Below are 61,080 nucleotides of genomic sequence, written 5' to 3'. Positions count from 1 at the left end.
TAAACTCTTCTTTGTCCACTGGTCTCGTCCCCCCCGTCCTCAAACTCGCTGCTGTCACCCCCTATTAAAAAAACCAGGACTCAACCCTGACAGCTTCGACAACTACCGGCCCATCTCCAACCTCCCCTTCCTCTCAAAAATCTTAGAGCGAGCTGTTGCCTCCCAATTAAAATCTCACCTGGACTCCAATAACCTCTATGAACCATTTCAATCCGGTTTCCGCTCAAGACACAGCACCGAAACTGCTCTATTAAAGGTCACCAACGACATTCTCCTCTCTGCCGACTCTGGTTCCCTCTCCATCCTCATCTTCCTTGACCTCAGCGCTGCCTTCGACACCATCAACCACTCCATCCTCATCACTCGCCTCCAGTTCTCCCTTGGCATAACCGGCACTGCCCTCTCCTGGCTTAAATCTTATCTCTCTGACAGACATCAATTCATCTCCATCAACAATTGCAAATCCACTACTGCCCCAGTCACTCATGGTGTCCCCCAGGGCTCAGTACTTGGTCCCCTGCTCTTCATCCTCTACATCCTACCACTTGGACACATCCTCCGCCATCATGGCCTCCAGTTTCATTGCTATGCAGACAACACTCAGCTCTACCTCTCCACCAAGACCATTTCTGCAGTCACCCATTCCACCCTCACCACCTGCCTCACTGACATCAAAACATGGATGCAAAAGAACTTCCTTAAACTCAACTGCAACAAGTCTGAAGTCCTCATCATCGGCCCAAACTCCCTCACCCGCTCCACCCAGGATTTCTCACTCAACATCGATGGCTCCATTGTCACCCCCTCCACTCACGTCCGCAACCTTGGAATCATCCTCGACCCCACCCTCTCATTCCTCCCTCATGTAAACCAAATCACAAAAACAGCCTTTTTCCACCTTAGGAACATTGCCCGTCTCCGACCCTCTCTATCCTTCTCCGCCGCTGAAACACTCATACATGCATTCATAACATCCAGGCTCGACTACTGCAACAGCATCCTATATGGCTCATCAAACAATGTCGTCAATAAACTCCAATATGTCCAAAACTCTGCTGCCCGCTTGCTCACCTCCACCCGCCGCACGGATCACATCACCCCTGTCCTCCATGACCTCCACTGGCTCCCGATCAAATACAGGATTCACTTCAAAATATTACTCACCACCTTCAAAGCCATCAACAACCTGGACCCCCGCTACCTCTCTGACCTCCTCCACCACCACACCCCTACCCGTCACCTCAGGTCCGCAGACGCTAACCTACTCCAAACCATCAGGACAAAGCACCGGACCTGGGGCGACAGGGCCTTCGCTGCAGCCGCCCCCTCCCTCTGGAACGCCCTCCCCAGCCACATCCGAAAGGCCAACACTCTGTCATCTTTCAAAAAAGCCCTCAAAACCCACCTATTCACTCTTGCTTTTGACCTCTAATCTTCTTCTCCTCCCCCCTCCCCCGTTCCTCCCTATGTATACGTCCTTTTCTCATCTATTTCTATCTTTATATATATCTCTATTAAATTTGTTTTATCCTGTGTTTGTAAAGCGTCTTTGAGCACAGAGAAAAGCGCTATATAAATGTCATGTATTATTATTATTATTATTATTATACCTGCTGCAGGATGGCTTCCTTCAGGTCCTCCAGGTCCACCGAGGAGTCTGTTTTGGTCAGCTTCACCCTCACCACCTGCTTTCTCAGAGCTTTAGGGATAGATATTTTAAATTAATAAAATAGGCTTTCCATCCAGTAAAAAGTAAAAATTAAAGATGATGACCAGAAGTTGTTTGTGAATATTGAATTGACAGAATTCAGTGGTGACAGAACTCACCACTGTAACAGGCGAAGTAAAATTTCTGACCACAAGGCCAATTCTCCCATTCTCCCGTTCTCCCAGAACGTGTAGCCACACAAGATTCTTTGATTGCGCGACCTGGTTGATTGTTTTCAGTATTCCAGTTACTGAATGAATTGGCGCTCCCATCTGACCACTTCCACGAGTCTCTGAACAGGCCGATCCACACAAAGTTTCCTGCGGGTATTAACCTTTTTATTTCCTCGTACTCAGCTCGGTTCCTTACGCTGGCCAGGTCTGTGTAGCTCGCCCTGCAGTAGCTCTGAGCCTCGGCCCAGGTCTTGGCTTTAGTCACAAAGATGAATCTGGAAGAGCCGTCAGCTTCACTGGCCCCTGAAAATATTTTTTTTAGCAAAAATCATGATGCTGCAGTCTCAGCAATGATGTTGCCCTCAACAATGACCATGAAGGAATTTCTACACAATGCTATTTTTAAAGTGTTTTGCTGGTTTACAGGTTATCCAGAAACTCAGTCAAAGCAGTAGTAGCTAACCAACACTGTGTAGCCTCTACGCTGAAAGAGGGGAAGGGGACGACACAGATTGAGGGGCCAAATTAGAGTATCCGTAGTTGTCACTTAAAACGTTACCTGAACAAGTGGTTGGTTGGTTTGTTTTGTGAGAGAGCTGATCAGACAGCAGAATGCTCTTTTTCCAGGCAGGCATTGCCCTGGACTCACACAGTACTAACAAAATCACCATTCCACCAGGTACATAAAGATTTGACGTCATTGGCTACTTACACACTGCAGCTAAATACAGTTGTCAGTGAATCATTTTGTAAGAAACCAGAATCTACCCAGTCAACCAGATTATTTCAAGATTGAGAGATTATATAGATGAGACTTGTGTTTTCTGTCTAATTGAAAAAGAAACTATAATGCATTTGTTTTATGAATATCCATGTACAACTTTTTGTTTAAATGCACTGGTGCAAGGATACAACTGACCTGCAGAGATCTTATGATCACATATGAGGAAATCTTATATAGGAATATGATTTTTTTTGTTAAATGTTATTATTTTATATGGAAAAATTGTAAATGGTCTAGAGAAATCCCCAGATTTGTAGCATTACAAAATATCAAATGGAAAAGCAAGAAAAACTCTAAATGTATGTTAAGTCTTGTGTTTTTTTTATTTAATGTCACATGTACCCAATATTTAATATTATTAGGGCCCGAGCACGACTTTGTGCGAAGCCCTATTGTATTTCGTTCTTAGTGATGATTTTTAGGGGTCCAAGCACGTAGTGCGAGGAACCCTATTGTAATTGTTAGGGGTCCAAGCACGTAGTGCGAGGAACCCTATTGTAATTGTTCCGATTATTATTATTTTTCTTCTCGTGCCCTAAAAGTGTCTGCACCTCAGAAACCATAAGCCCCACAGCACCCAAACTTTCCACATAGGTTGGAAATGTCACCCACTACTCAGGCAACAAAAATGACACCAATCCACCTGATGGTGGCGCTATAACAGCCCCCTGCACGTTTTGGTCCATAACTCCTGAACCGTGAGTCACAGAATCAAAATTCCACTTCTCCTGGATTCCCTGGATCCCCATGCATCTATCCAGATAGGCCACGCCCATTTCCGTCTGACTAGATTTTCCGCCATTTTGAATTTTATCAAAAACCTATTTTTGCGAACTCCTCCTAGACCGTTGAGGCAATCATCTCCAAATTTGGTGTGCATCACCTCTGGATCCCCATGATCAAAAGTTATGGAAATCGTTTTGATATACCTTACCGTTCTGATTTAATTAGCTTCCAAAGTTTAATCAAACGTTGTGGGCGGGGTCTATTTTACAAAATTGCCATGACTCATGAGTGCATTATGCTACCTGCACCAAATTTGGTAGACATGTGCAGATGTCTACTCTGAGATGAAAGCCCAAATTTGCTGTCATTTCACCCATAGGGGGCGCTACAGCAACGTTTCAGATTTTAAATGCCCATAACTCAGTAACTATACATCATAGAAACAAAATTCTTTTGTTCCTGTATTCCTTGGGTAAAGCCGCATCATTGTGATAGGCCCCGCCCATTCCCGCCATATTTGATTTTCCGCCATTTTGAATTTTCTAAAAAAACTATTTTTGCTAACTCCTCCTAGACAGTTGAGGCAATCATCTCCAAATTTGGTATGCATGATCTCTGGATGCCCATGATTAAAAGTCATGAAAAGATTTCCTGTACTCCATATTGTTTGGCCGCTATAGGCCAATCAATTGTAGGGCGTGGCACATATGTGACAAAATGAGCCATAACTCATGAACGCCTTGTGCTATCTCAACCAAAGTTGGTGCACTTGTGCAGGTATCAACTCTGAGGACATGTGCAACATTTGGTGTCTATAACACGCATGTACCCTAGAGGTCACCAGATGCTTGGACCCCGTCATTGCCGCATGCGGCTATATTTCCGATTATTATTTTTCTTATTCTTCTCGTGCCCTAAAAGTATCTGGACCTCAGAAACCATAAGCCCCACAGCACCCAAACTTTCCACATAGGTTGGAAATGTCACCCACTACTCAGGCACAAAAAATGACACCAATCGACCTGAAGGTGGCGCTATAACAGCCCACTTCACGTTTTGGTCCATAACTTCTGAACCGTGAGTCACAGAATCAAAATTCCACTTCTCCTGGATTCCCTGGATCCCCATGCATCTATCCAGATAGGCCACGCCCATTTCCGTCCGACTAGATTTTCCGCCATTTTGAATTTTCTCAAAAACCTATTTTTGCGAACTCCTCCTAGACCGTTGAGGCAATCATCTCCAAATTTGGTATGCATGATCTCTGGCCTCCCCTGATTAAAAGTTATGAAAAGATTTCATGTACTCCATATCATCTGGCCGCTATAGGCCAATCAATTGTAGGGCGTGGCACATATGTGACAAAATGAGCCATAACTCATGAACGCCTTGTACTATCTTAACCAAAGTTGGTGCACTTGTGCAGGTATCAACTCTGAGGCCATGTGCAAAATTTGGTGCCAACAACACGCATGTACCCTAGAGGTCACCAGATTCTTGGACCCCGTCATTGCCGCTTGCGGCTATATTTATTTTTATTGTTTGCTCGCGTTTTTGAGGGCCTAAACGTGCTCGAAAAGTTGCGAAACTTTGCACACGCATCAGAAGTGGCGAAAAATTATATATTTTATGGGTCTTGCGCATGGCCGTGGCAAAACGGCTCGATAGCGCCCCCTACAAAATTTCAACGGAGTATCCCTCGCCGTACGTTTGTCCTAGACTTAGGAAACTTGGTAGGCACGTGTATCATGTCCAGACTTAAAAAAAAGTCTGGTGGTACCATGCGCCTAAAACCAACAGGAAGTCGGCCATTTTGAATTGATTGTGACATTTTTGGGCGTTTTTGGCCATTTGCAGGGGTTGTACTTTAACGAACTCCTCCTAGGCGGTTCATTGGATCCACGTCAGACTTGGTCAGCGTGTATAAAAGACCTCGACGATGCAAAGTTGTGCGAACTGTGAGTTTTCGTCACACGGCGTGGGCGTGGCGTGGCGTCGAATTTCCATGTTTCGCCACGAAACAGGAAGTGGCTTGTAACTGGCCTGTACATGGTCAAATCTGGCCCAAACTTCACACATTTGATGAGAGTCCCAGCCTGAACACATCTACATGCCAATATTCGGTTATAGTCATAGTGCCACCTACTGGCGACAGGAAATTACATGTTTTAAACTTTGCTGTGCTTCTCCCAGCGGGTTGGCCAGATCCACCTCAAATGTGGTCAGAAAAGCCGTAGGACCATGATGACGCTTAGTTGCGAACATCGGGAGCTTTCGTCGAACGGCGTTGCCATGGCGGCGCGGCGAATTACGATGTTTCGCCATGAAACAGGAAGCTGCGATAACTTGAGTTTACATCGTCCGATCTGCACCAGATTTCACATGCTGGACTACAGTCCAGGCCTGAGGACATCTACACGCCAATTAGGAGTCATAGGCATTGCGCCACCTACTGGCGACAGGAAGTAAGCCTTGTGTGACAATCATCATTGGATTTACATGCAATTTTCATGGTGTGGGCCACATCGACCAATCAATGTCCAGTAACGAGGCCGCGGCTGCTACACACCCCGACTGCAGCACACCCCGACTTGCACACAGAGGCGAGGGCCCGCCCATCACTGCTTGCAGTTTTAATCATTATTAGGGCCCGAGCACGACTTCGTGCGAAGCCCTATTGAAATTGAAGGAATTATTATTAGGGCCCGAGCACGACTTCGTGCGAAGCCCTATTGAAACTGAAGGAATTCTTATTATTATTTTTCTCCTTCGCTAAAAAAAATCGGACTTTTGAGGGCTTAAACGTGCTCGAAAAGTTGCGCAACTTTGCACACGCATCAGAAGTGGCGAAAAATTTGATATTTTATGGGTCTCGCGCATGGGCGTGGCAAAATGGCTCAATAGCGCCCCCTACAAATTTTCAACGGAGTACACCCCGCCGTACATTTCACCTAGATGTACGAAACTTGGTAGGCACGTGTATCATGTCCAGACTTAAAAAAAAGTCTGTAGGTACCATGCGCCTAAACCCAACAGGAAGTCCGCCATTTTGAATTGAATGCGACATTTTGGGGCGTTTTTGGCCATTTGCAGGGGTCGTACTTTAACGAACTCCTCCTAGGCGGTTCATCGGATCCACGTCAAACTTGGTCAGCGTGTATAAGAGACCTCGACGATGCAAAGTTGTGCGAACTGTGAGTTTTCGTCACACGGCGTGGGCGTGGCGTGGCGTGGAATTTCCGTGTTTCGCCACGAAACAGGAAGTGGCTTGTAACTGGCCTGTACATGGTCAAATCTGGACCAAACTTCACACGTTGGATGAGAGTCCCAGCCTGAACGCGTCTACGTGCTGATATTCGGTTATAGTCATAGCGCCACCTACTGGCGACAGGAAGCTGTGTGAATTTGCAGGGGTCGTACTCTAACGAACTCCTCCTAGGCGGTTGATCGGATCCACGTCAAACTTGGTCAGCGTGAATAAAAGACATCGACGATGCAAAGTTGTGCGAACTGTGAGTTTTCGTCACACGGCGTGGGCGTGGCGTGGCGTCGAATTTCGATGTTTCGCCATGAAACAGGAAGCTGCGTTAACTTCAGTTTACATCGTCCGATCAGCACCAGATTTCACATGTTGGACAAGAGTCCAGGCCTGAGGATATCTACAGGCCGATTAGGAGTCATAGGCATTGCGCCACCTACTGGCGACACGAAACAGGAAGTGGGTTGTAACGCGACTGTACAAGGTCAAATCAGGCCCAAACTTCACACGTTTGATAACGGTCCAGGCCTGAACACATCTACAGGCCGCTATTCGGTTATAGTCATAGCGCCACCTACTGGCGACAGGAAGTTGTGTGAACTTGAGCGTACGTTGTCCGATCTGCACCGGATTTCACATGCCGGACAAGAGTCCAGGCCTGAGGACATCTACAGGCCGATTGGGAGTCACAAGCACTGCACCACCTACTGGCGACAGGAAGTAAGCCTTGCGTGACAATCGCCACTGGATTTACATGGAATTTTCACTGTGTGGGCCACGTCGACCGGTCGGTGTCCGGTAACGACGCCGCGGCCGCAGCACACCCCGACTTGCGCACAGAGGCGAGGGCCCGATCATCACTGCTTGCAGTTTTAATTAGGGCCCGAGCACGACTTCGTGCGAAGCCCTATTGAAACTGAAGGAATTATTATTATTATTATTATTATTATTATTAGGGCCCGAGCACGACTTCGTGCGAAGCCCTATTGAAACTGAAGGAATTATTATTATTATTAGGGCCCGAGCACGACTTCGTGCGAAGCCCTATTGAAATTGAAGGAATTATTATTATTATTATTATTCTTTTTCTTAGTCGCTAATGAAAATCGGACTTTTGAGGGCCTAAACGTACTCAAAAAGTTGCGCAACTTTGCACACGCATCAGAAGTGGCGAAAAATTTGATATTTTATGGGTCTCGCGCATGGGTGTGGCAAAATGGCTCGATAGCGCCCCCTACAAAATTTCAAAAAAATACTCACGGCTGTACGTTTCCCCTAGACGTACGAAACTTGGTAGACACGTGTATCGTGTCCAGACTTACAAAAAAGTCCATAGGTACCATGCGCCTAAACCCGACAGGAAGTCGGCCATTTTGAATTGAGTGCCACATTTTGGGGCGTTTTTGGCCGTTTGCAGGGGTCGTACTTTAACGAACTCGTCCTAGGCGAATGATCGGATCCGCGTCAAACTCGGTCAGCGTGTATAAAAGAGCTGGACGATGAAAAGTTATCAAAAGCTTGCGTTTTCGTCACAGGGCGTGGGCGTGGTGAGGCGGCGAATTTCCACGTTTCGCCACGAAACAGGAAGTGGGTTGTAACACCACTGTACATGGTCACATCTGGCCCAAACTTCACACGTTGGATGAGAGTCGCGGCCTGAACACGTGTACGTGCCGATATTCGGTTAGAGTCATAGCGCCACCTACTGGCGAGAGGAAATGACATGTTTTATACTGGGGTGTGCTACTACTACCGGGTTGACCAGATCCACCTCAAATGTGGTCAGAAAAGCCGTAGGACCTTGATGACGCTTCGTGGTGAAGATCGGGAGCGTTGGTCGAACGGCGTTCCCATGGCGGCGCGGCGAATTTCGATGTTTCACCTAGAAACAGGAAGCTGCGTTAACTTGAGTTTACGTCGTCCGATCGGCACCGGATTTCACATGCTGGTCCAGAGTCCAGGCCTGAGGACATCTACAGGCCGATTGGGAGTCATAGGCATTGCGCCACCTACTGGCGACACGAAACAGGAAGTGGGTTGTAACTCGACTCTACGTGGTCAAATCTGGCCCAAACTTCACATGTCGGATGAGAGTCCCGGCCTGAACGCGTCTACGTGCCGATATTCGGTTATAGCCATAGCGCCGCCTACTGGCGACAGGAACTTGTGTGAACTTGAGCGTACTTTGTCCGATCTGCACCGGATTTCACATGAGGGACGAGAGTCCAGGCCTGAGGACGTCTACATGTCCCGCGGCTGCGACACACCCCGACTTGCACACGGAGGCGAGGGCCCGCTCATCACTGCTTGCAGTTTTAATTATTATTATTATCTTTATTCTGACTCTTAAATCGCATTTTTGAGGGGCTAAAAGTGCTCGAAAACGGACCAAACTTTGCACACCAGTCAGAAGTGGCGAAAAATTTGATATTTTATGGGTCTTGGACATGGGTGTGGCAAAATGGCTCGATAGCGCCCCCTACAAAATTTCAAAACAAAAGCCCCCACCTTTCTGTTTCACCTAGACGTACGAAACTTGGTATGCACATGTATCATGTCCAGACTTAAAAAAAAGCCTCTTGGTGCCCTGGCCTAAACCCGACAGGAAGTCCGCCATTTTGAATTGAGTGCCACATTTTGGGCCGTTTTTGGGCGTTTGCACGGGTCGTACTTTAACGAACTCCTCCTAGGCGGTTGATCGGATCCGCGTCAAACTCGGTCAGCTTGTATAAGAGACCTCGACGATGAAAAGTTATCAAAAGCTTGAGTTTTCGTCACACGGCGTGGGCGTGGCATGGCGTTGAATTTTCCCGTTTTGCCACGAAACAGGAAGTGGCTTGTAACTGGCCTGTACATGGTCAAATCTGGACCAAACTTCACACGTTGCATGAGAGTCCCGGCCTGAACGCGTCTACGTGCCGATATTCGGTTATAGTCATAGCGCCACCTACTGGCGACAGGAAATGACATGTTTTAGACTGTGGTGTGCTACTCCGAGCGGGTTGACCAGAGCCACCTCAAATGTGGTCAGAAAAGCCGTAGGACCATGATGACGCTCAGTGGTGAAGATCGGGAGCATTCGTCGCACGGCGTTGCCATGGCGGCCCGGCGAATTTTGATGTTTCGCCGTGAAACAGGAAGCTGCGTTAACTTGAGTTTACATCGTCCGATCAGCACCGGATTTCACATGCTGGACAAGAGTCCAGGCCTGAGGACATCTACAGGCCAATTGGAAGTCATAGGGACTGCGCCACCTACTGGCGACACGAAACAGGAAGTGGGTTGTAACGCGACTGTACATGGTCAAATCTGGCCCAAACTTCACACGTTTGATAACGGTGCAGGCCTGAACACATCTATGTGCCGATATTCGGTTATAGTCATAGCGCCACCTACTGGCGACAGGAAGTTGTGTGAACTTGAGCGTACATTGTCTGATCTGCACCAGATTTGACATGCTGGACAAGAGTCCAGGCCTGAGGACATCTACAGGCCAATTGGGAGTCACAGTCATTGCCCCACCTACTGGCAACAGGAAGTAAGCCTTGCGTGACAATCATCATTTGATTTACATGAAGTTTTCATGGTGTGGTGTACACTTGATATATTGGAACATAAAATATGATTAGTGGGTGTTCTCTAGCGCCACCTAGTGGCAACAGCAAATGACATATTTTACACTTTGATGTACTCCTTCAAGTGGGTTGACCAAATGCACCACAAATGTGGTTAGAAAAGCCTTATGACCTTGATGATGCTCAATACTGAAGCTTTTGCATCAAAGGTTTTTGCGTCTTGTTTTCAGTATTTGTCCTGAAACAGGAAGCTGTTTAGAGGGGTTAGGGATGTGTGAAAACGCACAACTTGGCACATGCATCAGAAGTGAGGTTTTTTAACTGGTGTGGGTCATGGGCTTGGCTGTGGCAAGATGGCGTGATAGCGCCCCCTACAAAGTGTCAATGAGGTTGCCGTTGTGGAACGGTGCACCTACATGTAAAAAGTTGGCAGGCTACTGTAACATGTCAAGACGTAAAAAAAAAAAAGCCGGTTTGTGCCATGACCTACGCCCAAGAGGAAGGTAGCCATGTAGAATTGAGTGGGGAATTTTAGACTACAGTGTCAACACTTTTACAAACTCCTCCTAGCAGATTGACTAGACCCATTTGTATTTTATACAGTTATGGATATTGCTGAATGTAGGAAGCACAGAAAAAGTTTTGCAGAAGTTAGTGACAGTTGGTAGAGACAATTCATTGAGTGAAAATAATCTGGGCTTTCATGTAAATGTCAAAACAATCAGCAGGACACTGCAGGGAATCGAACCCCATCCTAGTAAACCAGGAGTACCAATACCAGTGACTTTTGCTTTTTGACGCTACATGGAAGGTAAAGCAAAACCTACATTACAACAGCATATGAGTGCCAGCATTTCATATTATAGCATAACTGTCCTGCATTTGGTTCACCAAATGTGGATACTTATGTAATTAGTGCAGTTTTGAATAAGTGCTACATTTGAGGTAAATGTTTGTCAATACATGTTTTAGTTGCAAATGCTGTTGTAATGCTGGAAAAGAAACCAGTGTTACGAAAGCTAGTCACAGTTGAGAGTGTTAATGTATTAAGTTGCAACAAGTTGTTTTAGTGGCATGGAAGTTAGTGACAGTTGGTATAGACAATCGGAAAAAAAGGGCTTTCATGTAAATGCCAAAACAATCAGCAGGACACTGCAGGGGATCGAACCCCATCCTAGTAAACCAGGAGTAGCAATATCAGTGACTTTTCCTTTTGGACTCTACATGGAAGGTAAAGCAAAACCTGCATTAGAACAGCATATGAGTGCCAGCATTTCATAGAAAGGCACAATTCTACTTCATTTTCTTCACCAAATGTTTATAATTACATAATTAGTGCAATTTTGAATAAGTGCTATACATTTATCTGACACACATATACATTATATTCATTTATATATGTATATATATATATCTATATATGCACATACTTGTGTTAGATAAATGTTTGTTGATACATGTTTTAGTTAGAAATGCTGTTGAAATGCAGGAAAAGAACACACATTATTGCAACACACATTGAATAACATACAAGAACTCATAGAGGAAACATAACATAAATAATAATTTAAATATATATTATATTGCACACAGATATTATAGATTCACACATATAAAATAATTGATAAAATGTATATTGTATTATAATTTAAGAGATGAGAACAGAACAGACACCGAACCCTAACCCTCAGCAGAGATGATGAACAGCAAAAGAAACCAAACCCTAACCGCCAGCAGAGATAAAAAGCCACAGCTGTTACAAGTCTGAAGTTATTCTGCCTGGTCATTTGGGAAAGTTGTACATTTAAAAGAACATACAATCCCCTCATGATAACTGAAATATGTAGGCAACACTATTGACTCCACATCATAATGTGTCGTTTTAACATACACATGATCAATTATTGTGCCTTTTTCTGTAGTGGGCTGCGAGACAAGTTGAACATAGCCTCTGTCTGTCATAAAAGTACAAATTGTTGAGACTTTCAAAATGTCATCATTAAAATCTCCCATCACAGCAATTGTGTTACTTAACGGCTCTAGCGAGTCGAGCAGTCTTTTTAGATGTACTTTAAACAAAGACATTGGATATGATGGTGGGCGATAAATGACTGCTATTAATATGTTGTAAGTAACACAGTTGTAGACCAGACATTCTAAATTGACATCTGGTAGATTCAAAATGTTGTCTGTCAAATTGTCAGCAATGTACATGCCAACACCACCACGTTGTTGGCCTTGCAATTCAATCAATGCTGGATTGTTGCTGGTGTATGACAGACTTCGAGGATGACTATGAAAACTAAAACCGTCAATGTTTAGTGTTTGGGCAGAGGAACCAGCAGGTAGCCATGTTTCTGTAACAGCAATACAGTTAAGCTGCAAATGCTGTGTACACAATGCCAAATCAGATACATGTCCTGACAAATTTTGCACATTCATCAAAAACACAGTAAATGTGTTTGTATTCAATGTGTGCTTTGTCATAATGTCAATTAAGAATGGGGGCATACTGTGAATTGCATCCTTAATGTTGTCCTTACAGTATAAGGTTTTTTCGTCAAAATCTTGAATAATCAACCCTGACAAACTTCTAACGCGACTTAACGCCACGTACGCCTGTCCTGCAGAAAATATTCTTTTGAGACACACTACAGCATTATCCACAGTAATGCCTTGTACTTTATGTACTGTACAAGCCCAAGCGAGTTTAAGTGGAAATTGGCGTCGCAATCCACCTTTATTGGTCACCCTTTCTTCCTCTGGTTCAATACCCGTAGAGCCCATGAAATCTACAGAAACACTTGCACATTGTTTCCTCCTCTGTGCGCCAACGTGATTATCATCGAATTTGACGTACACCTTTTGAGGGAATTTATTATTTGTGGAGCCAACTATATGTGTTACTGTGCCACATACGCCATTAACCAGACCGTCTGCAACGTCCACGTTTTTGCACAACATTACACGTGCGTCCTTCCCTAACAACAGCTGTGCAGCCAAACATGTATCATACACCTTAACATGCTGTCCACTTTTTAATTCCAGCTTGCCAGTTTTCTTATTATTTACAAAATCCTGAGCAGCTATTGTGACATATTCAGGACATGTCCTAAATAGTTGCTCAACATTATGCTCTTCTACTTGACTATTTGTAGGGAATATGTGTAAAGCTGAGCTGACTTCACCAGTTTCACAATGTTTCAATATTTCAATGTCACTACTTAACATTGGGGTCCCTTTTGAACGAGTTCTTATCCTGTTCAACAAGTCTGCAAACACACGATCTTTCTGCCTAACTACTTCTTTTAATTCCACAACACTAAACAAGCTAGACCACAAGCTGCTGCCTACGTCATCGACATACAGGGGTTTACCTTTTACTGGAGGCAGCTGGAAAAAATCTCCAACAGCGATTACGCTCACATTTCCAAATGGGGAAAAGTCACCAGTGTGTTTAATTTGTCTTAGTCTACCGTGAATATAAGACAACAGTCTGTGATCTACCATAGATATTTCATCGATAATCAAAATCTGCAGATCACTATATTTAGCACGCAAAGAGTTGAGCTTTTCCTCACCTAAAGGTGTGTAAGGTAAGCGTACATCTTTGCCAATGCTAAATGTGTTGTGAATAGTTGCTGCATGCAAATTGTATGCAGCAATCCCTGTAGGAGCGGTTAACACAACACAAATGTTGTCAGGCAGACGACACACTGGTGCCAATAACCTCATTGCCTCATACTGAATAGCTTTAATTAAATGGCTTTTTCCTGTCCCTGCACCACCTGTAATAAACACATGAAACGGATCTGGCTTTTCCTTAAACAGTTTGCTTAAGCACCATTTTCGAATCTGATGAAAAACAGACAGCTGTGTCTCATTCAGAGACCTAATTAGAGCCAACCCGTCAAGTCTACACATGATATTATTTCTCTTTTCCGAATGTGCAACTTGTTGCCTACTTACCGCTAAATCAGGAATACTTTCCTCCTGTTCTTCCGCTGTCGGTTCTTTGTCTGTCCGTTCCTGCTCACACTGCAAACGCTCCAACTCCTGCTCTGGGCACAGCTCGCACCACGCATCTTCTAAAACACCGTCTGTATCGAGTCTATCCTGGATATTATCCAATTCTTCTGCTTCCATTTCAAACCTGCTTCTATTTAAGGCGACGACGGACTTGACCGAATGTCTCGATCCATCGCTAAACCTCACATGACCATTCATGTAAAACTGCTCAAATGTTTCACAGTTTTGAGGTTTTAGCTGCACATCTACACGGTATGGCAAAAACAACTGCATAATACTCTGATAAAACAATTCTGGATTTTTTGTCTCAGAAAAGCGCACATAACGGACAACCGCAGGTTGTGTTCGTGTTCTTTTAGTGACAAAACCACAATCGTTGTTTAATTTAATCGGAGTCTGGGATTTTTCGTTTTTACTCAAAACCCGATATTCCGATGCAAATGTTGCCATACACATGTCATTGAAAGCGCGATCGTTTGGCCTATTCTTATAACGGTCAACAAAACTAGTCATCCACATGTCTTCTGTTGTAAGATCATGTGATGATGCCTTTTGCCTCAACACGTTTAACGGCAAACTCATTTTAACTACGTTGGCGCCTGTTGGTACAAATACGACTTTCCTCGAACATTGTTTCAAATGCATATTTGTTAGCCTGTACACAGCTTCCTGAGCGCACACATCTCTGTTGTGTAGGTAAACGCCGCCTAGAGCTTTCAATGCATCTTTTGCGCTAACGTTTTGGTCTTTTGATGCTTCTCTCTGGGCGTTCCCTAACAACAATCCCATCTCCCTTTCCGCCTTTGAAATATAAGAGATTATGTACACTACACAGGCATATGCATCGACAACATACTGGATGTCCATATTTGCATTCCAACATTTTAACAGTGGCTTGCTATATTGGTTAACCCAAACCTCGTTAACCTGCCTTTTCAACACAACGTGTGTGTTACGTCCAAGGCGTTTATATGCAGACTCAAAAGTAGCTTGATTTAAACCTAAACTGCTAAACAAATGTTCTACACTATTATAGCTACTGTTCTCGTCTGAAAGCGCCGTCTTGATGGCCGTCATAATTTCTGCTGCCCGATCGCTTTTCATGCTCTCAAACTCTTCCTGTGCCTGATTTACACATGCACATGGTGACACATTATTGGTCTCGTCTACCTGACAAGTACACCTTTTTTTGCTATCTTCGTCACTTTTGGCACGACATATAAATGTACGAGCAGATGCCGGCCTAGGAAAATTGAAACGACAAACAGTCTTTTTCTTTTTACAAGTTTTTGCATGTCGCTTCGAATGCTGCTGCACAGATGTGACGATATCCAATAATGTGTCATCTTGTGATGGCAATTCACATGTTACATATTTATCAATAAATTCAGTTACCTCGTCGTCCGTGTTTTTATCAATCAGCGGGGCGTTCTCAATCCAAAACAGGCAATGGACATGAGGTGACCCACGCTGCTGAAACTCCACCCTATAAAAATAATCTTTGATTTTCCCAATCGGATTCAATGGGGACATAAGTACCTCCCTTAAAAAACAATGCCACCGAAAATCAAACATCCTCGCTGCGGTGACGGGATTGCGCCGCAACAGGTCACACCTGTCTGTCCACTCTAACTCTTCTACCGTTTCTGTTCTACCTTGCTGTTTCAATATGCTATAGAGAAGATTTGTCCATCGCATATCAGCAGACGAAAACGAACAAAACCAAGTAGGCACGCCAAGCTGCCGAACACAAGCCAGGAGGTCACGCTGCGCCGTTTGCCAAAACGCGGGGGTTCCTCTAATAGGTTTGAGGAAACGATACCCATCATCAAACTCCAACAACTTCTTCAAGGAGTCCTCATCCTTCAACACATTATCACTAACATTTTGGGCCCTATGACCTCCTTTCCCTTTTCTTACCGCTATCGACACACTTGATTTCACCTGTTCAATCTCAGACATGTACTGAGCAAAAAAGATATACTCGACATTCTGAGCAAACCTGCCATCCGCATGTAATATTCTATTATTGAAATAACGCGACAATGTCAACCGCTTGTCTCTACTAGCATGATATGTATTACATGCCTGTGGAAACAACACCGGAAAACATTTAGCCTCGTTTGCGTGATCGGCAAGCAATTGAACAGGACTATTCCCTTCTGCTGGCGCCACATTCAATATACCGTCATAATGCTGATCCAGCGCTTCCTGACCAATGTCAACAGGCATGAGACACGTGTCCTGAAACATACAATGTTGCTGTCTATCGTGCAAAAGTTCATCTTCAACAACATCTGTAGATGTTTCGCCACAGTCTACATTGGTCTCACTGTTCTTTCCTAAAACCTCATCATCTTGTTCCCTACAAAACTCATTTACCCACGTTTCATTAAACTCTATATCTTTATAATGCACATTTGTCTGTTTTAAATATTGTAATGCTTGCCTTATGTGCATAGTGTCAACAAACTGATACTCATAATGCCCTTTATAAGTTAGCTTACGCTTCAATTTTACAGGCAACAAAGACCCTTCCATATTGGAATGTGGCAGCAAATTGCTAGTCTGCACAATGTTTGCTGGAACACATGTCACTGGTCCATGTACTCCATTTTGCCCACCTTTAGGTAATGCTAACATTTTCATAAAGGGTATATGTAAAGCAATCAGATGTTGTTCCAAGCTATTCAAACATGCCAATTCTGCTGGAATAGGTTGAACGCCTAAATTGTTCAATGCACATTCAGGTGGCATTTCACCTTTATTAATCTTATAATGACATGTATAGCATATCCACAGCTGACCTCTAGCTGTATCCAACCACTGACACGGCATTACACAGTCCTCATTACATTTGTGTAAGTAATCTTCAGTTATGCATTTATCTGCAATCGAAGCTATTGCTTTCCTCTTGTTATAATAATCTCTTTTACAAGTTAAAACCTGATGTCTAAACAACAATCTATGGCAAACGCAACACACAAAATCTGGCCCATTTTTTACTTGCTCCAAAAACTGCTCCATAACAAAATCAAACTGCTCAGCCTTTTCTTTCATTACTTGCCTCTTCAGCTTGTTAGCTGCTGTAACACACTTCTTATGCGCAGGATCTCCATGATACTTTCTTATACTCATGTCCTTTAGGTTTTCTCTATGCAACACATTTTGTTGATATTTCTTTTTACTCATGTCCTTTACGTTTTCTCTATGCAACACATTTTGTTGATATTTCTTTTTACTCATGTCCTTTACGTTTTCTCTATGCAACACATTTTGTTGATATTTCTTTTTACTCATGTCCTTTACGTTTTCTCTATGCAACACATTTTGTTGATATTTCTTTTTACTCATGGCCTTTACTTTTTCTCTATGCAGCACATTTTGCTGGTATCTCCTTTTACTCATTTCCTTTACTGTGTGCATATGTAACAAATTCATTTTATATTTCCATTGACTAAACTCCTTGCTCTTTTGCATATACAATGCGTTTCCATGGTATCTTAATTGACTATAGGCTATTTGCATGTTTTTGTATTTTTCGTCCCTACAATACCGCATTTTATGAGCCAGTTTTACTCTTCGTTGATATTCTACATTGCTATACTTTTTCACTGATCTTTCTTTATGCTTGTCTTTGTAAACCTTGTTGTTCTTATAATACATTTTCATTAATATGTTCCGTTTCTGTTGCACGTACTTTGAATAAATATGCCCGATAGAAGAACAGCTGATATTTGCACCACTCTGTGCCTGCCCTTTCAAGTTCCTTGTACTCATGTACTGTGTCTCAGATAAATTACCCAATTTGCACAAATCAAAGCAAACCTGCTTATCAACATGTTGGACACAAACTACTGACTCAAAGTGATTATTGTCATAATGTTTCAAATAAATTCCTTCATTTGTCAACATTGAGCTAATACTACTGTATTTGAGCCACCTTTCACCACTGTATATAAATATGTCCACTCCAAAAGCATTTGCTGTTGCTTGCATTTCTATTTCTGTAGCCCTATTGCCAACATACCTCATTTGTGACTTGTTAATATACTCTACCACTGAAGCATAGTCTTTATCCAAATATGTCATGTATTCTTCACTATGACTTTCCATGTACTTAACAACAACATGTCTAATTTTTAGATGACTTTTTTGAGAACCACAGATAACCTGCGATACTGATCTAAAAAAGCTATTACCATCCTCTACGATTGTATTTGTTTTGCACACACCACCCAAACAACCATACTCTATATGCACTTGCACATCCTGTTTCTCAAACTCCACATTACATTTACTACATAATGTTTTTGCAACTTCAGTGCACACAGGACTAAATTTGAATGTGGTTTTACTCACCTCGTCTACACCATCACAATCTCTTTGCTCATTTGTTACATTGTCCTCAATATACACTACTCTTTCATTCCCACAACTTGATGCTACAACTGGAGCAAAACCAGTTGTACACTCAACTGTTTTCCTTGTCTTGGGCTCTGAACCTTTCTCTGCACTTTGCCGCCTAACATTGTACCCTTCAGAATACAACCTATTCAACTTGCAGAAACCAAAACAACCCTGCAGTTGAGGCCGATGAACACAAACAACAGTTTCATAATGGTTACCGTTGCAATTTTCCAAGTAGATCCCCTGTTCTGACACACGCCTATTCTTGCAACCATATTCTAGCCATCGGCCATCATAATATGTAAACACATTCACTCTAAAACAATCTGCTGCTGCTTGAATTTCCACTTCGCTTGCCCAACTGCCAACATATCGCATTTTTGTTTTACTAAGGTACTCTGCCATCGAAGAATATTCACTCCTCAAAATATTCTCATACTGCACTGCATTCCTTTCTAACTGTTTAACAACTGCAAGTCTAATTTTCCTATGATTCTTCTGCGTGCCACTCACAGCTTGGGACATCGCGCGAAAGAAACAATTACCATCAGCAACTATACTCTCATTCTTGCATGGAGTTCCCAACATACAAACTGCAATAGAAATCAATGCATCAACTTTCTCACACTCCACATTCAACTCTCTACATAAAGCTTGTGCAACTTCTCTACAAATAGGATTAAACTGCTTTTCTGAAGGCGCAACACTGACAAACACAACATCTGAATCAACTACACTAACATGATCCGTTTCCTTTTTATAAGATACACAAGCTCTACTTTCACCTTTTGGTGACACAGACTGACTGCTTTCATTTGACCCTGTGTGAATGACACACACACCAGCAATCTCAAAAGGCTTTTGCCTTCCACCGAGCGATGCAGCCAATTTGCATGTGTAATCATACAAATCCTTAATACAACTAAAATATACAATAACACTGCGCCCATCTACATCTACCATTCCAGCAGCATTGCGTGCATGTGAATCAACCACTGCATACGTTCCATTGTGACAAATGATTGCACATGTGCTACCACCCAATGTCAGCAAACATGTGTGATACTGTGCAAACATCTTTTCCAATCCGGATAGTAGAGACATGTGTACACCAGCCTGGATAAGGTCTCCATCAACCACATTTACTCTACCAGACACATAGTCACCGTATTCAAACTCAAACTTCTGTCCATCAATAACTGCCTGTTTAGGCAAATCGGGAACACACAACAGATCCGAACCGCCACTGATCATCTTGTTGCCTCGCAGAGACGTGTACAACTCGTCACCTAAAACTACAACCGTGTCTAGATCTTTTGTCTGCCATGAAAAAACACTGTCAACCGTATGTTTTGCTAGGCTTACCAGCCCTATTGCCATACACTGAACACCCGCATATGCAAACCGATCATTTCCCTGATGAAATGAACCTCGAACACTGTTTCCAGCCCTGATAGCACTACACTCCTCAGGCTCAGCTGTAACGTGAATGCTTTCAACTGCTACTCTGCCAGAAACAACTTCTACAACCTCATCTGTACCATCGCGACCAACACACGCATCAGTCACACATGCCACTTGCACTTTTGCAAAACCCACACCAGCATTAGAATTAAGAGAGCCCTGACCTTTGTCGAATCTTGGTGTGCGCCGCATACCAAAACCCTCCTCCTTCACAACCGCTTTCGCGACACTGGCCAGTGATGGCTTCAGAGACACCTCCACCTGGAAAACAAAAATACACTTGAATGAGTTGCATACACAAAATATGTTCAACTACACACATACACATTGCATGCAACCACAATGACATCTGTTGGCATTTCAATGTGTACACTTGATGCATCCTGGACTATATAAAGGCCACCAGCAAACCATGTATTTATTAATGAGCACATATAACATTGAAGTGTTGTTTTTAATTCTAATTTATACTGCATTAACAATGATAGTAAACTAACTATGCACAGCCGTTCAAAAAACACACAAAGTACACTAACCTCCTCCTTCACAGCCACTTTCACAGCCCTGGCAGGTGATGGCTTTGGAGACAGCCCCACGACGCTCGCTTCTGGCTCAACCTAGACATAAACAGCAATTGAGTGATCTACATAAACAACATATGTTTATTTACACACATTGAATGAAACTACAATGACGTCTGCTGCTTCATGAGTACACTTGATGCTACCTAACCTATATAAAGCACCAACTACAACTATTTACTACTTAATTAGCACAAATAACATGCAAGTGTTGCTTTTAATTCAAATTTATACTGCATTAACATTGACACTGAAATAGCTGTGCATGCACCGTTCAAATGACACACAAAGTGCACCAACCTCCTCCTTCACAGCCACTTTCACAGCCCTGGCACGTGCTGGCTTTGGACAGACCCCCGCAACGCAGGCCTCCACCTAAAAAGAACACAGTTGAATGCGCTGCATACACCAAATAAACCATGCCTCTTGTCATTGTTTCACAATTAATGTAAAACAATTACTAGATACTACAAACATATGTAAAAATGCCATTACAACCAATCTACTCAAACTGTACAGCAAACAATTTCAAATATGTTAATACTGCATTACAACCAAAAAAACAAACCTGCTTCTCTGCCAATCTCCTCTTGGAGGCAGGTGGTTTCTTCTGCTGTTCCACCTTCTGTTTCTAATGTAAGAAAAACATCATAAACTTTTTAAAGCCATATTTGGGGCATAGCTCCTTGTGGACAATATAAGCAATGTTGCCTGTTAATAAAAGTGTGTCAGACAAAGGACACCGTTTACAGTAAAGCCTCAACCAACAGATACAATTTGCATTCAAATTACCTTTCTGCCTTTTGGAACAGCGCTGGACTGCACAGGGCTAGTGAGATCCGATGGAACGACTTCCTCCATCGCGTCCAACATGGCACTGCTAAACCTCACGCGTGTTAGCGGGATGGAACACTCCTTCAACACCTGTGAAATACAAATGCAGAAAGACTATTGCTTACAATTTGTCTGGTCAAAAAGCAAACCACACACATAAAATCAATAAACCTATCCTAATTGTTTATAGTAAAGCATAAATTTAACAAACCTGCTGCTGAACCATCATCCTTTTGGATGCGCCACTGGACAGCTCACGTTCTGCAGGTTGGCACCTCTGTAATGAGAAATTGCATAGTTTGTATTAAACAAATAAATACCCTTTGAACATTGCTAAGGTAAACTGCTTAGAACACATCACATCAAAGTCTCTCCCGTACAATTACAGTGTGCGACCTCTTACCTTCCTGCCGCGTCCGACGAGTGTCCACTCAAAGGGGTTCGGTGGTGGACGTGGCACACTGACCTCCCCCTTCACGACCACCTTCGGGGAGAACCGTGGCGGTGACGCCCTGGGAGGAACCACTGGCGTTGGCGCTGGTGTCTCCAGTTGCTGGTAAGCGAAAATCCACAGCAACTGCACGAGGACCTCCATCCCCTCGCTGTCGCTCAAGTGGACCTGCAAAAATAAGTTATTCACAATAATATTAACACACTGACATTTAAATCTCAATATGTATCTGTCATGTCAACTTGCCATATCAACCACAAGACGTATACATGGCACCACATATTCTACTTACACCATCTCTGCTCCACAGCTCAAGGCGGTTCAAAGGAAAGTGCTCAGCGACGTAGCAGTACTTCACACCTAACAAACAAAAGAAATATAATCAATTATTGACATATGAATACATATATACATATATTCTAACTATGCGCTGTTTGTTAATTACAAAACCATTACAAATATTATGGAACATAAAATATCCATTCAATCACTTAGCCTAAGAACATATACCCTGTTACTATACATAACAGACATATCTGGACATATACGTGTCACTGCACTTAACTAAAATCTTTTCAAACTTACCCATACGTGCCGCCACACGATGAAACTCCTGACGCAGGAGCTCCTGCTGACCCACCTCGATGTTCAGCCGCGGAGGAAAGTCCAAGACAAACACCTATACAAAACAATAGGGCATTATTTCACAAAATGTCATACCGTTATTACATACATATACATTGTTCTGCAACAGCCGCATCCATTATAGTACAAAAGAGATACTACTAATAATAAATACAAAAACAATTAGGCTTACCGTTTGCCAGCGACTGCACACACTTGCCAGGAGCCTGGCAAAGTCTGCCCCTGCCTCGCCAACCGTCCTGCTGGCTGTCAGGTTGTTGCTAGGAGCCAGAAGGCAGACTGCGTCGGGTGTCCGAGGCACGGCAGCGTTCAGCACCTCAGTCCTCAGGTCGGCCGCGGCAGCCCCCGGGGTCGACATGACACCAAAGGAAAGTCCTCCCTCTGGCATCTTCACGAAACCATCCGCAATGGCTCGTAGATGAGAGTCACCGACAACCAACACAAACTGGAAAAACAGATAAATTTGTTTTAAAATGCAAGCTGTAAACATTCCACAAATCAATTGCTTTGATCATGACTTCAACAACAATAATACCTTCTTGTCTGGTGACTCGACTGGAACGACCAGCTTGTGGCTTCGTCCGGTCAAGGATGAAATTGGCCACTTTCGCACTGCATGGCGGTAACCTGTACCCCTGCCTATTTATACACAGACACAAAGACAACCACAACAACTTAGTAAACTTTCACAAACCATAAATTATCACCACAACTACACACAATAGGAAAACTGTACCAAACCCACAGTAAAACAGAATTTACACACATGCAACAAGACCCTACACTGTACACATAAAGGAACACATTTACTGAGAAAAATGGTCAGTTACATACGTGCACTGCTGGTGTTGCAGGGCTGCTGAGGTTCCACGTCCACAGTACGCCTCTCCGCCACCCTCCTCTTGGCGGCCTGGGAACGACGGTACCCCTTGCCTCGTGGCATCTAAAATCATATAGGCACAATTGCTTAAAATAAACGTGTTACCTGCAATAAATGGACAATGACATTGTGTGATACATCTGTAACTACACAACAAATCCTTCTTCAACACAACTGTACTTCATCCATCACGCTCCACAACACAAACCCTACTGCTGGCTCTTTAAGTCGCATGCCCTTTGCTATGGAGTCTGTTATAGCTAGGTTTTGCCCAATTCCAACCTACAAAACTGTAAACATCTATGAAACTTTCCTTACTGTATTAACGACATTCATCATTTAATACTGCACTAATACAAATACTGGTTACTTCTCCCCTCTATTACCATCTTGATAGAAAACCAAAAAAACACACAAAACATACAGGTTTAACAGGATCAATACTCCTGACTATATCCGAGTTAGTCTGGCTCGAATAGCCAGCGTTTTTCCCCAGAATGATAATGGTTTCAACTACACCTTTCTCCAACCATACAACACAATGTGGAGCCCATTCCCGCCACCCAACAGCTACCAGATGCCTAGCTCTCCTCTGAGCGCCGAGTAGACAGCCAATGACTGTAACAGCATGGACACTGAAGTCCCGTTGTATTACCACTCGCTACACTTATCATTTCCTAAGCGCTAGTTGCCTATACATACATGTTGTGTTACAGCGCTATCTAGCGGGCTAACCAGCTAGCACTGGCACCTCCTTTATCGCAATAACCTAGTTAGCACTTTGTACTTCACTGGCAATTACAATATACTCACTGTGTGTCCACAACACGCTTTCAAATTCTCCCTGAAAGTCAACCCTTCGGAATCCGGCAGGAAGATGGAATCTGTCCTGGTTGAGTGACTCTCGGCTGATGGCCGGTAGTCGCTCAGTGAAGATCCGGCGAGTCGACTTGCTTGTTTAGGCTTCAGGAAGTTCTGCTGTTTTAGTAACAATTAAAATGGCTTCTGCTCGGTTAAAGCTACGGGAGTCTCGACTTCAGAGAAGTGAAACTGTTGTCTGTGTCCTGAGCTGACGTTTTATCCATTGCTCAATACTACGCTCGCTTGCTGATTGGTCCGTGCTTATGCCGCTATTGTTCACCTTCAGAACAATCGGCACCAATGAGTAGGTGTGACAACTATGTGTGTCTGTGTGTATGGGTGTGGGCGTACTTACATACCAATCCACAGTATCCAAGAAAAATACAAAAACAACCAGGATAAAATTACAAATACAATAGTTAGCAGTAAGATCTTTTCTTACAGTTTTAATTAAGCACAAAAAACTGATTTGACATCAGACTTTGACTACAACTAAAATTGTTCAGTCCCAAAATACTCACCTGCCCAATTTTCCTGACCACTGGATGTCAATCAATTTTCAATATAATTGTGTGCTCAGTCTACACTTATAGAAATGCAATTTATTTGTTGATGCACATTACACAAAAAAGGTCTACATCTGTATGTTTGAAACAACAGGCATCCACTGTTAGCTGATACATAATGACACAAGTTCCCTCTTGGATAGCATGGACTGACATTCACACTCCACCATGCATGAATAATAAAAAAAATAAACCAGCTAATTCTTAAGAGAAGATAATAATCTAAAGTCAATTTAATCTCATCAATAGCGTTGATGATATTTTAGTAAAGTGGCACCACCAAAGTTGTCACTGAACTGTTCTGAAATGTTGACTTTCCATTCCAATTCTTTGACCAAAACAAGCAGACACTATATTAAACTAGGACACCTTACTCACCTGCTTAACTCTTTAAATTCTGTGTCTGTGACTTTTCCACTGCTGATAAACCTTCTCAGTGAAATGAAACATCTGCAACATGTAGAAGACACATAAAACCATATCCAAACCAAATTTACCTTACCTAACAATAATTGCCCATTCCACAACATCTCATTTGTAAAGGTGATGTTTTTTTTAATAAAGTAGCACGAGCAATGTTGCCATTGTAACTTTTTGGAATATGGGGTGTAGTATGAAAACCGCTGACAACCTATCATGACATATGTAAGTAAAGCAACAACAATACTTCAGGATCTACAGTAATTTGAATACTTCCATTAAAATATTGCTACACAACAACAATTTCACATGGTTAGGAAATATAGGAAGTACTGGCAGTCATCAGTTTGCCTAAAATACAAGGGATAAATCACCTAAAGTATGGACTAACCTCACAAAGCCCACTGTTAAACTACTGCAACCACATTTCCATAGTGCATAAGTTTTTCAGTGTATTACAGTTTTTATTAATCCTTGCCTGCATTACTTTCAAGGGAAAGAAACTTGCACTAAACTGTCATTTATTTTTCCCTGATGATTACAATCTGTGTCACATGAAGTTAAACATTTATTGGCTAATACAGAAGCTATGTAGAAATGGTGCAGCATTATAACAATGGAACTAAGCGTGTCCATAACGTAACACACTCACAACCAATGCTGCATGAAGTTCACACTAATACTCTAAACTCTCAGCAGCAACATATTTATCTACCACTGCAAACACCAAAGCAGGAAACACTGTCTTTACAAAAGCAGAAACTCATCAAACATTAACAATGCTATTTCTCTTCAACTGTGTAACAGCTTATTGACAATAATCACATCCAGTTCTTTCCTAAATTATACTTCCATGCAGGACTGTGACGCTCGCTCCATAACATTAAACAGGTGATCAAATTATTAATTTTCATTCCAATTCTTAGTCCACAGCAACCACACACTATATTACACTAGGACACTTTATTCACCTGATTAACTCTTTCAATTCTGTGTCTGTGACTTTTCCACTGCTTCAAAACCTTCTCAGTGAATGAAACATTTGCAGCATCTCACATGACCTGCCTGCACTGATTCACCATTCATCATGGACAATACTAATGAAAACATATGCAAACACAGATTTACCTTAACTGACAATAATTGCCCATTACACAACAATAGCTTTAAGCACCATGTCTGCCATGTTCTAATGCACCATTCATATAAATGAAAGAGATTAGTGCTCATTGTACCACTAATGCCTCACTTCACACTAGTGTCTAAACAACTCCAACAGTACATCTGTGTCTCAATAGCAAGGATGACGACTTCTGATTAAAGGATCCTCTTCCTTTCACTCCTTTGGACCACACCCACACATTGTCTCTGCACATTCCTCATACCTTCTAACCTTGTATGTGGTTTGAAACTTTGCCTCTAAATACCTAATGTTTCATGAAACGTCTCACCTCCATTTTGACAATAATGCACCATCACAAAGTACAAGAATGTTTATCATTACTTTCTCTGTATCAACATTGATCATAATAAATTACCATTGGTATAGCTCTATCTATGATGAAGAACTCATCCCTGTTCAAAATGTATACAGACAAGAGAACAATTGACAGCCCACCTATCCTGAAAAACACAGTCAGCTCAGGAGACATTACTGCAACATGAAACAACTTTAGCTCACTCAACACTAGTCTGTATGATCACATGAAGACAACTGCACATTTCTGTCCCAACAACAAGAATGATTACTTATGATCATCAAAAATCATGGCAGCCCAATAACATTCATTATTACTGATACATTACATTGTAATAAGCACTACTTTATTGCAGCTGTTCCAATCCAACCTCATTTTAACCACTTATTTATTATTGGGCAGTATAATTTCTATCAATGACTCATATATTACAAACTCACAATTAATCATGTAAGTACAATCCACATCTGAAAAGTAACTACACCCCTTACTACTGAGTATCAGACTGAAATGAATGCAGCATTGGTTCTGTGCCTTCCACTTTATACAAACTCTCAGATAAGACATCATACTAGAAAAATGCGTCTGCTTTACTTGAACTTTCATTGCCATGCAAGATTCAGTTGCATCTCCTGCCAACTCAACTCAAAAAACATTAATTTTCATTTCTACATTTAGGCTACAGCAAATTGTAACAATGTCAACTCAAAAATCTGTGCTCATCATATGAAAAGCCAAATTTACCAGCAGTTCACCTTACACACAATAGAATCTCCATTAAAGACTCTATGGCAAAATATTTATTTCCCTCTAAAAACACACAGCAGGCAACACCACCTTTACAAAAGCAAGCACTCACCAAACATTAACAATGCTTTTCCTGTTCAGCATTATAACAGCTTATTGACAATGATCAAATCTGTTACTGTGGAAATTTATCATCCATGCAACAGAATGACCGTCACTCCATACCATTGAACAAAGGCCAATATCATTTTCTTCACACAATCACACCCCTTCAATCATTCTTTCAGTCATAGTGGGGACCATCTTTTCTGTTTTATAGCACAAAGTTCAAAACAATATTTGACAAATAAAGCCCTCTGGTTCCTAATCACAGTGTAAACAAACAAGAGTGAATAATCACCAATAATGATGATTACTAACTGAAGTCAACTGTTTCGCAGTGAAACAGGAAGCTGCGTTAACTTGAGTTCACATCGTCCGATCTGCACCAGATTTCACATGTTGGACACAACCCAGGCCTGAGGACATCTACAGGCCAATTAGGAGTAATTGTAATTGCGCCACCTACTGGCAACACGAAACAGGAAGTGGGTTGTAACAAGACTGTACATGGTCAAATCTGAAATGAGAGTCCCGAGCTGAACACATCTACGTGCCGATATTCACTCATAGTCATAGCGCCACCTGCTGGCAACAGGAAGTTGTGTGAACTTGAGCATACATTGTCCAATCTGCACCAGATTTCACATACTGGACTAGAGTACAGGCCTGACAACATCTACAGGCCAATTGGAAGTCATAGGCATTGCGCCACCTACTGGCCAGGGAAGTAAGCCTTGCGTGACAATCATCATTGGATTTAAATGAAATTTTCATGGTGTGGGCAACATCAACCCGTCAGTGTCCAGTCACGACGCCGCGGCTGCTGCGCACCCCGACTGCGGCACACCCCGACTTGCGCACGGAGGCGAGGGCCCGCTCATCACTGCTTGCAGTTTTAATTATTATTATTATTCCGCGTGTTTGATTGCATTTTTGAGGGGCTAAAGGTGCTCGAAAACGGACCAAACTTTGCACACGCATCAGAACTGGCGAAAAATTTGATATTTTATAGGTCTCGCGCATGGGTGTGGCAAAATGGCTCGATAGCGCCCCCTACAAATTTCAAAAAAATACTCACGGCCGTACGTTTGTCCTAGACGTACGAAACTTGGTAGGCACGTGTATCGTGTCCAGACTTAAAAAAAAGTCCGTAGGTACCATGCACCTAAACCCGACAGGAAGTCCGCCATTTTGAATTGAGTGCGACATTTTGGGGCGTTTTTGGCCGTTTGCAGGGGTCGTACTTTAACGAACTCGTCCTAGGCGAATGATCGGATCCGCGTCAAACTCGGTCAGCGTGTATAAAAGACCTCGACGATGAAAAGTTATCAAAAGCTTGAGTTTTCGTCACACGCCGTGGGCGTGGCGTGGCGTCGAATTTCCGTGTTTCGCCATGAAACAGGAAGTGGGTTGTAACACCACTGTACATGGTCACATCTGGCTGAAACTTCACACGCTGCATGAGAGTCGCGGCCTGAACACATCTACGTGCCGATATTCGGTTATAGTCATAGCGCCACCTACTGGCGAGAGGAAATGACATGTTTTATACTGGGGTGTGCTACTACTAGCGGGTTGACCAGATCCACCTCAAATGTGGTCAGAAAAGCCGTAGGACCTTGATGACGCTTCGTGATGAAGATCGGGAGCGTTCGTCGCACGGCGTTGCCATGGCGGCGCGGCGAATTTCGATGTTTCGCCGTGAAACAGGAAGCTGCGTTAACTTGAGTTTACGTCGTCCGATCGGCACCCGATTTCACATGCTGGACCAGAGTCCAGGCCTGAGGACATCTACAGGCCGATTGGGAGTCATAGGCATTGCGCCACCTACTGGCGACACCAAACAGGAAGTGGGTTGTAACGCGACTCTACGTGGTCAAATCTGGCCCAAACTTCACATGTCCCATGAGAGTCCCATCCTGAACGCTTCTACGTGCCGATATTCGGTTATAGCCATAGCGCCGCCTACTGGCGACGGGAAGTTGTGTGAACTTGAGCGTACGTTGTCCGATCTGCACCGGATTTCACATGAGGGACAAGAGTCCAGGCCTGAGGACATCTACATGTCCCGCGGCTGCGACACACTCCGACTTGCACACAAAGGCGAGGGCCCGCTCATCACTGCTTGCAGTTTTAATTAGGGCCCGAGCACGACTTCGTGCGAAGCCCTATTGAAACTGAAGGAATTATTATTATTATTATTAGGGCCCGAGCACGACTTCGTGCGAAGCCCTATTGAAACTGAAGGAATTATTATTCTTTTTCTTATTTTTATTTTTCGCCGGACAAATAAATCGGACTTTTGAGGGCCTAAACGTGCTCGAAAAGTTGCGAAACTTTGCACACGCGTCAGAAGTGGCGAAAAATTATATATTTTATGGGTCTCGCGCATGGGTGTGGCAAAATGGCTCGATAGCGCCCCCTAGAAAATTTCAAAAAAATACTCCTCGCCGTACGTTTCCCCTAGACGTACGAAACTTGGTAGGCACGTGTATCGTGTCCAGACTTAAAAAAAAGTCCATAGGTACCATGCGCCTAAACCCGACAGGAAGTCGGCCATTTTGAATTGATTGCGACATTTTAGGGCGTTTTTGGGCATTTGCAGGGGTCGTACTTTAACGAACTCCTCCTAGGCGGTTGATCGGATCCACGTCAAACTTGGTCAGTGTGTATAAAAGACCTCGACGATGAAAAGTTATCAAAAGCTTGAGTTTTCGTCACACGGCGTGGGCGTGGCGTGGCGTGGAATTTCCGTGTTTCGCCACGAAACAGGAAGTGGGTTGTAACACCACTGTACGTGGTCACATCTGGCCGAAACTTCACACGTTTGATGAGAGTCCCGCCCTGAACACATCTACGTGCCGATATTCGGTTATAGTCATAGCGCCACCTACTGGAGACAGGAAGCTGTGTGAATTTGCAGGGGTCGTACTTTAACGAACTCCTCCTAGGCGGTTGATCGGATCCACGTCAAACTTAGTCAGCGTGTATAAAAGCCCTCGACGATGAAAAGTTATCAAAAGCTTGAGTTTTCGTCACACGGCGTTGCCCTGGCGGCGCGGCGAATTTCGATGTTTCGCCGTGAAACAGGAAGCTGCCATAACTTGAGTGTACGTCGTCCGATTTGCACCAGATTTCACATGCTGGTCCAGAGTCCAGGCCTGAGGACATCTACAGGCCGATTAGGAGTCATAGGCATTGCGCCACCTACTGGTGACATGAAACAGGAAGTGGGTTGTAACGTGACTGTACATGGTCAAATCTGGCCCAAACTTCACACGTTTGACTAGTGTCCAGGCCTGAGGACATCTACATGCCGATATTCAGTTATAGTCATTGCGCCACCTACTGGCGAGAGGAAACAGGAAGTGGGTTGTAACGCCACTGTACATGGTCAAATCTGCCCCAAACTTCACAGGTTTGATAACGGTCCCGGCCTGAACACATCTACGTGCCGATATTCGGTTATAGTCATAGCGCCACCTACTGGCGACAGGAAGTTGTGTGAATTTCAGCGTACATTGTCCGATATGCACCAGATTTCACATGATGGACAAGAGTCCATGCCTGAGGACATCTACATGTCCCGCGGCTGCAACACGCCCCGACTTGCACACGGAGGCGATGGCCCGCTCATCACTGCTTGCAGTTTTAATTAGGGCCCGAGCACGACTTCGTGCGAAGCCCTATTGAAATTGAAGGAATTATTAGGGCCCGAGCACGACTTCGTGCGAAGCCCTATTGAAATTGAAGGAATTATTATTATTAGGGCCCGAGCACGACTTCGTGCGAAGCCCTATTGAAATTGAAGGAATTATTAGGGCCCGAGCACGACTTCGTGCGAAGCCCTATTGAAACTGAAGGAATTATTATTATTATTATTATTATTAGGGCCCGAGCACGACTTCGTGCGAAGCCCTATTGAAATTGAAGGAATTATTAGGGCCCGAGCACGAGATCTCGTGCGAAGCCCTATTGAAACTGAAGGAATTATTATTATTATTATTATTATTATTATTATTATTATTATTTTTCTTACTTGGACAAATAAATCGGACTTTTGAGGGCCTAAACGTGCTCGGAAAGTTGCGAAACTTTGCACACGCGTCGGAAGTGGCGAAAAATTATATATTTTATGGGTCTCGTGCATGAGTGTGGCAAAATGGCTCGATAGCGCCCCCTACAAATTAAAAAAAAATACTCACGGCCGTACGTTTGTCCTAGACGTACGAAACTTGGTAGGCACGTGTATCGTGTCCAGACTTAAAAAAAAGTCCGTAGGTACCATGCGCCTAAACCCGACAGGAAGTCCGCCATTTTGAATTGAGTGCGACATTTTGGGGCGTTTTTGCCCATTTGCGGGGGTCGTACTTTAACGAACTCGTCCTAGGCGAATGATCGGATCCGCGTCAAACTCGGTCAGCGTGTATAAAAGACCTCGACGATGCAAAGTTGTGCGAACTGTGAGTTTTCGTCACACGGCGTGGGCGTGGCGTGGCGCCGAATTTCCCTGTTTCGCCACGAAACAGGAAGTGGCTTGTAACACCACTGTACATGGTCACATCTGGCCCAAACTTCACATGTCGGATGAGAGTCCCGGCCTGAACGAGTCTACGTGCCGATATTCGGTTATAGCCATAGCGCCGCCTACTGGGGACAGGAAGTTGTGTGAACTTGAGCGTACGTTGTCCAATCTGCACCGGATTTCACATGAGGGACAAGAGTCCAGGCCTGAGGACATCTACATGTCCCGCGGCTGCAACACACCCCGACTTGCACACAGAGGCGAGGGCCCGCTCATCACTGCTTGTTATTAGGGCCCGAGCACGATCTCGTGCGAAGCCCTATTGAAACTGAAGGAATTATTATTATTATTATTAGCCGGACAAAAAAATCGCACTTTTGAGGGCCTAAACATGCACGAAAAGTTGCGAAACTTTGCACACACGTCAGAAGTGGCGAAAAATTTTATATTTTATGGGTCTCGCACATGGGTGTGGCAAAACGGCTCGATAGCGCCCCCTACAAAATTTCAAAAAAATACTCACGGCCGTACGTTTGTCCTAGACGTACGAAACTTGGTAGGCACGTGTATCATGTCCAGACTTACAAAAAAGTCCGTAGGTACCATGCGCCTAAACCCGACAGGAAGTCGGCCATTTTGAATTGATTGCGACATTTTGGGGCGTTTTTGGGCGTTTGCAGGGGTCGTACTTTAACGAACTCCTCCTAGGCGGTTGATCGGATCCATGTCAAACTCGGTCAGCGTGTATAAAACAGTTTGATGATGAAAAGTTATCAAAAGCTTGAGTTTTCGTCACACGGCGTGGGCGTGGCTAGGCGTCAAATTTCCACGTTTCGCCACGAAACAGGAAGTGGCTTGTAACTGGCCTGTACATTGTCAAATCTGGACCAAACTTCACACGTTTGATGAGAGTCCCGGCCGGAACATATCTACGTGCCGATATTCGGTTATAGTCATAGCGCCACCTACTGGCGACAGGAAGCTGTGTGAATTTGCAGGGGTCGTACTTTAACGAACTCCTCCTAGGCGGTTGATCGGATTCACGTCAAACTTGGTCAGCGTGTATAAAAGAGTTTGACGATGAAAAGTTATCAAAAGCTTGAGTTTTCGTCACACAGCGTGGGCGTGGCGTGGCGTCGAATTTTGATGTTTCGCCATGAAACAGGAAGCTGCGTTAACTTGAGTTTACGTCGTCCGATCAGCACCAGATTTCACATGCTGGACAAGAGTCCAGGCCTGAGGACATCTACAGGCCTATTAGGAGCAATAGTCATTGCGCCACCTACTGGTGACACGAAACAGGAAGTGGGTTGTAACGCGACTGTACGTGGTCACATCTGGCCCAAATTTGACACGTTTGACTAGAGTCCAGGCCTGAATACATCTACAGGTCGATATTCAGTTATAGTCATTGCGCCACCTACTGGCGAGAGGAAACAGGAAGTGGGTTGTAACGCGACTCTACGTGGTCAAATCTGGCCCAAACTTCACACGTCGGATGAGAGTCCCGGCCTGAACACGTCTACGTGACGATATTCGGTTATAGCCATAGCGCCGCCTACTGGCGACAGGAAGTTGTGTGAACTTGAGCGTACGTTGTCCGATCTGCACCGGATTTCACATGAGGGACGAGAGTCCAGGCCTGAGGACATCTACATGTCCCGCGGCTGCAACACACCCCGACTTGCACACGGAGGCGAGGGCCCGCTCATCACTGCTTGCAGTTTTAATTATTATTATTCTTTTTCTTAGTCGCTAATGAAAATCGGACTTTTGAGGGCCTAAACGTACTCAAAAAGTTGCGCAACTTTGCACACGCATCAGAAGTGGCGAAAAATTTGATATTTTATGGGTCTCGCGCATGGGTGTGGCAAAATGGCTCGATAGCGCCCCCTACAAAATTTCAAAAAAATACTCACGGCTGTACGTTTCCCCTAGACGTACGAAACTTGGTAGACACGTGTATCGTGTCCAGACTTACAAAAAAGTCCATAGGTACCATGCGCCTAAACCCGACAGGAAGTCGGCCATTTTGAATTGAGTGCCACATTTTGGGGCGTTTTTGGCCGTTTGCAGGGGTCGTACTTTAACGAACTCGTCCTAGGCGAATGATCGGATCCGCGTCAAACTCGGTCAGCGTGTATAAAAGAGCTGGACGATGAAAAGTTATCAAAAGCTTGCGTTTTCGTCACAGGGCGTGGGCGTGGTGAGGCGGCGAATTTCCACGTTTCGCCACGAAACAGGAAGTGGGTTGTAACACCACTGTACATGGTCACATCTGGCCCAAACTTCACACGTTGGATGAGAGTCGCGGCCTGAACACGTGTACGTGCCGATATTCGGTTAGAGTCATAGCGCCACCTACTGGCGAGAGGAAATGACATGTTTTATACTGGGGTGTGCTACTACTACCGGGTTGACCAGATCCACCTCAAATGTGGTCAGAAAAGCCGTAGGACCTTGATGACGCTTCGTGGTGAAGATCGGGAGCGTTGGTCGAACGGCGTTCCCATGGCGGCGCGGCGAATTTCGATGTTTCACCTAGAAACAGGAAGCTGCGTTAACTTGAGTTTACGTCGTCCGATCGGCACCGGATTTCACATGCTGGTCCAGAGTCCAGGCCTGAGGACATCTACAGGCCGATTGGGAGTCATAGGCATTGCGCCACCTACTGGCGACACGAAACAGGAAGTGGGTTGTAACTCGACTCTACGTGGTCAAATCTGGCCCAAACTTCACATGTCGGATGAGAGTCCCGGCCTGAACGCGTCTACGTGCCGATATTCGGTTATAGCCATAGCGCCGCCTACTGGCGACAGGAACTTGTGTGAACTTGAGCGTACTTTGTCCGATCTGCACCGGATTTCACATGAGGGACGAGAGTCCAGGCCTGAGGACGTCTACATGTCCCGCGGCTGCGACACACCCCGACTTGCACACGGAGGCGAGGGCCCGCTCATCACTGCTTGCAGTTTTAATTATTATTATTTTTCCTCCAAATAAATCGGCCTTTTGAGGGCCTAAACGTGCTCAAAAACTCACCAAACTTTGCACACGCGTCAGAAGTGGCAAAAATTTATATATTTTATGGGTCTCGCGCATGGGTGTGACAAAATGGCTCGATAGCGCCCCCTACAAATTTCAAAAAAATACTCACGGCCGTACGTTTGTCCTACACGTACGAAACTTGGTAGGCACGTGTATCGTGTCCAGACTTAAAAAAAAGTCCGTAGGTACCATGCGCCTAAACCCGACAGGAAGTCCGCCATTTTGAATTGAGTGCGACATTTTGGGGCGTTTTGGGGCGTTTGCAGGGGTCGTACTTTAACGAACTCGTCCTAGGCGAATGATCGGATCCGCGTCAAACTCGGTCAGCGTGTATAGCAGACCTCGACGATGCAAAGTTGTGCGAACTGTGAGTTTTCGTCACACGGCGTGGGCGTGGCGTGGAATTTCCGTGTTTCGCTACGAAACAGGAAGTGGCCTGTAACACCACTGTACATGGTCAAATCTGGACCAAACTTCACACGCTGCATGAGAGTCCCGGCCTGAACACATCTACGTGCCGATATTCGGTTATAGTCATAGCGCCACCTACTGGCGAGAGGAAATGACATGTTTTATACTGGGGTGTGCTACTACTAGCGGGTTGACCAGATCCACCTCAAATGTGGTCAGAAAAGCCGTAGGACCTTGATGACGCTTCGTGATGAAGATCGGGAGCGTTCGTCACACGGCGTTGCCATGGCGGCGCGGCGAATTTCGATGTTTCGCCTAGAAACCGGAAGCTGCGTTAACTTGAGTTTACGTCGTCCGATCGGCACCGGATTTCACATGCTGGTCCAGAGTCCAGGCCTGAGGACATCTACAGGCCGATTGGGAGTCATAGGCATTGCGCCACCTACTGGCGACACCAAACAGGAAGTGGGTTGTAACGCGACTCTACGTGGTCAAATCTGGCCCAAACTTCACATGTCCGATGAGAGTCCCGGCCTGAACGCGTCTACGTGCCGATATTCGCTTATAGCCATAGCGCCACCTACTGGCGACGGGAAGTTGTGTGAACTTGAGCGTACTTTGTCCGATCTGCAGCGGATCTCACATGAGGCACAAGAGTCCAGGCCTGAGAACATCTACATGTCCCGCGGCTGCGACACGCCCCGACTTGCACACGGAGGCGAGGGCCCGCTCATCACTGCTTGCAGTTTTAATTGTTATTATTATCACTTACATTCACTTTGCTTTCTTCTTACCGTTGCAGCAGATGAATGAGAATCTACTGCTGCAAGGAGCATCCCCCCATTTCCCAGCACTGATCGTAAGCACACATGTCTTTGTGAAGATGTTCTCGGGTTCAGTAGATTCCCACATTCTGAATTCAGCCTCTCCTTCACCATAGTAACCCTCATTTTCCAGAGACCACCTCCAACTGTTAATGGCATCATACAGTCCCATCCACACTTGACTATAGTATCTGCCTATAGTGTCAGTCAGCTTGTCCATATCTTCCTTGTTGTCTATAGTGGCCAGGTCAGTGTACTTCTCCCTGCAGTAGCTCTGGGCTTCAGTCCAGGTCTTTAGTTCTTCAACAAAGTGGTACTGATGAGGAAAACATGAGGGGAGGATGCACAGTCCTGTGATGACAATCAAAGCATGCAGTTTAATGCATTTGTTGTACAATGCGTGAATACTAACTGCAGTTAAATGTGATATTTATTACTTGGTGTACAGATGACAAAGGCACAAGATACAAGCAAAGATGATGGACAATGCCTGATTTGTTTTACACTCTCATGTATCTCTCACACATTAAAAATCATGAATCAAGAATTCAGAAAGCGTATTGCCCATCTTGATTTGTCCAACAACTCTTATGAAGTACATTAAAGGTCCCACATCCTACACTTTCCAGTATTTTATTTTGTGTCTTGAGGTCCATTCAAAGCTGTGTGTGTGGTGTCATGTTCCAAAAACACTCTCAATCCATTTTTACATGTTCATTTTCCAGCATCTCTCTGAGCCTTACCAAGAAAAGGCTGTTTCTGTCACCGTGTCTTTAAGGCTCATTAATAATAACGACCCCTCTGTTCTGATTGGCTAACCGTTTCAAGAGTGAAACGTGAGACACCGCGGCCCGGCGGCTACAGGTAGGGAAAACTCTCCGGTAATAAACAATGACAACTGCTCAACCGCTTTGAAAAAAACACTTTGTTAGTCTATTATTTGTTACAAAAAAGATAATGAGCGAACCTTTGTGACGCCACAAAGTTACGGAAGTCCAAACGGCTTGTTTAGAGGCTCACTTTTCTAATATGGATTGTGTGGATTTAGTTGCCGACCGTGCGTTTTGATACTTTCACCATGTTTAGATAGACCATCCAACTCCTTTATCATCCCAGAGGCAAGGGAAATCCCGTTTTCCACAATATGGGACCTTAAAGTGTGATACATTTGACTTTATTTTGATCAGAATTCCTTGGAAAAAATATGATCATCAAAATACACTAACCTGATAAGACCATGATAATAAATGCCTTCCCTTCCATGATGTACGATACCACAGCTCGCTTGCACCTTGCTGTGGTGAGAGGAGAAGCTCAATTATTTAAATTTTTAAAGCTGCTGTAGGTAAATTTGGAGGAAAGAGATCAAATCTCTGGAAATTCAAATCAACGCAAGGATTGATACGCCTCCCACTCCTCGGTGAGTGACAGGAGGAGGGATTGACAGGACGGAGTCACGCTTTCTGCCTCAGACTTCACCTTATTGGTCGGATGGGTTTGAGAATAGCAGAGGAATGGAGCTACCACTGTTTGTGAGATTCTCACACATTATCCTGCTCGTTTTTGGCCACCAAACATGCCTATTTATTTTTATTACTTACAAATGTTAATCCATAAAAGTTACCTACTGCAGCTTTAAATAATGTATATAATATTTGTTGAATCAATAATGAAGAGCACACTTGTTTAAAACATATCAATGTAAGGCAAGGCAAGGCAAGGCAAGGCAAACTTGATATATATAGCACATTACATACACAAGGCAAATCCAATGTGCTTCACATAAAACAGAAAAAATACATAAAAATCCTCTTAAGCCAACTTGCTCAGGGCCACACAGTACTGCAACTATTCAGAATTACATTACAAAAGAAAGAAAGAAAGAAAGAAAGAAAGAGATAAAATATGTAAAACATAAATAAAAGAAATAAATAAAGATAACACCTGTTACATCTACATACAGATGATTTAGCAGAAGGCCACAGAGAAAAAGAATGTTTTGAGCTTTGACTTTTAAATGACTTACCCTTCTTAAGTAAAACAGAGAAATGTTGCGTGTCAATTAATCTTCCTCTCACCTCACTTGCAGTCTGACGACACTGACTTGGCAGTATGGATGAAGGGTCAGTGTAATAGAAGTGTAGTGAGGACAGGTCTGATCAGTGCATTCAAGACAGGTGTCTTTGAAGCTGCACATCCTATTTTAATAGCACATGGAGAGGTTACATCAGATCCTGTGTGTTGGTAAACATCTCCCACCCCTCTGACTCTTTCTTCCTTATGTGCGTGACAGTCTGATCATTTGAAGATGAAGATAATCAGTGATCGCAGCATGTTTGTTTGGCTGAAACAATGGTGCTCTCTTGCTTATGAAACAATTTGAATACCATGAATATGATACATTTTGAGGCATACATTTTGTGGTAATGAAAGTACAACGGGAACCACATAATTTAAATGACACAACACTGACAGTGAATGCTGGTGACTCAACACATTTATGGAAATCTTATTGTGGAAGTGTATTAGTATTTCTGGACTGCCAGGCCAGCCAGAAAGGAAACTCATTGTTTGTAGCTATTAATGTAAAACTATTTGTAACTTTAAAAGTGCTTAAACTACCATTACATGTACAAAAATAGATATTTAAAAAAACAATAGTGCTCACCACCGTCTTTTCCATTGAAATTCAGCACTTGATTCAAAGTAGCAATTCATTTATTATGGTATTCTGATTAGTTAGCGACCAGACACCACAGGACTAAGACTCAAACCTGTGTTGTCATGATCTAAAATCCGAACTTGCTCCATACATAAGTAATGTGACTGATCTTATGGAACAAAATGTTTGAGTTTTCATGTCTAAAAAAAATTCATTTTAAAGGAGTTTAATCTGTAAATGGAAAATATACTCCATTGTGATAGACACATTTGCTCTGTGGCTTTCACCATCTTCCTCTTTTTTTTGTGTATGTGGTTTATTTGTAGATGGACAGATGCAAACACATTGATAAACATATTATATGCATTGTTCCAAGAAGAGTGCGGTTTACACTGTTTTCCCATCATAGGCTGTGGTTGCAGAACATTTGCAGAGTATGTCAAAATATATCGCAGTTTATACCAAATCTGTCATAATTCACAAGTTTTAAAAAGATCTCATAAAAATATATATAAGTGAGCCAGTGATTCACATTTGATATATTTTTAGCCCCGCAACAGCAGGGGCTCTATGGATGGTATTGTTGGTCAGTCTGTTCACCACTTTATGGGTCACGTGACCCGCAGGGAGTCAGACTGCAGACTCTCAAGCGGGAGACCAGAGTTCGATTCCCGGCAGAGACGCTTCCACAAGGGGAGTAAGTAGCCTCTTCCTGGTCGCTGTCGGACTGCCCGCCCCCTGAGGCGGAGACGAGAATCCAAGAAGAGAGCGGTTGTAGTTTCTATACCAATATATGGAGATAAGGTTAAAAAAATGTTTCCTTTAATCCCCCCAGACCACTTTCAGCACCAAGGACAACAAAGACTCAGGCCGACACAGCAGCCCCCTCACCTAAAACCTCTCAAGCAATGAAGAGATGAAGTCCGGATCGCCATGAGATTTTAACAGAGAAAGAAATATTGAGAGTAGAGATGGAGACAGAGAGTGGAAAAAGAGTGGAAAAAAGAGAAGCTGGAGCTTGAAAAGCACAAACTTACTTTAGAAATTCAACTCCTTGACCGCTGAGCCAACACCATTGACGATGACATCTTTTTAAACATGTAAAATTAGACTACAATAGGCTCTAATACACTACAATATGCTTTAATATAATATAATATAATATGTATATTATATACACATAGTAAATACATATCTAAAAACATCTTAATCAGTTATTCAGTTGTTCACATAGAGTTCAAGTTAGTTCAATAAATAATTTTGTCAGGAGGGGCAGAGGCTAGGACCCAAATGCAGACAGTCAGAGAGCTTTTTTGAAGCTAGAAGTTTTAATGAAGAACTGAGGCAAGTACAAAACAGGAAAACCAAAAAGCAAAACTCAAACTGGCTGACAGGCAAAAGGCAAAACTAAGACTACAAACCAGGCAGAATGGTCTAAGCAGACCAACACGAAACACTGGTGACAAAACTGGAACACGGGGAACACAACAAACGAACTGGCAAGGACTACAAGGAACCAAGACAAGATATACACACAGACTGATTACACATGAGGGACAGCTGGCTGGCAGGGGAGAGTCCGGGAGGTGATTGGCTTATGACAGGCAGGAGAAAGCAGAACAAGGACACAAAGCTAATGGGACAGACGATGACAGACAGGTGTGGTGGAAGCAGGAGGGGGGAACAGGTGATGAGGGGAAGTCTGAGGACATCTGGTGGACAGGTGGAGAATGGCAGGACTGGGGAGTGAAAGGAGCAGGAGAGGCAGGCAATGGAACAACCGGTCCCATGACAAATTTATTTACAATATTGTATTCTTGTATCAAATGAAGCCTATGTAAACTATATTAACAATGTTATGGGCATAGATTTTGTGGGATATAGGCCCATAATTAAGGCCTTTGTATCAGCTGAATAATATGTTTTGGATCAGTCAACCGCTGACATCCTCACTGGATGTCAGTGGTTGACTGCAGACCCTTTCCGGATCCGTCCTCATTTCCCTGTGCAAACAGTGAAACCTTTAAGAACAGAGAGAGCACAACTCAGAATTGAACCTAAACATTAAGGTCTGTGTTCATTTCAGTAGTCTGTCAGATTAGCAGATGCTATAGGAACACAGCCTGTAAAACTAGTAACCTCTATAGTTGGCAATACGAGGTTTGTGAGCCATACACCTGCGCTTGAGGACTCCAATGCAGCGCTCAATGACGCATGCAGATCCATACCACTGTGCTACCACATCAACTATCTTCATGTCTGAGTCACAGACAACTTGGATGTTTGATGAATGAAAGCCCTTCCTATTCACACAGAGGTACTCATTTTGTGATGGGGCCTGAATGCACACATGTACCATCGATGCATCCAAAAATGCCGGGTATCCCAGACTCTTTCCGAAAGGCCTCATTGGTATGCAAAGCTTCTTGCTGCGTAGGTAAACGCACATGGTGTGGCAAGCGAGCATTCAATGCCTACCTCTTATTAGGTGTAGAATTTACACTCAGGTGTAGCGCTACGCCCAGGTGGTGCAAGAGGTGTAAATTCCACATTTAGTGTGGTATGCTACGGCGGACCTAGTAGTAACTTCAACAACTAGTGAAGTATTACGCAATTTCAGTCAGGAAGACTACCTAAATCATTCATTCATTCATGCTTTCTCTTTACCCAATCAGAGTTGGCAAACACTCTCCCCCTTTTTTTCCAGAGAACCAATCAGAGTTAGCCGTCACTTCCCTCTCTTTTTCAGAGAGGCAATCGTCTAAGTGATGGGAGTACAAACACGTCACCTGCTATTCTATTGTGCTACTCACAGATCTATGCTGATGTCATTCCAGTCGCTGTGCTTACCTTCGTCCCTCCTCCACCCCATCACCACCAATGTCCAGGCTCCAGAGGAACTCCCCAGGGGGGCGGGGTGTAGCGAACCCCAGCCGGACAATGGTGAAGTGTACTGATGTTTCCAGAAGCGTTTATTTATGTTCAGCCGTCATCCGTATTTTGAACACAAATTTACTTCCCCTTCAGTTACACCTTTTCTTCATGAAACACCATAAGAGCTACAAGACAGATGAATTACATAAAATGAGCTCTTACAAACGTACCAACATTAGCCGTATGCTATATTAACCATACATATGCGCATTAATCAAATTTACTGACATGTTTACTGACATATAACCTTCGGCATGTGAAAAACTAGAAAGCTAGCATTACCGTGAAGTTACAGCTATCCATACAAACCTTAATATCAGAAGCTAATGTTAGCATAAAAGTTACGATATTAATACATTCAAACACTTCCCCACCATTAAATCGACCAAATCACATATCAATACACAAACAAATAGAATACACACAATACCTTGTTCCCGTTCCAGCTAGGCGCTTAATTATCAAAAGATGAAGGCTTTATATTTCAGAGCAATGTCGTATAGCCGTCCCTTCTACTGTAGCCTTCTCATGTAAATTTACCAACTTTTAGATGCAAGATCTCTATTTCCGCCGGAAGGGCACCAAAATAAAATATAAAAAAAAAGGGCACTAATAAAATAAAGGCTTGAAGGAAGTGGTTACCTTATTAATAAACCTTCCTAAGAGTCATTTACACTCCCACCAATTATGAGTGAATAATGGAACGGTATACAGTTTGCATTAAGCACAAATAATTTTAACTGAAAATGACCTTCCCTATATAAGAACACATGGAACTTATGCCACAGGTAGAAAACCCTTATAAACTACGTAAGATAACAAGCTATGAGGAGGGTGAATTATGAACTACAGGGAGAGGGAGCAGATCTCCAGCAGCAGGACTAGCTTCTGGACTGGGCGCTCAACTTCAGACATCTTATACGCTCCCCTTTTTTGCCAAGCTTCCTGTCACCGAGGCAGACCTTAACTCTCCTTACTAGTCCGTCTTTGTCAGTAATGGTTCCTGAAACTCTATCCAATCTCCACTCATTCCTGTGCACATCATCTCCTTTCATCATTACAATATCTCCAACTTGCAGATTTCTTCTGGGGGTGTGCCAACGTTGCCTGATAGCGATGTTGGCAAGGTATTCTTTTCGCCATCGACTCCAAAACTGTTCTGCCAGGTATTGAACATGTCGCCACCTTTTTTTGCCATACATGTCTTCTCTGACGAATTCCCCTGGGGGAGGTAGGGCCTTGGCAGATTTCATAGTCAGAAGATGATTAGGGGTGAGAGGCTCGAGGCTATGGGGATCACTGAGGTTGGTAACGGTCAGTGGACGACTGTTGACGATGGCCATAGCTTCATAGAGGAAAGCCCGTAGCGAAGCATCATTTAGCTTACCGGAGGAAAGGGCAAGCGTGGACCTTAGGATGCTTCTCACTGTCCTAATCTGTCTCTCCCACACCCCTCCAACATGACTTGAATAGGGGGCATTCATACTAAAATCGCATTGTTTCTCGGCAAGAAATGCAGCCAGCCGGTCTGCATTAACTTCCTTTAGAGCTTCTTTGAGTTCATTTTTGGCTCCGACAAAGTTGCTTCCTTGATCAGACTTGATCTGACGAACGGCGCCACGTATGGCAATGAAACATCTAAGGCCATTGATGAGGGCGTCTGTTGACATGTCGTCAAGCATCTCAATATGAATGGCACGGGAGCTAAGGCAAGTGAAGAGAAGACCGTACCTCTTGTTCTCCTTTCTTCCTTGCTTTGTAAGGAACGGGCCAAAGCAGTCCATTCCACAGAAGGTGAAGGGGGGAGATGGTTCCACACGTTCAGGGGGTAGATCAGCCATCCTTTGCTCTTCCGTTGGTTTCCGGTGCCGTCTACAGGTGACGCATTGACAAATGTAGGATGCTACTGCCCGATTGATTCCTGGAATCCAGTAGCCGTTGGACCTGACCTCATTAATGGTAAGACCTTTGCCTTGATGTTTCATCCCTTCGTGGTGATGAGCAATTATCATCTTTGTGATGTGATGATCTTTGGGGATGATTGCAGGGTGCTTGATGAAGTTGGGAAGGGAGGAGTTGCAGTCTTCCTCCCACCCTAAGGACACCATCTTTGTCGAGGAAAGCATCAAGAGAGTATAATGGATTGTGAGATGGTAGGTGAATCCCTTTGCTCAGCAGTTTCAACTCTTCTTGATATACGTTTTTCTGCAGGTCTTTAATTATGCAATGTTCTGCATCTTCTCGTTCAGTGGTGAGACTGTTTGATCTGTTCTTGCTGATGCGCCTTAGAATACGTGCAACAGCTCGAGTAGCCAGTGACCAAGATGAGAGCTTAGACAAGCGATCAACAAGGCTTACTCGTTCTGTGGTTCTTGTTCTAAGTGCTAGAACACTTCTGACCTCTGGATCTCCGATCGTTAACTCTGGAGTTTCATCTGCTGGCAGCTTAATTTCCTTGTTCCATAAGAACTTGGGTCCAGTGAGCCAGGTAGATGCCAGACAGAAGCTCACTGGGAGTCAAGCCCCTAGAAGCGTGGTCAGCAGGATTCTCATTTGTTGGGACGTATCTCCACTGTTGAGGGGCTGAGCTGAGATGAATCTTCTGAACACGGTTAGCCACAAAGGTGTGGAATCATCGTGCTTCATTTTTTATATATCCTAAGACCACTTTAGAGTCAGTCCAGAAGAACTCCTCAGTGTCAGTAGATCCAAATTCCTCCTTGAGCATGTTGCTTATCTTCACAGAAACAACTGCAGCTGTCAATTCCAATCTTGGAATAGTTGTGACTTTTGTTGGTGAGACCCGTTCCTACAACTAGGGCGCAGTGAACATCTCCCTCCTCATTTTGAAGTCTCAGGTAAGAACACTGACCGTAACCCTTCATGCTGGCGTCCGAGAAATGATGCAGCTCTGTCTTTGAGACCCTTCCAAATCCAGCAGGTGAATAAGTACGGGATATGGTGACATTATCCAAATGAGCTAGATCACTTCTCCACTGTTCCCATTTTGGACGAAGCTCGTCTGTGAGAGGGTCGTCCCAGCCTGTGCCGCGCCTACACATCTCCTGAAGAATGATCTTTGCTTTGAGCATGACAGGCGCCACAAACCCGAGAGGATCGTACAGGGAGGCCACTGTAGACAGAACACCGCGGCGTGTTGCAGGCTGATCCTTGAGGCTGACATTAAGCTGGAAGTGGTCGGACTCCACGTCCCATTGAATCCCGAGAGCTCTCTCAAGTGGCAAATCATCGAAAGCGAGGTCCATACACTTCACATTGGTTGCTCGTTCAGAGAGTGGAATACTCTCTAGGACATCTCTGTCGTTTGACACAAACTTATGTAGACGGAGACCACCCCTGGCACAGAGTTCACGTGCTTCTCTTCAATGTACCAAGCTGAATAGCATATTCAGTGCTTCCAACACTTGTGAGCCCGTCGTCTACGTAGAAGTCCCTCATGATAAACAGTGATGTCACCATTCTCCTTTGCAAGATGCTTCAGCCCGTAGTTGGCACATCCAGGGGAGGAGGCTGCACCGAACAGATGCACCTTCATACGGAACTCGCTGGGCCGTGAGTTGAAGTCTCCGCTCAAGTTGTTCAACATGTCGGGCCCAGAGAGGAGGTGGTCATTCAGGCTGGTTCCTTTGTATCTGGCCGAGCAATCGAACACTACGCGAAGTTTCTCCGGCTTCTTCGCGTGATAAACGACATGATGGGGAATGTACCATCTCTCACCTTCACTCCCACCGTCTTCAATCTGCTCTGCATCTCCCCTTTCGATGACCTCTTCCATGAACTCGACATAATGCTCCCTATACCTTTTGTCCCGTTGCAATTTCCTTTTGAGGTGATTGAGACGTATCATGGCTGAGTCTTTGTTATCAGGCAAGCTGGGTCTGTTTTTGAAGGGTAGAGGCATTTCGTAATGGCCATGTATATTTTTGCGTATGCCTTCATCTAGCTTGTTGAGGAATGTGATGTCATCTTGTGACACTGTTTTGCTGTCTTCACTGCCATCCTTGAAGTCAGATTCTAGAATGTGGATAACATCGGCAGGAGTTGCCGGAGGCAGCTCTTTAACGGAGATTCTGTGACACAGACGACTTGTGCCCAGCAAATCATGACTTTGTGATGAGCGCCCCACAATACTCCATCCTAAATCTGTCCGTACAGCATAGGGTTCCTCATCTCCTCCTAGAATGACTTGCCTTGGAGCCATTGCTCTGGAGCAGTTGTAGCCTATTAGAAGACCTACTTCACAGTCCTTCAGTGGTTGGATTTCATCTACTATTTGTGCGAGATGACTCCATTGTTTAGCCGTCTCAGAAGTAGGAATATGAGCACGGTTTGCCGGTATGCAGTCCTTTGTGTAGGCCACCGGTAGATCGACTTGAATGGTAGAACTGTATCCCCTTACACGAAGGCCCGAAACTCTCTCACTTGTGAGAACTGTGTCCCTTCCACTCATGGTAGTCAACTTCAGCTTCACTGGATACTTGTCAGCATTAAGACCATCACTCGCTTCTTGGCCGATGAATGTTGTATCGCTTTGAGTGTCGTGTAGAGCGTAGACAAGTTTCTCAGCAGTTGGGTTATTTTTGGATGACACCCACACTGGTATCACCATCGATGTGTTGGATGAGCTTTCGCCTGCTAAGTGTAGCTAATCAAGGTGCTGCTGCAACGTCACTCAGTGGAGTGACGTTGCAGCAGCACCTTGATTAGTCCCTATTTCTGATGAAGACCTTTCCTTTCCATAGTTGTCATCATGGAGGACTGTAGGATGCTTTCTCTTACAGGTGTCACAGAAGTGACGATAACGACAGTCTTTCGCACTGTGGCCAGGTTTTAGGCACCCATAGCAGAGTTTCTTTTCCTTTATGTAGTTCCGTCGCTCGACCAACAACATGTCTGTGAATTTGGAACACGCATGAAGCTGGTGTCTATTATCTAGACAAAGAATACATGGAGTCTTAACTTTTCTCTGGTCTGACCTTTGGTTCTCATTGTCGGTAACTATTTGAGTGGTGAGAACACTGGCCTTGTTTCTCTTCGTGTCTCTGTGATTTCTCTTCTCAGTGGTAGGGTCTGATGAACGAAGGGCATGAAGAGACGTAATCGGATTGCAGGCAATCTCAGCTTCAGTTGACGTGAATCTAGCAAAGTCCTTGAAACTTGGGAATTCTTGCTTCTCGTTCAGGCTTTGTGTGACTTGTCGGTTCCAGCGTGAAGCTGCCCAGTCTGGTAGTTTATGAACGAGCTTCTGGTTCTCCTCACAGTCATTTAATATGTCGAGACCCTTGACATGAGGCATGGCATCTTGACAGGCATTCAGAAAATCTGAGAAGTTTCTGAGTCCCTCAGCATCCTTAGGTTGAATCCTTGGCCAATTGGAAAGCTTCTCTCTGAATGCTCTCTGAATGCTCTCTGAATGGCGAATGGCTGGCCAAAGCGACGATTCAGCTTGTTCCAGGCATCTTGGTAGGCTTCATTGTCATTTCAGTAGAAGGTGCCATCTAGAGCCTGGCGTGCTAGGCCACCAACATATTTCTTCAGATAGTAGAGTTTTTCAGCTGGAGTGATTGCCCTTTGGTCAATGAGCGAGGTAAAAGCCGCTTTCCATTCAGTGAATCGTATTGGGTCACCGTTGAAGACAAATGGCTCTGGAACAGGGAGCCTATTTAAGGCTATGCTGTCTTGAAAGACCTGAGCGAGAGAGGAAATGTCTGTATGAGAAGGTGTTGCAACATGGGATAGAGGGACTGCAGTTAGACACGTTCTTTGCTTCCTGTTTCCTTTCATTGTTAATGTAGTCAGCAGCTTCGCGTTCTGTCTCCTTATCGTAGACCTTCAGCTTGGCTTGAGCTGCCCGCACTTCTTTCTTTGCCTGCAATAGCTCCAACTCACGCTTTTGTGCCTCTAGAGCTTTCCGTTGTTGTTCCTCTAACTCTCGTATTGATTCCCTTTGTCTTTCTTCCTCTAGCATCATCACATAATTTGCTTCCTTCACTGCTAGTTCGGCTGCTGCATCCGCACACTTGGCTGCCATCGACGAGGTCATGGAGTAGTGGTCGGACTTGCTGTGACTTATCAAGGAAGCGGCAGATCCATAGACAGACTTTGCATAGTCACGGTGGCACAGTTCATGAAGGCGGCGTCTTTCCTGTTCCTCATTAAACTCACCTTCATCATCTATTGCTCTGTCGTAAGTAATGCTGATGATTTCTGTGGTCACTGATTCACACGTATCGACTCGTCTTCTTATGTCAGTGGAAGGTGTGGCGAGATTTCAAATTTCACAATACATATTCATTATGTCTTCCTTACCTTTCTTAAGTTCTTCAATGAGAGGCCAGAGCTGACTCTCTGGCATGTATGTCTTCAGTTGTTCTCTTGCTTTGCGTATGTGGAGCTTCCATTGCTCGTACATGGACAGCAGCCCTTTCTCCCTTTTCTTGGCCTCTTCATCTTGGAGCGCACGCATCTTCTCTGTAGGATTCCGTGCACGTTCGGAGCGTCGGGGACCTTCAGGTGGGTCATCATCTTTCTTAAGTTTACCTTGGAAATCAGTCAGACTTTGTTGTTTCGCTTCAATAGTTTCCTTCAGACGTAGTCTCTCAGACACATCTACCGCTGTGTGGAGTTCACTCCGCAGATCTTGAACTTCATGCTGGAAACCAGCCATCTGCCCCTCCAACTCTCTCACGCTAGCTGACTCTGACATTATCAACACTGTTTTTTTTTTGTTTTTTTTTTATTCTTAAGTTAGAAGAAAACCCTTTAGCTGATATGATCAAGCCCTTGCAATGAACAGCATAAACCTAGAACATCAGCTCATAGATACCAAATAACTTGCACAGATGCATTAACGGACAGTCCCTCATATAGCTGTAAATGTCAATGTAAATACCACAATAAACACAATTCTCAAAGTAGGAATGCAAAGTCCAAAAAATGAAAAAATGTCCTTAATTATAAAGAGTCCATTTATAGCATGTAAATGTAACAACAGTTTCTTTCTTTTGCTGTAGTTGAGCAGGTGAGTATTAAATGTTCACTGGTTAAGTTCCAGAAGCTGTTCATCCGTTGCTCACTTTATTGGCAATACCATAGACTGTATAATAATGGGGTAATACTCAAAGTTCTGCATCAATGTCAGTGAATATGACTGTACTTGACCATTGCACCGAATCCGTGTGACTGCTGCCCGAATCCCCGTAGATCAGGCGCCGACGCATGGGAACCGGTGCTGCTTAATGAACCCAGGTAGACAGCGTGTGGCGACGCAGCGGTAGCAGCAGCAGGTACGCTGTGAAGACCCTCCGTCGTGGCCCATCATCAAGGCAACAGGTCGTTGGGATCGATGAGGGTCAAGCTCTTACTGTAGCGAACCCCAGCCGGACAATGGTGAAGCGTACTGATGTTTCCAGAAGCCTTTATTTATGTTCAGCCGTCATCCGTATTTTGAACACAAATTTACTTCCCCTTCAGTTACACCTTTTCTTCATGAAACACCACCATAAGAGCTACAAGACAGATAAATTACATAAAATGAGCTCTTACAAACGTACCAACATTAGCCGTATGCTATATTAACCATACATATGCGCATTAATCAAATGTTTACTGACATATAACCTTCGGCATGTAAAAAAACTAGAAAGCTAGCATTACCGTGAAGTTACAGCTATCCATACAAACCTTAATATCAGAAGCTAATGTTAGCATAAAAGTTACGATATTAATACATTCAAACACTTCCCCACCATTAAATCGACCAAATCACATATCAATACACAAACAAATAGAATACACACAATACCTTGTTCCCGTTCCAGCTAGGCGCTTAATTATCAAAAGATGAAGGCTTTATATTTCAAAGCAACGTCGTATAGCCGTCCCTTCTACTGTAGCCTTCTCATGTAAATTTACCAACTTTTAGATGCAAGATCTCTATTTCCGCTGGAAGGGCGCCAAAATAAAAGACCCATGATATTAAAAAAAGGGCACTAATAAAATAAAGGCTTGAAGGAAGTGGTTACCTTATTAATAAACCTTCCTAAGAGTCATTTACACGGGGCTTCCTAATTCCTACGTCCATCCTGGATGTACTCCTAACTTCACGAATGGGAGTTCCTCCATGGAGCTTACGCCAAAGTTTCCATCATGTTTCATGTCATGAATAAAGTTTTTCATTTGACCATTCATCCTCCCTCCCTCCTTCGTCTCTCCTGATTGAATTGCTGATGCTAATATAGTATTAGTAATAAAACCACTGTTACGACCACTGCTAATACTGCTACTGCTACTACAACTTATACTTCACGTACTACTACAACTAATACTACTGCAATTACTACTTCAATGACTTCAACTCCTTTTATGGAATTTTATCCATAATTTGTTGATGAAACATTTTCCTTACTTAAAACATACTTATTCTTTAAATTCTGTGGTGTAACCTAAACAGTCTAGCTGGTCCAATATCCAATATCATGTAATATTCTTCTTCCTTACGTACTGTTTTATTTCCTTTGTATTGTTTCATCCTTGTTTTGTGCCATCTTATATAATATTATATCATATTATATGTGATAATAGCTGTTTTACTGTTCTTTTAAATTTATCTTTTATAAAGTGTGTTGGGACTTGTGATAATTCACTTTAAATAAATTGAACTTGAACTTGAATTTACAATAAGCAAAATGTCTGTTCCTCACACTTTTGGAAATACTATAATATGTAATATTTTACAGTTTCACATGTAAGGGATTTGTCAGTTTTGGTGATTTTTCCGTATTTGTCTATGTGTTATACATTATGGAGGTAGAAGCATTGATGAACATGATGAAAGTGATCACTTCAAGAGAAACCACAAACAGGTTTACCATTGTAGCCAATGACTATTCCTCATCAACCCTTTTATTTCCGACAGGCCAGAGGATTTACGGTAGTTGTTCTAAACTCTAAACAGTTTAGACAGCTTTGTGAACTGAGAGCATGAACCTTAGTTTGGAGAATTTTGTGTTTAGCATTTGGAAAAATTAAATATGTAGTTTTGTAAAAAAAAAATAAAAAAAAATGTACAGTTAGTTTTACAGAATTGTCAAGGGTTTAGATGGCTGTGTGAATTGTTTTGAGAGCATGGACCTTAGTTTGGAGAAATCTGTCATATCAACTGAGAAAAACTGCAACCTGTGTAAGTACACAGTATTACTGTGTCATTTACTACAATCTGTACTTTTGGTATTGTAAATCCATTAGTGTATCTTCTATGAAGCCAGCTCAAGTTAACAAGTAAATTGTACAATCGTAAGAATTTACATGTATCTAAATGTGGATTATGTTTTTTGTTCCCTTAGTCTATGGGTTGGTATTGTGTCTCTAGATTAGGAGTGTTACTGTAGCACAAATACAATGTAATACACAGGTATAACTGCAGTGATACACTTTAATGAAGCCATTCCAATTTAGATATTATGTAAATATGGATTTTCTTTAAGAGTTAGGTAGGTATGGTGTCTCTTATTGCTTAATAGCTGCACTGTAAGTACAATGTAAATACGCAGTTTTACATGCCATGATACAATTTATTTGAATAAAATCAAACCAATCCAATCCAAATCCAATTTAACTTAACAAACAGTAACTACATTGTACTATCCTGAGGTGTTACTTGGATTAAAGTATGGATTATCTTGGAAATGTCTATAGGTAGGCATTGTGGCTCTTACAGATTAAGTGTAGTATTGTAGCGTAAGTAATTACACAATTGGAACTGCAATGTTACACCTTACTTTAATGAAGTGATTCCAATTTAACAAACATTGTATAATCCTAATAATAGTATATGTAACAAAATGTAAATTATGTTTCAGTTGGAAATGACTAGTCCATGATTTAGTATTGTGTCTAATGGATTAGGAGTTTTATTGTAGCATACAGACACCTTCAATAACGTGTAAATACACTATAGGCCTACTATCCTATGATATTACATATAAAAGTATGGATTAAAACGTGCATTAGTATTTCTGTTTCCTCCTTTTGTATTTTGTGGTACGTTTGTCACTGACTAGAATTTTTAAATGCATAAGACTAAAGGCAACATTGCACTAAAGTTCTATTACGTTTGATTATCCTACAACTTGTGCTGCATTGTGCTGTGAACATGAAAATGAGTAAATTGTAATCAAGTACCGACACAGTAAAATTGTGTACTAATTACTAGATACTTTTTCATAGGTTAATACACAGGTTAATACACTGGACAAAGGCCGTTCCTTTACATTTGTCTCTTTCCCCTGCCTTTCTTTTCATGCATACTTACATTCTTGTTTTCATGTTTTGTTTCACTACGAAACCAAATCCCTTAATTTTATCCCTTAAATGTCCTTGATTTCTCCATTACATAAACATTAATTATCCATTAAAAATAACAGCTTTAAAAAAATAAGGTTAGTATCATGGGTTTATAAGGGATTGATTCATAGGTTGATTCACAGAGATACTTGTAATTAAGGGATTTTTCATGCCTTTTGTGCATGGTTTACAGGGTTATTAAGTGGAAATTAACTTTCTTAAATTAGAAAGTACAGAGTCAATATTAAGGGGGTGTTTAAGGAGGTTTCGATCTCCTGCATTACCAACTCCCTTAATTAATTTTAGGGGGATTTTGCATGAATTAAGGGGTGAATTCATATAAATGAATGAAAATAAGGTTATTTTAAGGGATTACTGCTTTGGGATTACTGCTTTTTATCTGTAGGCCTATACTGTATGTGTCCATTGTTTTCTGTTAGGCACTTTGTACCAACCCTGTTTGTTTAAAGTGCTTTATAACTAACGCTGACTTGAATGATGTGGCTCCTGTTTGATCGTGTTAAGCAATATGTGCACACACATAGGCCTACCAATCTGTCCTTCAACAGCGGTGTTTTATTCTATGGATTATGGTTCTATACTCTGAGCTATATGTAATCCACTGACTAAATAATGGTCTGAAATCAAGGAATGCAGTAGGCTCCATTAATTTCCCCCAAAATAGCTATTCCTATTATAATAGCTGCAGTTGAGCTTGTGATGCAAACTATTCATCGTTGTCTCTTTAATTGGGGGATTTTGCTGCCGGGAGGGGGGGTGGATGGGTTCATTGGGTTCATCTAGCTGTCTGAAGCATCGCCCTGAAAAGAGACCCTGGATTGGCCGCCTCCTCTCATTCCAGCCGGCTGCCTGCTTCTCTGACTCTCGAGGTAAAAGTGTCGTGAAATAGATGATGGAACGACGGGATGGAAGTTAGCGATGGAAATAGCAGCAAACGTCGCGCTTGACCTTTAATCGGGACACAGAAACTCGGTCAGCTGATGACTCCAGCCCGGTAGCTGCCATTTTCAGGTCATTCGAGGTACCTTTCGAACTTGTCACCGTTAACAGCGGCTACAAAGCCAGCTGCTGTATGAATACGCTTACTTTACTCGCGAATTCGCTGGCAAAGGATGGGGGGATTGCTTTGTGGTGTGCTATATAGTGGCGGAATCTAAATCGCGATGGCTGATACGTGTTCCAGAGGGATGGAAAGAGGCAGAGGCAGAATTACATCAGATTCTTTGCCTAGAGCCGCATACCCTCAGCAGTATGTCCAGACGGGCTCGCAGCAGCAGCAGCAGGGCATCGACATCCAGGAGTTGGCTTCCAAGCGCGTCGACATCCAGAAGAAACGATTCTATCTGGACGTGAAGCAAAGCGTACGCGGACGCTTCCTGAAAATCGCCGAGGTGTGGATCGGACGAGGCCGTCACGATAATATCAGGAAGAGCAAGCTGACGCTGTCTATGTCGATGGCACCCGATCTGCGGTATTGTCTGGGAGACTTCATCGAATATTACGCTCGCATCGGACTGCGGGGGGGCCTAGCGCCGCCGCGGCCGGAGGAGCAGAGCAACGGCCAGGGTCGCCCGCACGACTCCCGCAGGAGGCAGCAGGAGCACCACGCAGCATCCGTGTCCCCCACCGGCTCTGCAGCATCTGAGGAGCATGCCCACCGCGTCCTAAAGAGTGAGTTTATTGAGAGAGACAATAGGAAGTACTATTTGGATCTTAAAGAGAACCAGAGAGGCAGGTTCCTCCGCATCAGGCAGACTGTCAGCAAAGGACACGGCACAATGGGTTACTATGGCCAGGGCATCGAGCAGACCATAGTCCTGCCGGCCCAAGGGCTCATCGAGTTCAGAGACGCGCTGTCACAGCTGATTGAAGACTACGGTAACGAAGACGCGGACGACCGCGGAAGAGGCACCAGGAACCACGACGAGAATCCCGAGCTTCCAGAAGCGGCATCCTTTCGGGTTGACAACAAGAGGTTTTACTTTGATGTCGGTTCTAACCGGTATGGTGTCTTTCTGAAAATTAGTGAAGTGCGGCAGCCTTACAGGAACACAATTACAGTTCCCCTAAAAGCCTGGGCCAGATTTGGAGAGAATTTCATCAGGTATGAAGAGGAGATGCGACGGATTTTTTCCTGTCACAAAGAGAAGAGGACAGAGCCTCGCCAGGACAGTGAGGACCAGGATTGACCTTGGCAGTATGTGCTTTTTCATGCATCTAGGCTATTAGGGGTTATATAATATTAAAGGAAATGGGCAAACGTGACAATAACCTAAACATTTTCCTTGATTAACCTTCCCCAATGCAGTGTCCCAAATTAACTTTCTTGGCTCATCTGACCAGGGCTGACAAACTAAAATCACCCTACCAACAATAACTTTACCATAATAATGAATAAGCCTATCAATTTTTCTTAGAAATACGTCATACTATCCGTTTTCAATGCTATTCGGTGCAATTATATACAATGGATCAAGTTTGTAATTCATCATCAACAGAATTCAATTTACAAGAGAGCATTTAGAAGCATACTCCCCACCAGACTCCCCCCCCCCCCCCCCCCCCCCCCACACACACACACACACACACACACAAATACACACACACTCTCTCTCTCTCTCTCTCTCTCTCTCCCTCCCCCTATCTCTCTCTCTCTCTCACACACACACACACACACACACACACACAGTGTTGAAGTTATGTTCAGACTCCACCACTTTGTATAGAGCCGGCATAACAGGCAGCCAATCAGAAGCCTGTTTGATACAGAGCCATTATGTTGCATTAATTTGACTGGCTCGCTGTCTGGTGGTCAGCAGGGACAAAGTTTGTGAACGGGCAAAAATTATATTACTCTCAAAAGGATACCAGCCTGTGTGGTGGGTGACCCTTATCAATTTATCCCAAAGGCAACTGTTACCGGCATTTGGTGCTTGGTGGGTGGTAAAAGCTGTTGCTATTGTCAATAAGCACTTTCCCATTTTTTTGTCATGGTTAGCCTTTTCCTGTCTCATTTACCCTATGAATGCACATATTGGCATGTGTTTTTTGCATTTGTGATTTGCACTATGAAATCAAATTTGAAAACTCTATTACCCAAGACGAATAGTAAAAAAGTTTGCTTTGGATTTAATTGGCGACTTAGCCATAAGAATAGGCTACTATGTAAATAGGTAGTGAGAGAACAATGATGTCCTCTCACCATCTGTCCAGTTAAGATAAAAAAAGAGAAAACACGTCTGACAGGTGTCAGACGAGGTATAGATCTCATTATTTAAGGATAAGTGTGTTGCTGTAATTGCATTTAGATATGTGGTTATTATAGCCTCATGTCAGATTTAACATGTCCACTGCTGAAGGAAAGGTATTTTACTTGTGATCTGCTGAGCACAAAAGAGATGTTCATCTAATCTTTAGTATCGCCTTATCAACAGCTGCTCCTGAAGACCCAGAAACACTTCAAAAGTGAATGTTGTGATGCCTTTGAAAACCTTGTGGATACTTGAAACACTGAGATCTCCACTTTATAGCTAGACCTAAATGCCCCTTTGACCCTTACTCGCTATTTGATATTTTAAGTGACACATCAAAGAGAAGAACATCAAAATGACCGCGATGACTTTTGTGAGTTCTTTCTTAGTGCCATAACACAAAGTAGGGTAATTTCTCCCAAATGCACTAATTAATGTGGAGGAAAATTGCTTGTTTGATTGATTTAAAGAAATTTTTTGATACTATTCCATACTATAGTTTTGTATTTTAAATCATTTTGACAATCTGTGGTGCTATGGAAATGTGCATGTCTCTAAAACATTAATCACACATTTTCTATTGCTGTCATACAAATTTGTTGAGACCCATGGAGGGTGGCTAAGACAAAATGTCCAAATGTTCCCTCAAGCCATAAAATTTGCGCTTGTCACAGGTCCCTTTGATGTCTTGGAAAATGGCAGTGGGTATTATGCCACAAACAGATAAGCCAAGATAGAAATAAACGCTGAACCTCAAATTAGCGATTAAATGTCTACTTATTACCTTTACATCTATGAACACCTGTGTGATCATCGGTAGGTTTGATAGATAAATAGAGAAAGGGCTTAACATCTTGCTTAAACAGGGCTTTAAAAGTTATTTGTACCAGTTACCAATGTACTCTATTTGTCTATCTCGTATTTTACCTTACCCTTGTATCTACTGACAAGGATGTTATGAAGTTGTGTGAACGTGTCAATGTCTTAATTGTGTGTTCTTTTTGGCTCTAAGTCCTTTAACCCCCCCACGACCCCCTTTTTTTTTTATCCCTGCAAGAGTCCATAAAGTGTTGTTTCTCCATTAGAGCTTGAATGCTTAGTGTATATTTGCCCTGCATGGAAGAACAGTCAGAATGAATCTTGCCCATTCTACTAATGACAAAGGGCCCGATTCAGACTCTGTACAGTGATGTTCAAGTCAGTTTTTGCACTCCGCTGATTCCAACCCAAGTTACTGTGGTGATTTGAGGCCTTCTGTAAGAGACCTTGAAGTGATGAATATGTAAATCAGGGTGTGTCCACCTTCACATTATGATATGCAGATTCTGACTTACTTAAATCGATTTGTAAGCTCCTTTCCTTACACACCCAAAAATCTGCAGTATGTCTAGCGAGCCCATCTTTTCCCTGATGTGAAACAAGAAATGTACGTACTAATGAACGCTAAAGTCCTCAAATAGCATATGATTTGAGTCACAAAAACTTGAAGGAGATAACTTGAACTGTGCAATGCTGTTGATTGGTCTATGGATAATTGCAATATCATTTAGTGCTATTTGACAACTCCCCATAACTAAGCTATGTTGATGTGTACTGCATTTATGTTTTCAAGATCGTTTTCGAGCTGTGCTGTCCTGTGACTTAGATTTGCAGAGCCAAATTTCCCAGCAGACATGCCTGCCTGAGGTACTCGAGGTAAAATGCACCTTCTCCATAATGAAGACAGGTTTCAAAGATTGTCCAGGGATGTTGTCGGAATATCTCAGACCTCAATCTCCCGTTGCCTGGTGCATTTTTTTAATGGCAATGAACAGATGCACCAAAGAATAGTATGTTTGCCAGGTACTGGCACCTAAAAACGCATGGTCAAAGACAGATTCCATCATGTGGCTTTTCCAAACATCATTGACTGCCATCGAGTGTATGACTGTGACCAGCAGGGCACCAAGAGATTTATAGAAACAGGAAAAGAAAACTTTCCTTTAACTTTTAGTTGGTATGGCATACAGACATTGACATAAGTGTAACAAAGTTTCAATGCAGTGAGCAATGCACCTGGAGAGTAGCTCGTTGGTGAGTTGAGCAGAACGTAATTGTCATTAAGCAATTCATCTTTTGATATAAAATGTATTTTTTGATATAGAAAATATTTATTTGAGTGATTTCTTATAGATAAACAAATGCAGAAGCCTAAAATGATTTCAGGTTTTGTAAAGTATATGTTACGTTTTTATCCAAATAATGTCCCAAGGTTGTTTCCAGTTCTACCTTCTTGCATTCGTCCTAACCAAAACTGAACTTAACTATTGAAAGGCATTGCCTCAGCAGAAAAACATGAAAAAAAGTGTCCATGGCCCAATTTCCCACCATACCGATGGAATAGACAAAGAAGCCAAGATTTGAAATAAACCTGTGTGCAAGGTAAGGCAGGACCAAATCCTCAGTGAACACACTGAATAGTCAAAGTCTGAATAGGAACAGCTCTAACATGCAGATCTCAAACCACACAAGACCCTCACAACTTTACGCTGTCTGAATCGGGTCCTAAGTCTCCATGTAAACTGATGGCATACTGCAGTTTTCAAGTGGATGCCGTCAACTCTCTGCTCACTAGGGATGAGATATAATGAAATAAAATATTGGTCTATGGAGAGAAAAAAAAGCTAAAAACGTGTCTGTAAAGAAAATACGTGTAAATGTAAGATATTTAATGGTGGCAGTCAAGCCTTATAATGTCTATAGAAAAGAGGTGCATGAAAAGCACAAGAATAGTTAGGTTTGGTGTATACTTTGTAGTGTCTGCGTTATGGCATGGACTTTCAATGATTCAATGAGTCAATTTCAGTACCAATGGCAACAATTATACAAAGTAATGTGAGAAGAATAATTCAAAGCACAATTCATTCCAACATTTATTTGGATGTCATATTTCATCTGAAACAGAAAAATGTTGCTTTCATTCGGTGCATATTAGAATTCATACTCGTCGCCTATTTGACGCATCTGAGTTTGGCTTTAGATTCAGGCTTTAATAACGATCGCAGTTCCTTGGAAGTCGAAATGATAAAATCATGCTTCAGCCGAGATAGAGCTAGAGTAAAAGACGCGACGTGAATTCTTAAAAAGGTACATCGGTCATCTTTCTTTTAGAACACAAGCATCTCTCCAAAAAGCACTTTAAATAATACCTGCACTTTGGTTCTGCTGCTTCTTATGGCTTGTTCACACGGGACACAAATGGCCTCGTAGTGCGATTTACGCAGGCTGTTCGGACTATTTTTACGTGCCGGAGGAGAAATGCCCCCGTGAAAACAGACTGTTCGCTACTTACATTGTGGTCCAACAACATCCCGAGGTTCATCTTTGTAGAAACAATGCTGTATTTTTCGCTTTCCACTTTTCTTCACAGACTCTCGCATATCAAAGCAGTGACGTTTAGGGATTTTTCTCAGCCAGATGTGGCTTGTGATTAGGCAATCATTAGGAAAGACTATGGGACCCATATGTCTCTCTCTCTCTCCCCCCCCCTCTCTATTTAACCCCTTGTTCCCTGACTTTAGCTAACTTTACCCTTAAATTTCCCCTTAAGCAGCTTCAAATTTAGAAAAAAAAAATTCCCAACTGTAACAGCAATGTCACATCCATATTCTGTATCTGCCCGTTCCAACTCTTTCTGGAAGCTCTAGCTGCTTGTATTGAATGAAATATTCAAATACAAGACGGCATGTTTTTATGGCTGCACCGTTACATCAAACGAAAACATTTGAGATGATTGTGCATCATTTTATACACATTTCCCTGTAATTCAGCCTGACATATTTGGTGTCTTTGGAAAACTTGCTATCTTGACTAGGATTAAAAAATAAAGTTCTGTGGGTTTGAACGAAGCTTGGCCGTGCAACCTGCGTTTGTAATGATGGACCCAGTGGTGGGGGGTGGGGGGGGGGGGGGGGGGGGGGGCGACAGGGAAGAAGAGGTTAAATAACATAGGCCTAAATAAATTAGATAGCTGATAAAAAAGACAAATCTAAACATCTCTTTTTATATATTTTTGTGGCTATTCAATAACGGACCCAATTTTCAAAAGGCAAGTGATTAATTCAAAGCCAGATAAGATCATCATCCTACAATGACTGTAGAACGACAGGGAAAGCCACTGATAAGTTGATCACTGAATATATATGTGCGTCTGTGGTGATGGGATATAAATATCGACAGTGTATTTTCATTGTGCATTTCTGTGAAAACGTGTGTGGGTGTGAACAGTCCAAACCAATAACATGGGCGTCGAAAGGAAGCGGGCTACACTACGCAGCATCCGTTTGGTCTCCTGTGTGAACAAGCCCTTAGTCAACTGACATGGAGGGACCATTTAAATCCAGTATAGTGACAATCATGCACTTGAATCTTTGCGCCATAGGCATCCCTGCTACTTATTATAATCTAATGAGCCGCAGTTAAAATGAAATAATCCAGATCATGGTTAATAGTTAATAGCATTCATCTCAGTGTTATTTTACCTGAACCACTGCGACCCCTTTTCAGTGAGGGACTTCAGTGGTATGACTGGCATGCTTTTGTAGCGTCTACTTGGATTATCACTATTAATTATCATTATTTGCTGTATCCACTGGGATAAAAGATTTTGTGTCTATTAGTTCCTCAGACAAGTCACGTTAAATAGTCATTGTCAGATCTATTGAGACAACACAGTCTCACAAAATTTCATGAAATGAGCACAAACTCACAAACACAAATTGCATGTCATGGACATGAACAATGTCTGGATTATGTGACAATAGCATGAATTGGGCATGCCATTTCCATGTGTTCCCCCCCCCCCCCCCCCACACACACACACACACACCACACCCTTATTTTCCACAGTGCCATTTCAATTCAGATTTCTCTCACTTTTCGTATACAGAGCACTGGTTTTGGAGTTTATGACATTGTGCTCATTTCACGAAATTGCGACACAAAATTTAATGGGGCCAGTCTGAGTGAGATGTACAGTATGTATTGGACAAAGGAAAATTACCTCCGCTCCAAAACATTATTTATCTTATTTGATCTAATTTTAGAATCAAAATAATGTAGTACTGGATTTTGGTGATAGTTCACTCATAAAAGCCCCCTTATCGTTGTTCAATGTGTCTCATTTTCTTTGCAGTATGCCATATTATTATAGAGTTTTATCTAATTTCTTACCGCAGGTGTTGCTGAAAAAAATGTCTCAGATGACCTTTTTTGTCTTTACAGCCATTGTGGGTAAAACTAGTGACCCTATTATAAAATAAGCACTTTACTTATGTGCAAATCCCCCTCCCCCCGTTTCTTCCTCCA

General features: G+C 43.2%; 2 protein-coding genes and 1 long non-coding RNA gene across 3 annotated transcripts; 1 reads left to right on the top strand and 2 right to left on the bottom strand.

Annotated features, from left to right (window-relative positions):
* Positions 1-1,604: 1,604 nt before the first annotated feature.
* LOC139658749 (uncharacterized) lies at positions 1,605-23,582 on the bottom strand. Its single transcript, XM_071536910.1, has 13 exons — positions 23,497-23,582; positions 23,175-23,274; positions 22,812-23,084; positions 22,580-22,673; positions 22,287-22,354; positions 21,947-22,162; positions 21,502-21,633; positions 21,278-21,340; positions 21,010-21,084; positions 20,665-20,745; positions 20,293-20,389; positions 1,960-2,184; positions 1,605-1,699 (listed from the first exon to the last, which is right to left on the bottom strand). Exons 1-13 carry the CDS (start codon positions 23,580-23,582, stop codon positions 1,605-1,607), a joined length of 1,605 nt encoding a protein of 534 aa, XP_071393011.1.
* A 13,179-nt stretch (positions 23,583-36,761) lies between these two features.
* On the bottom strand, positions 36,762-38,665 carry LOC139658750 (uncharacterized). The gene is made up of 3 exons (XR_011696215.1): positions 38,528-38,665; positions 37,728-37,796; positions 36,762-36,852 (listed from the first exon to the last, which is right to left on the bottom strand). It is a non-coding gene; the product is annotated as an uncharacterized lncRNA (long non-coding RNA).
* Positions 38,666-53,640: 14,975 nt separating this feature from the next.
* Positions 53,641-54,672, top strand: purg (purine-rich element binding protein G). The gene has a single exon (XM_071536909.1). It carries the CDS (start codon positions 53,647-53,649, stop codon positions 54,670-54,672), a length of 1,026 nt encoding a protein of 341 aa, XP_071393010.1. The 5' UTR covers positions 53,641-53,646.
* The last annotated feature ends 6,408 nt before the right edge of the window (positions 54,673-61,080 follow it).

The sequence above is a fragment of the Centroberyx affinis genome, unplaced genomic scaffold (genome assembly GCF_046629955.1).
Source record: "Centroberyx affinis isolate AG114_WGS23_722 - 3 ecotype Tasmania unplaced genomic scaffold, CSIRO-AGI_Caff_v1 ptg002958l_1, whole genome shotgun sequence".
Classification (NCBI taxonomy): domain Eukaryota; kingdom Metazoa; phylum Chordata; class Actinopteri; order Beryciformes; family Berycidae; genus Centroberyx; species Centroberyx affinis.
The sequence above is the reverse complement of the archived record's forward strand: the minus strand, read 5'-3'. Positions and strand labels throughout refer to the sequence as shown.

Bases quoted from the DNA above. Each gene is read 5' to 3' on its own strand.
- LOC139658749 (XM_071536910.1), bottom strand. From the start codon at position 23,582: ATGCCACGAGGCAAGGGGTACCGTCGTTCCCAGGCCGCCAAGAGGAGG. The intron at 22,163-22,286 runs GTAAGTAGAATA...TTATTTTTGCAG, and splicing joins AGCTGTGGAGCAGAGATGGT to GTCCACTTGAGCGACAGCGA. The intron at 21,634-21,946 runs GTAAGAGGTCGC...TGTATTTCACAG, and splicing joins TCGTCGGACGCGGCAGGAAG to GTGTTGAAGGAGTGTTCCAT.
- purg (XM_071536909.1), top strand. From the start codon at position 53,647: ATGGCTGATACGTGTTCCAGAGGGATGGAAAGAGGCAGAGGCAGAATT.